This window comes from Oreochromis aureus, linkage group 16 (assembly GCF_013358895.1).
Source record: "Oreochromis aureus strain Israel breed Guangdong linkage group 16, ZZ_aureus, whole genome shotgun sequence".
NCBI lineage: Eukaryota > Metazoa > Chordata > Actinopteri > Cichliformes > Cichlidae > Oreochromis > Oreochromis aureus.
In genome coordinates this window covers 10,661,605-10,732,628 of record NC_052957.1, presented here as the reverse complement: position 1 = coordinate 10,732,628, position 71,024 = coordinate 10,661,605, and the positions used below count along the sequence as shown (strand labels likewise).

The 71,024-nt window shown below is 40.9% G+C and overlaps 8 protein-coding genes across 11 annotated transcripts; 5 read left to right on the top strand and 3 right to left on the bottom strand.

The window, feature by feature from the left end:
• Positions 1-5,943: 5,943 nt before the first annotated feature.
• Positions 5,944-6,873, top strand: LOC116315516 (olfactory receptor 142-like). Its single transcript, XM_031733838.2, has one exon. The coding sequence runs from the start codon at positions 5,944-5,946 to the stop codon at positions 6,871-6,873; it is 930 nt and encodes a 309-aa protein (XP_031589698.2).
• A 3,154-nt stretch (positions 6,874-10,027) lies between these two features.
• LOC116315517 (olfactory receptor 142-like) lies at positions 10,028-10,987 on the top strand. Its single transcript, XM_031733839.2, has one exon. The coding sequence runs from the start codon at positions 10,028-10,030 to the stop codon at positions 10,985-10,987; it is 960 nt and encodes a 319-aa protein (XP_031589699.2).
• A 2,755-nt stretch (positions 10,988-13,742) lies between these two features.
• On the top strand, positions 13,743-14,672 carry LOC116315518 (olfactory receptor 142-like). The gene has a single exon (XM_031733840.2). The coding sequence runs from the start codon at positions 13,743-13,745 to the stop codon at positions 14,670-14,672; it is 930 nt and encodes a 309-aa protein (XP_031589700.2).
• Positions 14,673-20,518: 5,846 nt separating this feature from the next.
• LOC116315519 (olfactory receptor 6N1-like) lies at positions 20,519-24,041 on the top strand. The gene is made up of 2 exons (XM_039600336.1): positions 20,519-21,426; positions 23,990-24,041. The coding sequence occupies exons 1-2, from the start codon at positions 20,519-20,521 to the stop codon at positions 24,039-24,041; spliced, it is 960 nt and encodes a 319-aa protein (XP_039456270.1).
• Positions 24,042-30,515: 6,474 nt separating this feature from the next.
• Positions 30,516-31,445, top strand: LOC116315520 (olfactory receptor 6N1-like). The gene has a single exon (XM_031733842.2). It carries the CDS (start codon positions 30,516-30,518, stop codon positions 31,443-31,445), a length of 930 nt encoding a protein of 309 aa, XP_031589702.2.
• A 444-nt stretch (positions 31,446-31,889) lies between these two features.
• Positions 31,890-41,182, bottom strand: LOC120433481 (GTPase IMAP family member 8-like). Its single transcript, XM_039599753.1, has 5 exons — positions 41,050-41,182; positions 40,074-40,790; positions 33,701-35,041; positions 33,554-33,615; positions 31,890-32,664 (listed from the first exon to the last, which is right to left on the bottom strand). Exons 1-5 carry the CDS (start codon positions 41,087-41,089, stop codon positions 32,473-32,475), a joined length of 2,352 nt encoding a protein of 783 aa, XP_039455687.1. The 5' UTR covers positions 41,090-41,182; the 3' UTR covers positions 31,890-32,472.
• Positions 41,183-43,570: 2,388 nt separating this feature from the next.
• Positions 43,571-44,491, bottom strand: LOC116315521 (olfactory receptor 6N1-like). Its single transcript, XM_031733843.1, has one exon. It carries the CDS (start codon positions 44,489-44,491, stop codon positions 43,571-43,573), a length of 921 nt encoding a protein of 306 aa, XP_031589703.1.
• A 5,095-nt stretch (positions 44,492-49,586) lies between these two features.
• Positions 49,587-70,543, bottom strand: agpat3 (1-acylglycerol-3-phosphate O-acyltransferase 3). 4 transcript variants are annotated; one of them, XM_031733845.2, is made up of 10 exons: positions 70,313-70,543; positions 58,046-58,103; positions 57,642-57,870; positions 56,816-56,985; positions 56,545-56,706; positions 54,772-54,925; positions 54,575-54,677; positions 53,387-53,462; positions 52,520-52,718; positions 49,587-52,216 (listed from the first exon to the last, which is right to left on the bottom strand). In XM_031733845.2, the coding sequence occupies exons 3-10, from the start codon at positions 57,817-57,819 to the stop codon at positions 52,125-52,127; spliced, it is 1,134 nt and encodes a 377-aa protein (XP_031589705.1). In that variant the 5' UTR covers positions 57,820-57,870; positions 58,046-58,103; positions 70,313-70,543; the 3' UTR covers positions 49,587-52,124. The 4 variants fall into 4 exon arrangements, with proteins under 4 accessions (XP_031589705.1, XP_039456028.1, XP_039456026.1 ...); XM_039600094.1 differs by lacking the exon at positions 70,313-70,543 and adding an exon at positions 69,745-69,768; XM_039600092.1 differs by lacking the exon at positions 70,313-70,543 and adding an exon at positions 69,495-69,605.
• Positions 70,544-71,024: the final 481 nt, after the last annotated feature.

The window sequence follows — 71,024 nt, the reverse complement described above, 5'->3', positions numbered from 1 at the left end:
TCCAGTCCTGGAGGGCCAGCATGTCTTAGTCAGGACAGACAATTCAACAGTGGTGTCTTACATAAACAGGCAGGGAGGAACACGCTCTCTTCCCCTGTTGAAGCTGTCTCGCTCTCTGCTGTTATGGTGCAGTGTTCATTTTCTGTCTCTGAGAGCCACCCATGTCCCGGGCCACCTGAACCTGGGGCCGGACCTTCTCTCCAGGGGGGGTCCTCTGGTGAGAGAATGGAGGTTACACCCTTTAATAGTGGCTCAGATTTGGGATCTATTTGGCAAGGCGCAAATAGATCTTTTTGCTTCCAGGGTAAATACTCACTGCCCCCTGTTCTTCTCCATAATCGACCACGATGCACCCTTGGGCTTGGACGCGCTAGCGCACCAATGGCCAGACGTGCTCCTGTATGCCAGGGGTGCCCAATCCCAGTCCTTGAGAGCTACCGTCCTACAGCTTTTAGATGCATCCTTGGTCAGACACACCTGAATCAAATGAATGGCTTGTTATCAGGCCTTTGCCAAACTTGGTGGCATACAGAAGAGGTAATCAAACCATTTGATTCGGCTGTGTTGGAGTAGGGATGCATCTAAAAGCTGCAGGACAGTAGCTCTTGAGGACTGGGATTGGGCACCCCTGCTGTATACATTTCCCCCAGTGGAAATGATATCTCCAGTTCTAGAGAGAGTGCGTCAGCATTCCCTCTCTCTGATTCTAGTGGCCCCTTGGTGGCCCACAAGGTCGTGGTATGCAGAGATAATCAGCCTGCTAGCAGCGAGTCCTTGGCAGCTTCCTCTCTGCAGGGATCTCCTCTCTCAGGCGGGAGGAGAAGTGTTTCATCCGCGCCCAAATCTGTGGCGCCTTCATGCTTACCTGCTGAGAGGCTAAACTTGATTGCTAAGGGTTTGCCACCTAGTGTGATAGCGACAATTCAGAGCGCTAGGGCCTCATCTACTAGAGGCTTGTACGCTTACAAATGGCGAGCCTTCGAGCAATGGTGCCAGGACCGCCACACTCTCCCATTTCAGTGCTCTATTGTGGATGTTTTGACATTCCTGCAGGAGCTGCTGGATAAGGGCCTTTCATTTTCGACAATTAAGGTTTATTTAGCAGCTATATCTGCTTGTCATATTGGCTTTGACGGGGTGACACCAGGTGCACATCCCCTCGCCATACGTTTTCTGAAAGGGGTTCGCCGGCTGAGACCCGTGCTTAAGTCCAGTGTCCCTGCTTGGGACTTGTCTTTGGTGCTGGAGGCCCTTTGTAGCCCCCCGTTTGAACCCATCGAGTCTGTGGATATGAAATTTCTTTCATATAAGACTGCAGACTACTCGCTTTGGCTTCGCAAAGCGAGTGGGTGACCTTCATGCGCTGTCCGTGCATCCCGCCTGCACACAGTTTTCTCCTGATGGCCACAAGGTCGTATTAGTCCAAATGCTGCCTATTTTCCCAAGATCATGCCTGCATCTTATAGCTCAATGGAGTTTGAGTTGCTGAGCTTTTGCTCCCCTCCTTTTGCATCTGAGGAGCAGAGGAGGATGCATTCTCTTTGTCCAGTGCGTGTGCTACGCACCTACATTGAACGCACTCAAAATGTGCGTTTATGTGACCAGCTGTTTGTCTGCTTCGCCAATCCAAATAGAGGTAGATCTCTATCCAAACAGAGGCTGTCCCACTGGATTATAGAAGCTATCTCACTGGCATACAGCACCACAGGTCTTGCTTTGCCCCACGGGGTGAGAGCTCATTCCACCAGGGGGATGGCAACCTCATGGGCTCTTTTTAAAGGGGTGCCTGTAGCTGATATTTGTGCGGCAGCTAGTTGGGCATCACCGCACACTTTTGTGCAGTTTTATCGGTTGGACGTTACAGCCCCTTCGGTGGCTCATACTGTCCTTTCTGCTGGGTCTACCACTCGCTAAGGTAGTGGTGGCCCGATTCCGGTTCGGTGGCTGCTCTGCGGGGCGTGTATATATGTCCCATACTTATGTGTTGTACCGAGTGAATCGACTGAAAGGGAACGAATAGTTATGTCTATAACTTCTGTTCCCTGAAGGAGAGGAACGAGGTACAACACAAGGTGGCCCCACTGAGCAGTTTGGCTCGGTGAAGAGCGGCTATCGAACTGAGGGATGACTGTGATGACAGCGACTATATGTGCAGGCGGGGCCGTGCGCGTGTCATCACACGTCATCTGCCTTAAAGGCGTAAATAAAGGTTTCTTCAGCCAGGACACGCGAGGACGTGATATCCATACTTACGTGTTGTACCTCGTTCCTCTCCTTCAGGGAACAGAAGTTATAGACATAACTATTCGTTAGTGCCCCCACCTTCTTCAAATCCAACAAAAGTGATGTCAAACATTTGCGCTACGTTTGTGCTGCAAAGGTTTTCGTTTGTGCCGCACAAAGGCTCCAAACAGCCTGTACAACTGTGAATCTTACATGTGCCAGTCTAATAATAGCCCTAGGTGACCTTGGCAACAGAAGTATGACTCTTGCAATCAATCAGTACAGCTGTCAGTGTCACCCTTTCAGGTGACATTGAAAGTTACCTAAGATTCACAGTTCTACAGGCTGTTTGGAGGCTTTGAGTGTCAGATATGCTTCAGAATGGAGTATTTTATCTTTATACAACTTGCTGGTGATAGCCCACATGCTAATGTAATGTTATGTGCAAGTTGAGCATTTTAGCACCTCCTAGTGGTTGGCTTGGAGACTGCGATCAGGTGAATTTTTCTGTGGCTTGGGTTGCTTTCCCTCCTATTGGATATTTAGGGTCACATGAGTGGGGGTATTGGGAAATGCACAATGAGGTGTACCAGAAGTCTCTCTGTTTAATCCTTCAGCATTCATCTGTGTTATGCCATGGAGAAGCTTTTTTGTAAGTTTGAATTGTGTTTCATCTTTATGGATAGTAAGTGATACATATTTTCTTGTTTTGATGCATATTTGTATTTATTTGTATTTTTCTGTAGTCTCACAAGTTCTGGAAAAGCACTGTAGCAATATATATTGGTGAAGACAAACAAGTAAACAGCCCTCAACTTTATTTTCACGTCTAAGTCATTATTCAACGCTTTCAGTGCCTACTGCATATTGTAGCGGGTCAGGGCTGTTTGGGTTTTGTTGACAGCTGTGTTCTGTTGTTTGAGGCAGCAGCATTATGTTGCCAGTTAGTGCTGCACCGAGCAGTTGGGCTAGCGGCAGTGTTCTCCTGTTGAATGCAAATAAACGGCTGTGCTCCCTGGCTAACTCTGCGGGAAGCAAGACCAAACGATACCTCTGTCTCCTCCTTGTCTGAGCTCACCACATTGGTGTCAGAAGTGGGATAGCTCACCCTCGCCGTAATGGAGAGAGACATCCAGAGGCTGGAGCAAGCTGTCGAGGACAGCATTCACTGCTTGGTAAGCTGAAGAGAGAGGAAGCAAGCAGCCATGTAAGTCCCCCGACGGGTCCCGATGGCGCGAGCGCACCGAGGCAGCAGCCCGTCGCGACAGACGCTAGGACAGTGCTTCATGGGCCACCTCTGTCGACCGATGCGCCGAGCCCCCAACAGCGAGCAGTGATGCCTACAACACCAGCTAAGGTACCGAAATACAACGGGCTAACCCCGCTAGAGTCCTACCTCTCACAAGTCCGGCTAGCCACAAGGCATAGTGGCTGGAGTGACGAAGAGGCTGCTACACACCTAGCGGTAGCATTGGAAGGAGGTGCACTGCAGGTACTCCTTGACTTAGCCCCACGGGGTCTACCATTTCCCTAATACGACCTGGTGTGCTCCCTGGAACGTCCGGGCCACTTGTGATGGGTTGGTCACCCACCGACAACCAGCTGATGACGGTGACGGGGCAGAGAACTGACATGCGGGGGAAGAATCCATTGTGGAGCCGAGTGAAGGATCTGGAGCTGGTGCACGACTTCTGGCTTGCTGACATTCAAGACCAGTGCATCATCGGCCTTGATCTGCTGACCCGCTGGGGGGCCTGCGCTGACACCGCAAAGAGACTCTGGCCCTCCAGTGCGGTCAAAAGCAGGGAACGGGGGGGAACAGAGACAGACAAACCAGGCGTCAGGCAGCTGCCGCTCAACAGACTTTGGGCGCCGGTGGCTTTGGATCATTTCTACTCCCCTCAGCCCCAGCCTCTCAGCCCGACAAACCTCCCTTGACCGCGACAACCGAGGCTGTTGATGACCTGTGGCAGCGCAGCTGCGTAGGTCTCAAGGTTGACCAGCGCCAGTGGTTGAGGTGCCAATATGTTTAGCTATCTGTCACTTCGTGTAGACCCACGCACGCAGAGGACAGAATAGCTAATGTCAGCAATTTTGTTAATATTAGCATTTTAGCTAACTTTGACTTAAAGGCTACAGTTCACATACTATTAGGTTAATGTTCATTAGCATGCTAGTGGTAGCCCACATGCTACCGTTAGCAATTTTTAGCTTTTATCCTGCTGTTACCACACTAGATGGAGTAATGTAATGTTATGGAACATGGTAGTTAGTGATCTACCTCTAGCAACCTCTAGCATATTGGCTAAAAGACTTTATCTAATTAAAGCCTATTCATAAACAGATTACCTTTAACCCACACAAGACTTCACTCACATACTGAAACCACTGCGTCCTGACAATATGTACAGGGCCCAAAATTCAGAATTGTTCCTTTTGTGATTCATATTTCTGACACATATTGGTTTTTATTTAATAAATGTCCATAAGTCTATACAATTTGAAATTTCCCCATTTTGTAACATACTGTAGTCCACAATTACTCTTTGGTTAGATGAGTTTTGCTTGGAGTATTAAGCTTAGGAGTGTGTCATTTTTTTCATTTTTATATATTGATGATGTCCATAATATAAAAACTTTTTTTAAAAATTGAATCTTTGTTTTGTAACACTTTTCTAACATCTTGTCTTCTAGTTATCCTTGCCTTTCAGCCTTCATTTTCATCAGTCTCTTCCTGATCTATCACATTTTCTTACTCACTATCTGCTACAAAGACAGACCCTCTGCAAGATTGGAAAACACAGGACTGATATTTGTCACTTAACCTGTTTGCTCATACTGTTTTCTATTGGTTTAATACAAAGAAATAGAGGCCAAATCAGATCATCAATGATTAAAATTCAAAGATTTTATTTTTAAAGCGTCGCCCTTTACTTTACGCACACACATACGAAACTATGCAGTGCTCTTCTTCATATATGCCGACCACAAAAAAACAACACATTTATAGATGTGTGGTCAAGTAAAGAAACAATTTTGTGGTTAGTGTTTATTTTTTAGCTTCATTTCAATACAATTCCATTCAGTTTTATTTTTATGGCACCAGTTCATAACTAAAGTTATGTTGCAGTGGATGTTGCAAGATAAACACCCCATAATTTTAGAAAGATACCCCCAATAATCAGGTGATCCCCTCTGAGCCAACACTTATACAGGCCTTCTGCTCAGCTATGGCTCATTTGCATTCATTTCATAGTACAAAATTTGAATCCATATAAAAATTGATGTGAAATTTTAGCTTCTTATATCAAATAGTTATCAACATCTTTATTTGAAAAGTGGACCGTCATCCTGCTTTCTTACCATTTTTCTTGCATGCTGAAATCAGCTTTCCAACAAAACTTTTTGTGCTTTGAGTAAGAACAACATACACTAATAACTTTAACCATTCTCTTGATTTTATTACATGTATAATTTCTTTTCTATGCACATTTTTGATTATCCATTTCTGGAAACTGAGAAGCTACTTTTTTGTTTTTGTTTGTTGTTTTTTATATCCATAAACGAGCAAGGGTTAAATTCCCAAATGGTTTTTTTTATTGCTATCATTAATGGGAGGTGTAAAGGGACAGCAGACACCAGTCAGGTACAGATGCAGCAGCTCTGTGCTCTATATGCTCACATGCTGTTATTCTAAAAAGGTAGATGTGCTCTCTAATCATGGCTAATCAGTCCAATGAAAGAAGTTTCATTCTGTCAGGATTTAATGAGACAATGAATTTCAGAGTTCCCCTCTTCTTGTGCACATTACTTTATTACTCTATGATTTTGTTCTTCAATATTTCTGTTGTGCTGCTCATTGTCTTTGATGCAAACCTGCATGAACCTATGTACATTTTTCTGAGTAGCTTTTGCATTAATGCACTTTATGGGTCCACAGGTTTCTACCCAAAATTCCTTTCAGATTTACTGTCGTCTTCCCAGAGAATCTCATATGAAGGGTGCCTTTTACAAGCTTTTATCATGTACTCATTTGTCTGTAGTGATTTGTCCATTTTAGCTGTTATGGCCTTTGACAGGTATCTGGCTATATGTCGACCTCTGCACTACCACTCTTTCATGACTAAGAGGAGGCTCTCACAGCTGGTGTGTTTCTCCTGGCTGACACCTTTCTGCATTTTCTCCATCAATGTCATATTAACAACAAGACTGAGGTTATGTGGTTTAAACATTCAGAGAGTCTTATGTCTAAATTGGTTAATTGTTAAACTTGCTTGTCCTGAAGCTGATACCTTTTCAAACAACATTAGTTCATATGTAATACTTGTTGTTTATCTGTCTCATTGGCTTTTTATTATGTGGACTTACATGCATCTTATTAAAACATGTGTGAGGTCCAGAGAGGATAGGGTAAAGTTTATGCAGACCTGTGTGCCCCATCTGATCTCTTTGATCACATTACTAGTGGTAATGATTTTTGATTCGATGTACTTGCGCTTTGGCTCCAGAGATTTACCTCAAAGCCTCCAAAACTTCATCACTATTGAATTTCTCATCATCCCTCCAGTTATGAATCCTCTCATTTATGGATTTAAACTCACCAAAATACGAAACAGAATTTTGAGCTTAATTTATTTGAAAAGAAAATGACTTCCATTAAGGTTGGAGTTCTTTATTTAAAATTATTAAAAAATATTAACAATAGATGTAGCAATATAAATACTTTTTCTGAAGCCACTTGATTCAGAAACATTTGGACAACCAGCTGTTTAAGGCAAACATTGGTTTGGTTTAGACTAATTTTACTAACACTTTTTGTTTAGTTAGTTTTTGTTAATTTATGTTGTAATTTATGTTAGGTCAGTCTGTCTTGTCTCTGCTAGCCAGCTAACTAGGTCTCTTAGTTAGCTAGTTTAGTGTTTTCTGTTAATTTATGTTGTAAATTTATGTTGCATGTAGCACCTTGGTTCTGGAGGAACGTTGTTTCGTTTTAACTGTATATGGTTGAAGTGACAATAAAGCCAACTTGACTTGACTTGTTTTTTGTGTATGAAAAAGGAAAGTAGTATATATATATATTACAATAAAGGTCTGAATATATAGAATGAAACTTGAATATACAGAATGAATTCAAGTTTCATTCCATCTATATTCATCTCTTATTGTAATGTATATATAATATTTTCCTAAATGTCATTCCTGGCCATTATGTATGCATATATATATATATATATATATATATATATATATATATATATATATATATATATATATATATATATATATATATATATATATATATATATACATACACACACACACACACACACACACACACACACACACACACACACACACACACACACACACACACACACACACACATACATTTTTGGCAGATTTTTTTGTTTTTAAATTTATATGTACATTTTTCTCTGTACATTGACAAATTAATCGGTCCATAATTCTGCACTGTTTTAAATCTGATCACATACCCTCATTTCTTAACATACTGTAGTATTTACTAGTTAATAGATATGAGTTTTGCTTAGCATATCAAGCATAAAATCGTTTTTTTTTTTTCAAATTTAAGTATTTGAATCCCATAGTATAAAATTACTAAAAAAAAAAACCTAAAAAAAACCCAAACCCAATGCAATAATAGTATTTTAACACTTTCTAACTCTTCTGTCTGCTACTCCTTCCTCTCCTCATCCTTCTAACCAACCCTTGCTCTATCATATCTTCTTTCTAATTGCAGACCCTTTGAAGTCAAACTAAAATGTATTTCTATAGCACATTTAAAACAATAGCTGTTGACCAAAGTCTAAAATGTAAAATAATCTAAAATAATCAATTGACAAAAAAAAACACATGACAAGATGACATAATTTAAGAGAGGAAAAATAGAAAGAGATAACCTGAGTAAGAAATACTACAAAAAAAAGTAATCTTCTGATTTAAAATTCTGTTTTTAAAGACAGAAAATAAAAGTGGGTTTTCAAACTAGTTTTGAAAATGTCTAATGTTGGGGAGATCCTGATGTGAAAGGGCAGTTTGTTCCACAGTTTAGGAGCAGCCACAGCAAAGGCCCGATCTCCTCTGTGCTTTAATCTGGACCTCGGGAAAGCTAGGAGCAATTGGTCTGCAGACCTCAGTGATCTTGAAATGTACAAATTAAAAATATCAGAAAGGTACTAGGGCGATAATCCTTGGAATACTGTACCTTAAAAACAATTAAAAAGCTAAATCAAACTTCTAATATAATTCTGCTGTAATATACTATTTCTGTCAAGATTCGGCTGTGTGCAGGCAGGAGTTGGACCCAAAATCCAGACTCTCAAACACGAGGGATGAACTCAAAACCACAGCTTTATTTGCTGGCAAGGCAAAAAAAAAAAAAAAGGCATACAATGCAACACAAAACTAAACTGGGAAAAGATTAACCAAAACACGAGGAGACACAGGGAACCACAGGGCTTAAATACACTGGGGAATAACGAGGGGAATGAGACACAGAAGGGGAGCACAGCTGGGAGAAATCAGACATCACGAATCCCAGGGGAAGTAAGACTTAATACACTGACATAAGACAAGCACCTTCACAATAAAACAGGAAATACACAGAGATGCAGACTGGGAAGAGAGAGAGAGAGAATACATGAAGGAATACACGAAGGCACCAGAACTAACACCACAATATAAGCACAGACACATAGAGGGCGACTATACGAGGGAAACCTATAAAATACTCAGGGAACTATACAGAATACAAGAAACCTAAACAAGCACACTATGGAATAAAACTAAGATAAGAAAGAGAACCCGAAACATCAGATAACAATACTAAGACACAAAGACACAAAGAACTCAAAACGCTGGGTCGAGAGACCCAGGATCCTGACAGTTTCCAACCTTTTTGGTACAAAGATAAATCAGAGGTCAAACCAGATCATTAAGGACCTATTAATTATAAATATTTTTTAATATAGAATTCAATTATTTTAATCATTTTGAAAAATTAAAAACCTTCCCTGAAAAGATGGTACTTCCTTTTTTGACATATGCATTTAACAACTAAAAACACACATTTTCAGATGTGTGGTAAAAAAATAAGTTTAGCATAACATGAATGTGAGTGGAAGGAGAAACTCTATTTAAACAAGAGGAGACCTTTGGCAGAACCAGGCTCAATCTTGTGTCATAACTGCTCAGAGAGCGCAAAGTGGGAATAATTTAGCATCTAAAAACATCTGGGTGCTGTCCAGCTGTTCACTCTGGAGACTTGGTGAAAGTTGTCTGGCTCTTGGTCTGGGAGGTTCCTGTGGCCTACTTATAGGTCCAGCAGCCACTTGTCATTAGTATTGTGTGACAAAGGATTCTCCCAGATGTTCCCAGTTTGAGAGTACATTGGTTGATTTCTCTATACAAAAAGAAAGGAGGAAATTTTCAGAGGAGATTCAGAAAGAAATCCTGCTCACAACCTTGTTTTAAATAATATGATTAAATAATGTAGTACTAGCAGCAGCCTATTACAGCAGAGACAGTGTTAAATCGATGAAAACGTTTTTTGTTTTGTTTTGTTTTGTTTTGTTTTGTTTTTTTCAGAGAAGGGTTCCATGGTCAATTCTACATTTTTTTTCTTAGACCAGTAGAGGTTGAATTCCCAAAAGTGAGTTTTGTTGTTGAGTCAAAAGCAATAATTAACAGAGGATGTAGAGCGAGAGCAGACATTGTTCAGGATGCAGATGCAGCAGCTCTGTGCTCTGTACACTCACATGTTGTTGGATTAAGAAGGTAGATCATGGATAATGTTTCTAATATAAGAAGTTTCATTCTGTCAGGATTTAATGAGACAGTTAATTTCAGAGTGCCCCTCTTCTCACTTACTTTACTGTATTATTGTGTGATTTTGTTTTTCAATATCTCTCTTATACTGCTCATTGTCCTTGATGCAAACCTGCATGAACCTATGTACATTTTACTCTGTATATTTTGCATTAATGCACTTTATGGGTCCACAGGTTTCTACCCAAAATTCCTTTCAGATTTACTGTCGTCTTCTCACAGAATCTCATATGAAGGATGTCTTTTACAAGCTTTTATCATGTACTCATTTGCCTGTAGTGATTTGACCATTTTAGCTGTCATGGCCTTTGACAGGTATCTGGCTATATGTCGACCTCTGCACTACCACTCTTTCATGACTAAGAGGAGGCTCTCACAGCTGGTGTGTTTCTCTTGGCTAACTCCTTTCTGTATTTTCTCCATTAATATCCTGATAACAACAAGACTAAAGTTATGTGGTTTAAACATTCAGAGAGTCTTATGTCTAAATTGGTTAATTGTTAAACTTGCTTGTCCTGCAGACAAAACCTTTCCAAACAACATCAGTTCATATGTAATACTTGTCGTTTATCTGTCTCATTGGCTTTTTATAATTTGGACTTACATGCATCTTATTAAAACATGTGTGAGGTCCAGAGATGACAGGTTAAAGTTTATGCAGACCTGTGTGCCCCACCTGACCTCTTTGATCATATTTCTCATTGTAATGGCTTTTGATCCTGCGTACGTGGAATTTGGCTCCAGAGATTTGTCTCAAACCCTCCAAAATCTTTTTTCCATTGAATTTCTTATCATCCCTCCAGTTATGAACCCTCTCATTTATGGATTCAAACTCACCAAAATACGAAACAGGATTTTGGGTTTAGTTTGTTTTAAAAACAAACTCGTTAAGGTTCACATTGTTATTCAGAAATAAATCAGAGGAACTCTGGAAAATGTGTATTACTGTCTTAGACCTGATAAATATCACAAGATAAAGTAACAGTGGGGCATCTTACAGTTTGTTTATTTCTACATGTATCAGTGAACATATGGAACAGAGACTTATTAAATTTCTATTAACTTCCAGTTCACTTGATCCAGTTTCGTTTTTATAAAGGCTTAGGTTTAGTTTGATTGTTTGTTCCTTTGTTAATTTTTTTGTTATAATAATGTGTTTTGGTGTCTGTGAAGTGGAAAATGTGAAAAAATAGATGCATGATTACAAATGTTGACAACACAATCTCAGTAAACAACACGATTTCTCACAAATTTGACCAAACTGTTGAAAATTTGTAGACATTTTATGTATATTTTCATATTTAAGGGAAGCTAAAATGTATTTTCACATCTAGTTTCAGTGACATGGATATATGTACACTTCCCAAATACTTTCTGAAGTTAAGGTTTCCTCTAGGTTTCAGTCAGTAAAGCTGAACTGAAGGTCAAAATACAAAATATAAAAGATAAATAGTAAAAAGGATTTAAAAACTAAATAAAATTAGACAAGCAGTAAAGAGGATAAAAAAAACAACACTAGACAACAATTGGAGTCAATTTTTAAAGAGAGGAAGCGAGTTTAAACAGATGGCTTTTGAGTTTTGACTTGAACACGGGAAGGGAGCGAGAATTCCTGATATCAGGAGGGAGCAGAGCGGCTGTATAGAGGAAAGAAGTAGAAAGTACAATATCAGTTTTACATTTCAAAAAATAATTTAGAGCTAGAGAGAATAAAAACTGACTGCTTTATAAATTTGGAGTTTAAGCATTTGAACACATCTTTAAAACTTTCTTCTCTCCAAAGAGGGTGCTGTTAAAGAAAAATATAGACCAGCAAGTGATAAATACACAGAAACTATGTTTTTTTTTTTTGCCTTGACACCACAGACTGCCTAGCACAGAAGTCTAGACTCGTACATAAGGAGCCTCTGTAACGCCCCACTCTCTCTCAGGCATCTTTTTATATTACTTTTTTTTTTTTAAACAAACAACTGTATACAATAATTTGTAGTGGTCATTAGAGGAGCTAAAAATGGACAGTTTATATACAAAATTCAATAAAAATATATGATATGTCCATAAATCTGCACAGTTTTCATCTGTTATTTTTCAACATATTATATTGTACATTTATTTTTGGGTTAGATGAGTTTCACTTTGAGTATCAAACTTAAGAGCGATTTATTTATTTATTTATTCATTCATTTATTTATTTTAATATTTAGGAATCCCATAGCATAAAAAAGCTGTAATCAGTTACATAAGCCTTTTCTAACATGTTCTGTCCTCTGCTTATTAGTGGTGTGCAATATTGCATATTTTGGTATCGATCTGATACCAAGTAAATACGGGCCAGTATCGCTGATACCGATACTGATACCGATACTGATACCGATAATTTTCAATAAATAAGGTGGATGCGTCATTGAATTGCTGAATCTCAATTAATTTTCATGATCTCAGGTGTTTTTTGTGATGTTTCCATTTTTATTATTAAATAGTTAAAACCCAGGACATAATTAGGACAAAGTTTATAATTAAATAAAAAAATGCTTATAGAAAATGAATATTATTATTATTTTGGAAATTATAATACAAAAATTACAATTAAAATTCTCAACAACAAAAACAACAACTGGTGAAAATATAAATAATATGTAAACAACTTTTTAAAAAAGTGTCTAAGTCCCCCAAAGCATCTACGTCACGTCACGTGACGGCACAACATCTGAACACCAGGGGGGGAGGGGGAGCAAAGTGTGCCTGCTCTGCGCTAACACAGGAGCTGCGAGTCCATTGCAAACAAGAGCAGAACTTAAAGTAAAGAATCGATCTCACCAGGCTAGTATCGATCCGATACTGATGCCAACTTTGTATCATTACAATCAATTTTTGAATTGATCCGCTCACTACTACTGCTCATTTTTCCCACCTCTCTCAGGCCAGTCTTCATTTTCTAGCACTCTTCACTTCTGTCCTTCTCTGTCATATCTTCTTGCTCACTATCTGCTACAAAGACGCTCTACAAGAAAGGGAAATGTGGGATCTACACATGATCATTCCATGCTAAAAGCAGTGCCAACATACAGAGAGTGAGCCAAAAATGAAAAGCAGTGGACCAGTGACTGGGTCACAAGTGGTCAAGGCTCACTGATGCACATTTAGAGCAAAGGCCCATGTGGTGTGATACTACCGATGAAGTACTGTAGCTTAAACTGGTGAAGTTCTAATAACATAATAATGATATATATTAATTCAACAATAATTCCCCTTTTGCCCTGTGGGCGGTTTTTATCATTCAAGCTTGGATCCTCTGCCAGAGGCCTTTGAGCTTGAGAGTCCTGCAAATTATCTTTGCTGTTCCTAGGTCTGCACTCTTTTGCACAGAGATTTGGAGTGTTGTTCCTGGGATGTGCTGGAGCCACTTACCCAATTGGAGCGCTAGTTGCAGTGACTCCCAAGCTAGCTGAGTGGCTCCAGCAGATCCCAGGAATAGACTGCCCTAACTGTTTTTTTCCAGGCTAAATTCCCAAGTGTTTATTTTGTTGTTGAATCAAAGGCAATAATTAACAGGAGGTGGAGGGGAAGACCAGACATTGTTCAGGATGTAGATGCAACAGCTCTATGCTCTGTACGCTCACACTAAGCTGGTATTTGTTGTTACACTACGAAGGTAGATGTGTTCTCTGATCATGGATAATCAGTCTAATGCAAGAAGTTTCATTCTGTCAGGATTTAATGAGACAATGAATTTCAGAGTACCTCTCTTCTCATTTACTTTACTGTATTATTGTCTAATTTTATTTATCAATATCTCTCTTATGCTGCTCATTTTCTTGGATGAAAACCTGCATGAACCTATGTACATTTTACTGAGTAGCTTTTGCATTAATGCACTTTATGGGTCCACAGGTTTCTACCCAAAATTCCTTTCAGATTTACTGTCGTCTTCTCAGACAATCTCATATGAAGGGTGCCTTTTACAAGCGTTTATCATGTACTCATTTGCCTGTAGTGATTTGTCCATTTTAGCTGTCATGGCCTTTGACAGGTATCTGGCTATATGTCGACCTCTGCACTACCACTCTTTCATGACTAAGAGGAGGCTCTCACAGCTGGTGTGTTTCTCCTGGCTGACACCTTTTTGCACTTACTCCATTAATATCCTGATAACATCAAGACTCAGGTTATGTGGTATAAACATTCAAAGAGTCTTATGTCTAAACTGGTTAATTGTTAAACTTGCTTGTCCTGAAGCTGAAACCTTTTCAAACAACATCAGCGCATATGTAATATTTATCTTCTATGTGTCTCATGGCTTTTTCATAATGTGGACTTACATGCATCTTATTAAAACATGTGTGAGGTCCAGAGATGACAGGTTAAAGTTTATGCAGACCTGTGTGCCCCACCTGACCTCTTTGATCACATTTCTGTCTGTAATTGTTTTTCAGTTTGTGTACATGCAACTTGACTCCACAGATTTATCTCAAAGTCTCCAAAACTTCATTGCCATTGAATTTCTCATCATTCCTCCCGTTATGAATCCTCTTGTATATGGATTTAAACTCACCAAAATACGAAACAGGATTTTTACTTTAGTTTATTATAAAACATCTTAGATTTTCTTTTTCTTGTTCTTTCTTTTGTTTGTGGAACATCTGGAATACAGTTATTACAAATTTGTCATTCATATTTATTTCTTTAGGTTTTACTTTTTTTATATTTAGTTTTGCTTGCTTTCCAGTCTGCTTGTTTTGATTTGGAGTTTGCAAAATCTAACTATAAGGAAGCAAAAATTTAAGATCCAGACTATAATCAAGTGAAATAATCTGCCAGTGCAGGAACATAATTACACTTTTTAAGATTTCTTGAAATACGAAAAAAAATACTTAGGCTGTAGGGAAATGAGAAATATCTTTAAAGGAGTGTTAAAACACCAAGTGCTTTATTAAGTTAACTAAACTTAAACTAGCCTGTCAGTGTTTTCTCACTTTGAGAGAAAAGATCTGAAACCAAGAGCAACTAAGCAAAATGCTTCTTCTGGTCAGCAGTCTGTCACAGGGATAACAACTATGGACAATTTAGCTTCTTCAGTTAACTTCACTACTGCATCTGTTTAGACTGTGGTAGAGAACCCACAGTGCACCTTCTTGTAGTAGTGCTTCACTTTTTTGCTCGCGTTTTAAAGTTTGTACAACAAAAGTCTGGTGATATAAATTATGTAAAGTAACTAATTTTAGGATTTTAAACTATATAACAACTAAAAACATATTGTCAAAACAAGGTTAATGGTCCTATTTAACTTATGATGAATAAGTAATCTTATACTTGCTCAGTACATTGCTCTCAAAACTAAATCAAACAAAGACTTTTTTGGCTAAAGATAAGAATGTATGACCTGGTTAGATAGAGGAAGTGTACATATCTACATAAAACTTGCTGCAGTTATTAAAAATTAATGTACAACACTACAAAAACTGTCTGTGTTTCTGTGTGTAATGCATTCAGGATTATAACACAGGAATTCTTATAGACAAATCTTTTTCAACTTTAACAAATAAGAGCAGATATGTTCAGATTTTTACATAATTTTCTCTTTCCTGTATAACTTATGTATTAACATATGGGCATACAACATATAGTTTGTAATCCAAAACTTCCTCTGTGCATTAACAAATTCACGACATTGTTACCAAATATAAATTCCCTTTTATAAGAGACACAAAGCCACAATTTGATGTTTCATTTCTGTGCTTCCTCCTCTGCACAAACATTAAGTCATCATATCTAACAAGGCTGAATAGAGACTGATTTGAAAAGCTAAAATTTCAAAAGAAGGCAACCTATATCTACCACTGCTGTATGCTGCATGTCAACCTTTTGAGTAATTCTGTAGTCTTGCTCATTGTACACTTATATCTAAAATCTAATGAAAAATATAGAACACCTGATATCTATATTTAACAAAATATCAGTTTCACAGTTCACAAAATAGATAGAGATAGAGATGAAGATAGAACAATGCTTTATGAGATAGGAATCCACACAGTGGGTGGATTTTCTTCAACAGAGGGTGCTGTTGAAGAAAAATATAGGCCTACCAATAGTAAATACACAGCAAATGTGTTTGTTCTATGAGTTGACACAATACTTTGTAATATAGATGGTGCAGGGGTGAAGCACAGAATTCTGCACCCTACACATAAATAATGTCTGTTGTATACAATGTATAGTATTTACTAAATTATCAAATCCAGCCTGCAAATAAAATCTGCAAAATAAAAAGTTGCTGTTTATTATCTGGTTGACCGATACACCCATTACGCCCTGAAAATTGAACATCTATGTGATTATTGTCCCAACCTGTGATTATCTGGATTTTGCTCCTATAATTAATTGAAGTGAAAATGAAAAAAAAAAACAACAAGCTTAAGCAGAATATATTATAAAACTCAAAAGCTCACTTTTTGTCTTTCCCTGTAGACTAAGGAGCTTGGAAAGAAAAGCGTCTGGACTTCTTGAGTTGCTTGAAGACGTTTCACCTCTCATCCAAGAAGCTTCTTCAGTTCTAAGGATCAGTGGTGGAGAGTCCCAGATTTAAACCTAGTGGGAGTTTCCCCCCCAAAGGGGGACAAAGGACCCCCTGATGATCCTCTACCTAATCACATGAGCCAAGGTGTGAAAGCGGGTGTGGGTCCTAATCAGCCAGGGTTTCGGGTGAGCTCATTGTGAAACCTGGCCCCACCCTTTCATGTGATTTCCTGAGGTCAGATGGCCCAGGATGTGAGTGGGTGTTAAGGCGTCTGGGAAGGGATCTCAAAACTGGATTATAGATGGCAGACAGTTGGTGTCGTAAACCACCGCCTCTGTTCAAAGATGGTCGCTCACAGTGGACGTAAATGGCTTCTTTCACTCCTCTTTCAAACCATCTGTCCTCTCTGTCCAAAATGTGAACGTTGGCATCCTCAAAAGAGTGACCTTTGTCCTTTAGATGCAGATGAACTGCTGAGTCTTGTCCCGTGGAGGTGGCTCTTCCCTAGATCACTACTCTCCTCAGTGACAACAATACCTATGAAGCCTTAAAGCGAGACCCCACAAGCAGCTACAAAAAGAAAGTTATAGCTTGCCTTCAAGACCTTGAAAGGGACAAAATCATTGACCGCCTCACATATCACCGCCTTTACCCAGGGGATGCCATACCCTGCATTTACGGACTTCCTAAGATCCACAAGGAAGGTCTCCCACTCAGACCCATTGTCAGTAGCATAAACTCAGCCACTTACAACATCGCGAAACACCTTGCTACCGTCCTAGCACCTCTTGTGGGGAACACCCCACATCACATCAAGAACTCCACCGACTTCACAGACAAGGTCCAGAAACTTACCCTGGACCCAGATGAAACCATGGTGTCCTTTGATGTAGTCTCTCTCTTCACTTGCATACCCACCACGGAGGCAGTGGAGACTGTCAGAAAACGACTACAAGAAGACAGCTCCTTGGAAGACAGGACCAACTTCACACCCGATCAGATTTGCACACTGTTAGACCTCTGCCTCACCACTACATATTTCAAATACAACAAGGGTTTCTACAGACAAAAACATGGCTGCGCCATGGGCTCCCCCATGTCACCTATTGTAGCCGACCTTTACATGGAGGAAGTGGAAAGAAAGGCTCTTGGCTCTTTTAAAGGGAGAGTACCCAGCCACTGGTACAGATATGTAGATGACACCTGGGTCAAAATCAAAAGACAAGAAATGGAATCCTTCACTGCGCACATTAACGCCGTGGATAAAAACATCAAGTTCACCAGGGAAGACACAAAGGATAACTGTTTGCCTTTCCTGGACTGCGCCGTGCACACTGAAGAGAATGGCAACCTCAACATTGAAGTTTACCAGAAGCCCACACACACGGACCAGTACCTCCTCTTTGACTCCCATCACCCTCTGGAACATAAACTTGGAGTAATCAGGACCCTACACCACCGGGCAGAACATGTTCCCTCTAAGCCTGAAGGGAAAAAGAAGGAACACACACATGTAAAGGAAGCACTTAAAACATGTGGTTATCCTAATTGGGCATTTATAAAGTCAGCAAAGATGCACAGAAAACAAGATCAGACACCAGCGAGGGAGGATAAGAAGGACAGACGCAACAACATTGTCATCCCCTATGTAGCCGGTGTATGAGAGAAACTCAGGAGAGTTTTCTCCAAACACGACATCCCAGTGTACTTCAGACCCAGCCACACACTCAGACAGAAACTGGTTCACCCAAAAGACAAAACTCCTAAACACAAACTGAACAATGTGGTGTATGCTGTACAGTGCAGCGAGGAATGCCCAGACCTCTACATCGGAGAAACCAAACAGCCACTTCACAAGCGCATGGCACAACATAGAAGAGCCACCTCCACGGGACAAGACTCAGCAGTTCATCTGCATCTAAAGGTCAAAGGTCACTCTTTCGAGGATGCCAACGTTCACATTTTGGACAGAGAGGACAGATGGTTTGAAAGAGGAGTGAAAGAAGCCATTTACGTCCACTGTGAGCGACCATCTTTGAACAGAGGCGGTGGTTTACGACACCAACTGTCTGCCATCTATAATCCAGTTTTGAGATCCCTTCCCAGACGCCTTAACGCCCACTCACATCCTGGGCCATCTGACCTCAGGAAATCACATGAAAGGGTGGGGCCAGGTTTCACAATGAGCTCACCCGAAACCCTGGCTGATTAGGACCCACACCCGCTTTCACACCTTGGCTCATGTGATTAGGTAGAGGATCATCAGGGGGTCCTTTGTCCCCCTTTGGGGGGGAAACTCCCACTAGGTTTAAATCTGGGACTCTCCACCACTGATCCTTAGAACTGAAGAAGCTTCTCGGATGAGAGGTGAAACGTCTTCAAGCAACTCAAGAAGTCCAGACGCTTTTCTTTCCAAGCTCCTTAGTCTACGATGACCTGGATGACTGAGAACCTTTACAGACATAACGTCTTTCCCTGTAGCAGTGGCGGTCCTAGCCTGTTTGGCGCCCTGGGTGAACACTCCCTCTGGCGCCCCCCCCACACACACACACACACACACAAAACATGTGAAGAGAGAGAGAGAGTATGCATAGTATGCAAACAGCTACCAAACAGCCATCATAATTCGTCATACAATGAGAACAGGACAAATCAACAATTGACACTGACTAATCAATATTAAAATCTGTAACATAATGTATTGTTTGTTTCTGATTCTGATTGTTTCAGGATGACCTGCCATTATCCAATCACACATCTGTTTACCTGTATCATTTGTTTGTTTCTTCTCTTCTTCTTTTCTCTTTTTTCTAAACTGAGCACCTGATGGCTTTGAACTTTTCTTGTCCATCTTCCATTGGTTTTAATTTTGCACTCCAGTATGAACACCCATCCCTCAACCAGAGAATCACCACAACATAACCTAATAGACCTACACCTTAGTTCACAGATTAACTTTGTCTAGGGTGTATTTCTGGGATTTCACACAACCCAGGATTCAAATCATGAATACATAATGGGCTTGGATTTACAACATTATGAATGAAATGTGCTCTCTTTGGAAGCAGCAGGTCTCCCTCCCCTTTCGACGGGTTATGTGTGAGACTTTAAATCATCAAACTGTAAATTATAAATTTTAAATTGTTATTGATCCCTTTACCCCGAGTCCTAAAGTGTATATTTATTTTCTTACTCTACTATATTTATTGTTCGTTTATTTGCACTGCTGTAACTGGAGCCTCGTCGTCTCGCCTCTCTATATACTGGACTGTATGTAGCGGAGATGACAATAAAGTTTACTTTGACTTCAGCAGCGCAGGCGCTTCGAGGGGTCTCGCGCTCAGTTTTCGTGTATAGAATTTCGAAAAAACATCGGTGCAAATTATAAGTCTGTATCATAATGTCTGGTGTTTTCGTGTTTGTTGTTTTGTTTTTATTTTGTTTTATTTTGCGAGTTGGTTATTAGATGCTGCTCCAGCCAGCCAGAGAATCCCCATGCCCGCCCTCTCCTCCCTGTGCCGCAAGCAGCAGGCGCACCTCGCAACGGAGGGCGCCCTTACTCCCAGCAAATGGGCGATAGAAAACCGATCGGTCCCTATGACATTCCCAATATGCGCTGGCTGCCGTCGGGGCAGCATGAGTACGAGCATTTTTTTTTTTGTTTTTGTTTTTTTTGCCGATGCCCGTGATGCCGCCCCCCATCACGATGCCGCCCCGGGCAACCGCCCGTGTCGCCCGTATCTAAAACCGCTACTGCCCTGTAGCTCAGCAGAGGTTGAATTCCCAGGTGTGTATTTTGTTGTTTAGCTAAGGGTAGTAAATAACAGGAGGTGTAGAAGGAGTTCAGACATTGTTCATGATGTAGATGCAGCAACTCTTAGCTCTGTACACTCACACGTTATTAAACTGCGAAGGTAGATGTGCTCTCTGATCATGGATAATCAGTCTAATGTAAGAAGTTTCATTCTGTCAGGATTTAATGAGACAATGAATTTCAGAGTACCCCTCTTCTCATTTACTTTACTGTGTTACTGTGTGATTTTGTTCATCAATATCTCTCTTGTGCTGCTCATTGTCTTGGATGCAAACCTGCATGAACCTATGTACATTTTACTGAGCAGCTTTTGCATTAATGCAATTTATGGGTCCACAGGTTTCTACCCAAAATTCCTTTCAGATTTACTGTCGTCTTCTCAGACAATCTCATATGAAGGGTGCCTTTTACAAGCTTTTATCATGTACTCATTTGGTTGCTGTGATTTGTCCATTTTAGCTGTTATGGCCTTTGACAGGTATCTGGCTATATGTCGACCTCTGCACTACCACTCTTTCATGACTAAGAGGAGGCTCTCACAGCTGGTGTGTTTCTCCTGGCTGACACCTTTATGCACTTTCTCCATCAATATCATGCTAACATCAAAACTCAGGTTATGTGGAATAAACATTCAAAGAGTCTTATGTCTAAACTGGTTAATTGTTAAACTTGCTTGTCCTGAAGCTGACACTTTTTCAAACAACATCAGCGCATATGTAATATTTATCTTCTATGTGTCTCATGGCTTTTTCATAATGTGGACTTACATGCATCTTATAAAAACATGTGTGAGGTCCAGAGATGACAGGTTAAAGTTTATGCAGACCTGTGTGCCACATCTGATCTCTTTGATCACATTTCTGTCTGTAATTGTTTTTCAGTATGTGTACCTGCGACTTGACTCCACAGATTTATCTCAAAGTCTTCAAAACTTCATTGCCATTGAATTTCTCATCATTCCTCCCATTATGAATCCTCTTGTATATGGATTTAAGCTCGCCAAAATACGAAACAGGATTTTTACCTTAGTTCATTATAAAACAAAATGACTCCAGTCAAAGTTCAGAGTTTCTTATTTCAAAAGAAGAATGCCATTTAGAAATATATTATTGTATATATTTTGTTGTACCTCACTGATAAGAGCAGGCCTTACACGCTCAAGTAACAATGCAGCATCTTAGCGTCTTTAGTTTCTTTGGTAACTGTGTTCCATATATCCACACATACAAAGGTTTTTTGTTTTTTTTACCATTTTTTAATTTTAACAATTCATTTTTAAATAATTTCAATAACTTTGATGTGGATATGTACACTTCTCTGTGTTTCTCTGTGTAATACGTTTATTGTAGTATTATAACACAGGAATTTCTACAGACAAACATTTTAAGGTTCAACAAAAAACAGCAGATTTTCAAACCTTTTATCTTTTCAGATTTTTAAAGCAAGCAAAAGACATAATTATTACTTTCCTTTATAACTTCTGTATTAACATATATGCATATAACATAAAATTGGCATTGAAAATTTTCTCTGTGCATTTAAAACTTCATGACATTGTTACGGAATATAAATTCACTTTTAACATTATAAGAGACTCTTGACCGATTCATTTCTGTGCTTCCTATCAGTGGCGGTCGTAGCCTGTTTGGCGCCCTGAGTCTTCTTATATTTATTGTTTGTTTTCTTGCTCTGCTGTAACTGGAGCCTCGTCGTCTCGTCTCTCTATATACTGGACTGTATGTAGCGGAGATGACAATTATGTTTACTTTGACTTCAGCAGCGCACAGGCACACCGAGGGGTCTCGCTCACTTTTCGTGTATAGAATTTCGAAAAAACATCGGTGCAAATTATAAGTCTGTATCATTATGTCTGGTGATTTCGTGTTTGTTGGTTTGTTTTTATTTTGTTTTATTTTGCGAGTTGGTTATTAGAAGCTGCTCCAGCCAGCCAGAGAATCCACCGCCGCCCCGCCCTCTCCTCCCTGTGCCGCAAGCAGCAGGCGCACCTCGCAAACGGAGGGCGCCCTTACTCCCAGCAAATAGGCGATAGAAAACCGTTCGGTGCCTACGACTTTCCCAATATGCGCTGGCTGATGTCGGGGCAGCATGAGTACGAGCAATTTTTTGTTTTGTTTTGGGGGGTTTTTTGCCGATGCCCGTGATGCCGCCCCCCACCACGATGCCGCCCGTGTCGCCCGTATCAAAAACGAATAGTTATGTCTATAACTTCTGTTCCCTGAAGGAGAGGAACGAGGTACAACACATAAGTATGGGATATCACGCCCTCGCGTGTCCTGGCTGAAGAAACCTTTATTCACGCCTTTAAGGCAGATGACGTGCGATGACACGCACACGGCCCCGCCTGCACATATAGCCGCTGTCACCACAGTCATCCCTCAGTTCGATAGCCGCTCTTCACCGAGCCAACTGCTCAGTGGGGCCACCTTGTGTTGTACCTCGTTCCTCTCCTTCAGGGAACAGAAGTTATAGACATAACTATTCGTTCCCTTTCAGTTGATTCACTCGGTACAACACATAAGTATGGGACATATATACACGCCGCGCAGAGCAGCCACCGAACCGGAATCGGACCACCACATCCTTAGTGAGTGGTAGACCCAGCAGAAAGGACAGCATGAGCCACCGAAGGGGCTGTAACGTCCAACCGATAAAACTGCACAAAAGTGTGCGGTGATGCCCAACTAGCTGCCGCACAAATATCAGCTGCAGGCACCCCTTTAAAAAGAGCCCATGAGGTTGCCATCCCCCTGGTGGAATGAGCTCTCACCCCGTGGGGCAAAGCAAGACCTGTGGTGCCGTAAGCCAGTGAGATAGCTTCTATAATCCAGTGGGACAGCCTCTGTTTGGATAGAGATCTACCTCTATTTGGATTGGCAAAGCAGACAAACAGCTGGTCACATAAACGCACATTCTGAGTGCGTTCAATGTAGGTGCATAGCACACGCACTGGACAAAGAGAATGCATCCTCCTCTGCTCCTCAGATGCAAAAGGAGGGGAGCAAAAGCTCAGCAACTCAAACTCCATTGAGCTATAAGATGCAGGCATGATCTTGGGAAAATAGGCAGCATTTGGACGCAATACGACCTTGTGGCCATCAGGAGAAAACCGTGTGCAGGCGGGATGCACGGACAGCGCATGAAGGTCACCCACTCGCTTTGCCGAAGCCAAAGCGAGAAGTAATGCAGTCTTATATGAAAGAAATTTCATATCCACAGACTTGATGGGTTCAAACGGGGGGCTACAAAGGGCCTCCAGCACCAAAGACAAGTCCCAAGCAGGGACACTGGACTTAAGCACGGGTCTCAGCCGGCGAACCCCTTTCAGAAAACGTATGGCGAGGGGATGTGCACCTGGTGTCACCCGTCAAAGCCAATATGACAAGCAGATATAGCTGCTAAATAAACCTTAATTGTCGAAAATGAAAGGCCCTTATCCAGCAGCTCCTGCAGGAATGTCAAAACATCCACAATAGAGCACTGAAATGGGAGAGTGTGGCGGTCCTGGCACCATTGCTCGAAGGCTCGCCATTTGTAAGCGTACAAGCCTCTAGTAGATGAGGCCCTAGTGCTCTGAATTGTCGTTATCACACTAGGTGGCAAACCCTTAGCAATCAAGTTTAACCTCTCAGCAGGTAAGCATGAAGGCGCCATAGATCTGGGCGCGGATGAAACACTTCTCCTCCCGCCTGAGAGAGGAGATCCCTGCCGAGAGGAAGCTGCCAAGGACTCGCTGCTAGCAGGCTGATTATCTCTGCATACCACGACCTTGTGGGCCACCAAGGGGCCACTAGAATCAGAGAGAGGGAATGCCGACGCACTCGCTCTAGAACTGGAGATATCATTTCCACTGGGGGAAATACATACAGGAGCACGTCTGGCCATTGGTGCGCTAACGCATCCAAGCCCAAGGGTGCATCGTGGTCGATTATGGAGAAGAACAGGGGGCAGTGAGTATTTACCCTGGAAGCAAAAAGATCTATTTGCGCCTTGCCAAATAGATCCCAAATCTGAGCCACTATTAAAGGGTGTAACCTCCATTCTCTCACCAGAGGACCCCCCCTGGAGAGAAGGTCCGGCCCCAGGTTCAGGTGGCCCGGGACATGGGTGGCTCTTAGAGACAGAAAATGAACACTGCACCATAACAGCAGCGAGCGAGACAGCTTCAACAGGGGAAGAGAGCGTGTTCCTCCCTGCCTGTTTATGTAAGACACCACTGTTGAATTGTCCGTCCTGACTAAGACATGCTGGCCCTCCAGGACTGGACGGAAATGCTTTAGAGCTAAGAACACTGCTAACAGCTCTAAGTGGTTGATGTGCAGCTGGCGCTGGACTGCGGACCAGATCCCTCTCACTGATGCACCCTCGCACAGCGCTCCCCACCCTCTTAGGGAAGCATCTGTGGACACCACCTTGCGAAACAACACCCTCCCAATCCGAGAGCCCTGATGCAGCAGCCTGGGCTCCCTCCAAGGACAGAGAGCTAGCATGCAAGCTGCGGTTACCGGCAGCCTCCTCCGGAGGTGACGCGATGCACACAAACGGTGAGAGAGAGTCCAGCGTTGAAACGCTCTCATTTTTAACAGTCCAAGTGGCACTACGGCGATCATAGATGCAATCATGCCCAACAAGCTTAATATCATCTGGAAACGCAGTCTGCGTCCCAGCTGAAACTGAGCGAGGCAGCGATGAAACGCGGCCACTCTGTGCTCCGACAAACGTGCGCGGCTGGAAAGCGAGCATATTTCCAAACCGAGGAAAGAAATCTGCTGACTCGGGATGAGCGAGCTCTTTTGAAAGTTCACAGAGAACCCCAGTGTCTGAATGTGTGACAGAACCAGCGACAGCTGTGTCTCCGCCGGCTCTCTGGAGCAAGCTACGAGAGCCCAGTCGTCTAGGTAGGCTAAGATGCGGATGCCTCTCTCTCTGAGGGGCGCTAGCGCTGCCTCGGCACATTTCGTAAAGGTGCGAGGAGCGAGCGACAGCCCGAATGGCAGCACTAGGTATTCGTAGGCTACGCCCTCGAATGCAAACCTCAGAAACTGCCTGTGTTTCGGGTGTATAGCCACATGAAAATAAGCATCTGTTAGATCGATTGTTGCAAACCAATCTCCCGGGCCGACTGCATTCAAGAGCTGTCTGAGTGTTAGCATCTTGAACCTGTACGTACGTAGATACGTGTTCAAGACTCGCAGGTTGAGGATGGGACGAAGCCCTCCCCCTTTTTTCGGAACAACAAAATAACGGCTGTACCAACCTTTGTCTGTCTCCGAGCGGGGACCACTCAGATGCTCTTTTTCTGCAATAGCACCTTTATTTCCTCTCTGAGTATCATGGCCGCCTCGGTGTTGACAGTCGTGTTTACAACTCTTTGGAAACGAGGCGGCTTGACCCGGAACTGCAACCGGTAACCCATGGCAACGGTTCGCAGCACCCACGGAGAGGGGGCGCAAGCGCGCCACTGAGGGAAGTGAGCAGCCAGCCGGCTGACCTGCAGCACCGTTGGCGGGGCGTTGTCGCCCCCCAGTGTGTCTGCAGGGGACTGCATCACCTGCCTGACCTGGCTCATTCTGCCTGCAGGCTGAGCATTTGTGATTGTTTGAGAATAAACAACACTCTTTATTGATTGTAACATGGAAACATGTACATTCATACATTTTGTTGGAGGCACCTTTTCTGGGGCACAACAATGAAAAACAGCGGGAACACTCGATGTGGTCACCTGAACATTTAACACACCTGAACAGGGAGTTACCTGAGGCATTTTGTGTGCAGGGGTTTTGTGCTTGGGAGACTGTGTTAGGAAAGTGCAGCGCCTTCTGGGGCTGACAACCTGAACAGAACTTAAGCGGCACCTCTTGTGCGGCAACAGAGGGGTAAAAGCAGCGTCTCCCTGCTGCTGGACCCCTTCTCCACTCGAAACCACTGCTAGGAGGGCTGAGGCTTCTTCCTCCTGGGCGTCGGGTCCCGCCGGGGGCCCGAGGGTGGGCCTTTGCTCCAGGCCGACTGGCGTGGAGCTCGGGCCGGAGGATGTGCTCTCGCTGGCGGTGCACCCACTTCAGCAGTGGGCGCTGGTCTCTTGCCAGTCGGCAGAGGAGCGGCGGGCCTGTGAGAGCTAGCTGCGGGCTTGGGCTTGGGCTGACGTCTGGGGATGATGTCGCGCAGAGCTTCCGTCTGCTTCTTCCTCAGATCGAATCTAGCCTGAATGGCTTCAAGTGAATGTCCGAATAACCCAGTCGCAGACACTGGTGCGCCCAGATATACAGCTCTGTCCCTATCCGGGACGCCAGAGAGGGTCAGCCACAGGTGCCTCTGCGCCACTACTGTCGGCCATCCCTCTGCCCAGGAGAGCGCTGCACAGCGAGACGCACGGAGGATGTAATCTGTGGCGACTCTGACCTCGTTAAGAAGAGGTGCCAGCGGGCTGTCATCAGGAACCAGCGATCCGAGCTCCGCCAGGCACATTGCCTGGTACGTCTGGAGCATGGTGATGGAGCTCATGGCGCGAGCAGTGCCGGCCTGAGCCCAATAAATCTTCTCCAGCTGCGAAGCAGAGAATCTGCAGTGCTTGGACGGCAGAGTTGCAGGGCCGCCGACACCATGGTTATGGGACGGGGCCAGATAAGCAGCCAGAGACGGCTCCATAGGGGGTGGGTTAGCTAAGCCAGCCCCCTCGGCGCCGTCCAACTCCATGTACTGTCCATAGCCGGGCACAGTGACGCGGGTAGACAGAGGTTTGTCCCATGATGCTGTTAGCTCGCAGAGAAAGTCTGGGAACATGGCAAGGCAGTTTTTGGCCGTTGCGGACTCCCGTAGGAGGAAAAAACCCGTGAACCGCGACGGCTTCTGAGCTGGCGGAGGAGAGGGCCAGTCCACCTGCAGCTTCTCAGCAGCACGGCGAAACAGGGAGAAAAGAGAGGTGTCATCGTGGCCGACCGGCGCAGCAGCGGCGGCACATTGGCCCGACAATGAGCTCTCCTGCTCGTCCTCCGACAAACCATGGATGTCCAGCACGTCATCGTCTTCCTGGGGAGCGCTGGTGGGCTTCAACCCAGGCTGAAGCCCGTCAGCGCTCCTGCATGGTTCCGGCTCGTCATCGGCTAACCCGTCAACATATTCCATGTGGTCAGCCCAGCTAATTGCGGGACATCGACCGGAAAATCCTCGCTTCGACTCGGACGGCCGGGCTCCAGACTCAGAAACGAGAGGGTCATGCCGCGCGACAGCCGAGCGTCCCCAGCACTTTTTCCACAAACGTCACCCGTCTTTCCAGGGTTGAGCGCCGGAGCTGGCGACAAAACGCACAGGCTTCGGGCTCCGTCAACGCTCTCTAGCGTGGGCGATCCCCAGGCAGACAGGGCAGGCATCGTGCTGGTCGCTGTCGCAAAGAGAAAACCGCATCCCCTGAGGACAGGGGCGAACAGAAGATTTCTGCTTTGCTCACTTCGGTTTGGAGTCCATTCCAAAACGCAAAGCGGCGCTGCACATGAAAAACTTGAAATTAGCGCTCCGCGGGCAGCCTACACACCAACTGCGCGGTGGAGGCTAACACCAACAGGGGCAGTTAAGCTAAATTCAAGTCGGCAGACAACGGAGCTAACTAGCAGCAGCTAGCTAGCCCAACTCAGCAGAGGTGTTCTCAGCGAGGTGAAGAGCGTAAGAACTGAGGGATGACTGTGATGACAGCGGCTATATGTGCAGGCGGGGCCGTGCGCGTGTCATCACACGTCATCTGCCTTAAAGACGTGAATAAAGGTTTCTTCAGCCAGGACACACGAGGGCGTGATATCCCATACTTATGTGTTGTACCGAGTGAATCGACTGAAAGGGAACCGCTATTGCTTCCTATCGTCACAAACATGAAACCATAAAATGTAAGTAGGATAGGGATTGATTTGAAAAGCTAAAATCTCAAAAAAGGCAACTTGTATGAATGACTACTGCTGTGTGAGCTTTTTATGTACTTCTGTAACTTTGCTCACACTGATATCAAAAAGCTATCTTAGATAAATATACCTGACATCTAGAGCTAAAGATAGAACAATATTTTCTATGAATTTGGAATCCACACAGTGGGTGGCTGCTGCTTTAAAAGCTGCTTTCCTTTTTTTCAGATATGGGTGCTGTTGCAGAAGGATATAGGCCTATAGCACGAAATCCTATAGCCAAGTAGCCAGTATAGTATACAGGAACATCTGCACTGAGTATGGCCTGAAGATCCAAAGGTTAAACATGAAGCCAGCAGGCAGAACAGTGTGTGGTAGGGGTGGGAGAGGTCACGTATGTGTTTGTTTGCTGTGGTCAGGCATCATCCCAGATGTGGGGAAGTGGAGTCCCAACAGTATTCTCTGCTGTCCCCACCACTATATTCAGGAATTGCCAGTGTAAAGCAAAGCGGGCTCTTGACCAATCAGAGATGCATGTGGTCAAAATCATCTCTATACTCCTTCAAAAGAGAGTAGTAGGGATGGGAAAGGTGACCTTTCCTTAATTGGGGCAAAAGACTCTCTTTTACAAGAGCTCCACTGTGCAGTGAACAGGACAGGTCTATCTGTACACCCAGGAGCTTCGTGCTGCTCGCCATCTTCACTGTGGTGTTATTGATAAGAAGTGTTATGTGATTGTGCTGGCTCATGCTCATCTCTTTTTTTTATTCAGTATTTAGTGTTAAGGTGTTATTACAGTTCTGCAGTTGGTTCACCTGCTCACTTATTCATTGATGTCCTGGATGAGACTCACCACTGCTGTGTCATCAGTGTTTTTGTTTTTTTATTTTATATTCTTTACTTTTGTGTGAATCCTCATGCTCCGTCTGCCTGTCACTTTGCTGCTGGAACACGTCAATTTCCCTAATGAGGGACAATAAATGATTATTCTATTCTATTCTATTCTATTCTATCAGCATTCTTCACAATTTTGTTAGTGGGCCTCCTCAGGACCAGGACACCTTAACCACTGTACACTAGTGGTGCAACGGATCAAAAATCTCACGGTTAGGATCGGATCACGGTTTTAAGTCACGGATCGGATCAATTTTCGGATCAGCAAAAAAAGAAAAAAAGACAAAATTTTAACATTTACTTATTAACTTATTTAAGTATTTTTTGCCTATTAAAAACATTCAACTCAAGACTCATTCCACGCAATTATATAAAAACAAATTAGGGCAGTCCAGGGCTTTGTATCTACCACTACTGTGATATAATGAGCGGTCACGGTCACGTAGCTTTCCGTTGACCTGGAGGTCCACCCATTTGTAGTTAGGGCAACAGAAGATGCCTGGGACAGTTCAGCCATAACTTTAAACTTCCTGCTCATACATGCCTGGGTACGATCTTGTGACTGAAGTGGACGCGCAACGGGATATCATAGCGTGGCTCAAGCACGTTCATCATAGTTTAAACCCCTTGTTTTGCACAAGGGAATACGGCCTCCCATCTGCAGCTAAACACCCCAGTAGCTTTTGTAATAGCTTTAGCCCGTTTGGATTGGGGAGCAAAGGGCTGCTTAAATGCCGCAAAGTCCTCTGCTCCTCCACTTGGACCGCTAGCGCTGGCCATAACTTGACAGACTGACCATGCGCACCATACACATACTTTTTTTCCTTCTTTTTCGAATCTTCGGATCACGTGCGTCCCGAACCGTGGAGTGGGATCGGTTCGGATTACGGATCAACCGTGATCCGTTGCACCACTACTGTACACTGCAAAAATCGAATTTATAAAACACTGCAGGCCAGACATCTAGAGTTAACAGAATATAATTTTTACAAATGACAAAATAATTCATAGTTAGAAAAAATATTACTTAACAAGTTAACAATTCACGAATTCTTAAAGTGTCCCAATATCAAAAACACTCAATTATTGAAACTGAATGCAAATTTTTTATACCTAAAGAAACGAGTTGTTAGAGGACCGCCAATCTGAGTTTGAATTCCCAGCTGTCATGCTGTCATCATCAAAGCGTTTATTAATAGACGATGCTGAATGAGAGCGGAGTGAGAATACACAGCACAGTGTAGCTGCTCACTCTGCATTTTGAACACTCGACAGGTATAATCTGAACATTTGAAATTGTGAGTATTGCTCTTTGATTATGGATAATGTTTCTGTTGTGAGAATTTTCACTCTCTCTGGATTTAATGAGACAATGAATATCAGACTTACCATCTTCTCACTCACGTTAATGTATTACTGTATGATCATATTAATCAATATGTCTCTCGTTGTGATCATTGTCTTGGATGAAAACCTGCATGAACCTATGTACATTTTACTGAGCAGTTTCTGCATTAATGCACTTTATGGGACCACAGGTTTCTACCCAAAATTCCTGTTAGATCTGCTTTCGTCTTCTCAAGAAATCTCATATGAAGGGTGCCTTTTACAAGCTTTGATCATGTACTCATTTGCTTGCTGTGATTTGTCCATTTTAGCTGTCATGGCCTTTGACAGGTATTTGGCTATATGTCGACCTCTGCACTACCACTTTTTCATGACTAAGAGGAGGCTCTCGCAGCTAATGTGTTTCTCCTGGCTAACTCCTTTATGCATTATCTCCATCAGTATTCTGCTAACATCAAGACTGACCTTATGCAGATCAAAAATTGAGAAGGTCTTTTGTGTGAACTGGGTAATTGTTAAACTTGCTTGCTCTGACACAGACACCCTTTTAAATAGTGTTGTTTCATATGCAACAATTATCATTTATATGTCACATGGGTTTTTCATAATGTGGACATACATGCATCTTATTAAAACATCTGTAAGGTCCAAAGAGGACAGGGCGAAGTTTATGCAGACCTCTGTGCCCCATATGACTTCTTTAATCACATTTTTGATTGTAATAGTTTTTGATTTGATGTACATGCGATTTGGCTCTGCAGATTTACCCCAAAGCCTCCAAAACTTCATCGCTATTGAATTTCTCGTCATCCCTCCAGTTATGAATCCCCTCATTTATGGATTTAAACTCACCAAAATACGAAATAAAATTCTGAGTTTTGTTTACCGTAAACAAAAATAACCACTTTAATAAAGTTTAATCACTCAATGTTTTTCTCATTATTTCTTTGTCCATAGACAGTGAGAAAACAGGGTGCAACTTCATGTTTCAGTATTTTGTCAGGGATACATCCCTGAGCCCCATCATTTATCCAGGAAAATAATGGGGATTTGTTTCAGCTCATTTTTAACTTTTATTCATTTTTATTGAAATTATTTGTTGTTATATGAAGTACAAGTTGTTTTTCTGCAGCTTTATGTAAAGCAAATTGAAAATAGACACACAAACACACATGTGGAATGTAGGAGAATTAAAAAACAATTGTCTTTAACTGACGTTTTTTTTTGTGTCATAGCATAAATAGAAAGGAAAAGGGTTTGAGGAACTATTTTACTATTTTATTTTAAAATGTTCTTGGAAAAACATTTTTTCCATCAATAGGATTTTTGTCAGGCATGTGTCAAAGATCAAGTTTCCTTATTAGAAGCACGAACCCCCACACGATACCAAACAACTTCATAAACACCTGAACGAGTTTCTAATATTATAATGTTATTATGACAACACCTCTGATTGTGTAAATAACAAAAAGATAATAATAAAAATAATAATGAAAAGATAATAGTCTAGATGGCATAAAAAACCTGTGTGAATCTTATTTACAAGATGTATGTATGTATATTATACTTCTCTAGTGTTTTTTTATTTTACCAGCTATTTTTTATTTTACCAGCTATTTCCGTACAGAGGACATATATTCAAACTACCAGTGATTCAAAGCCGAAATAAAGCACAAAAACTGTTGTGATGTGAGTATAATTTTGCATCCAGTTACTCAGTTGCTGTTAACATTCAGCAGATAAAAGTGTACAGCTGACATTATTTCCAATGTGGTATTAAAAAAATCAAATACATACACTTTGGGTTACTGAGTTTCAAGTACAGAACACAAAAGCAGTAGAAGCCAAGACCATATTGAGCCTGTACACTAAACATAGTCATATAATAGATCTCAGGTCTCTGGAATCAGGTCCTCCAGGGATCTAATTTATTGGACCAATAAGCTGCCCAGGAGAGCCCCAGCTGCAGCCCAGCCAGCTGACCTGGCATTCATCCCTGTGCCCACCCTGGATGAGGCCACAAAGGCTCCAGCTGCAGCTCCAAGAGCTGCGCCTCCAGCTCTGAGCCATGATGAAGTCAAGCCTGCTTCATGTCTGCTCGCTGGGTTTGCAGACTCTTTCTGTAGGAAGAAATAAAGGACTGTACTAGGCCATCTTTCAGTTATTTAATACACTGTGTGTTGTATTCCAGTACAGTATGTTAGCATACTTTATTTTTGCACAAATAAGTAAGTTGTAGCATTGGAGTAAACACACTTAAATGGATTTGGGCAGTAGTTTGGGAAAATGGAAAAATGGAAAAACAGCTAATCTAAAAAATCCTGATGAGAGTGCATCTGAGAAAAATTCTGGATCTGTATAATATTCCTCAAACTTTAAATAACTTTTTCAAGTAAGTGATGTGAATTTAGTGAAATAGTGAAATTAGTGGAGTCAAATATCTCAACCCAGCGTGAAATATTTACATAATTTACTTCTGGTTGATTGCCATTAAATTAGGGAGACACAGTGAATTAATCCTTATCGTGATTCCAAAGAATTGTCATACATGTTCCACTCTGATGCTTCAAATGATGCACAAATAAATAAAACTGATGTGTTATGGATATAAATGAGGCTGAGATTTTCTATTGCACCGCATACATGAAAAACTAAGAATGTATTTTAGACAAGCTGTAAAGACCTTTGAGTTCACATAGAAGAAACTTTTTCAGCACTTAATAATAATGGATTGGATTTCATATAGCGCTTTTCAAGGCACCCAAAGCGCTTTACAATGCCACTCATTCACTCACTGGTGGAGGCAAGCTACTGTTGTAGCCACAGCTGCCCTGGGGCAGACTGACAGAGGCGAGGCTGCCATATCGTGCCATCGGCCCCTCTGGCCAACACCAGTAGGCGGTAGGGTAAAGTGTCCCAACCCTCTGAGCCACGGTCACTTAGTCTTATCTAGAGCGTTTTGTGTGTTCATCATGGTCGGACTGGCCTCTCAACTCCATTTTTACTCACCTTGTGCTGGACATTGGCACCGCCATCCGGCACATCCAGGCTCTTCTGCTCTGCTTCTGGAACTTAATGAGTGACATTTCAACATCGGTCTTACAGAGTATACTCATCATCCTGTAACCACACTCAGGATCACTTTCTCATACTCACGGTGGTTGATGACATGTCGATGATGATTTGAAGGTATTGTGAATGCCCATTTTGGTCTTCTGCTAAGTTCCTCCAGAGACTTTAGGTCTGTCACAGTTTTGCCATGATCACCTTTATTAAAGTGCACAGTGTTCATCTTATTTGTCCCGACAGTTTCCGTCTCTTTGTAGTGCCTCTGCATCCTACTGATCATCACTTTGAACATTTTCTTTGCATCTTCATTTTCTTTTTTCAGCTGTTCAGTCATCTCTTTGAGCTCCATCACTTCTTGCCTGTGATCCATCAGCATTTGCTCCATGTCTTTTTCTTTCTTTACACACATTTTCTTTAAGCCTGCAATTTCTTGCTCTTGCTCCTTCATCTTTTCCTCAGGCTGCTCTGTGTCCCCTCCACTCCTTTGCTTTGTAGACTTTATGAAAAGTCTTTTCACTACACTCAGCTCTTTTATCACCCTGTCTTTTTCCATAATGTCCTTCTTGAGTTGAGTGTTTTCAGTGTTTAGAATGCTTATCTTATCTTCATAATGTGTCTTTAACCACTTCTTCTCATCTTCTGTTGTCGCCTTCAAAGCCTGAACCTGTCCGTCTTTCTCTTTAGCGATCTTGATCATATCTTCTACTGTTCTTTCTCCCTCCTCAACTGTTTTTCTCAGGACATCATTCTCTGCTTTAACCTTCTTAAGTTGCCTCACAGTCTTTTTGGAGCTCTTTTCCAGCTTTTTGTTGCTTTCCTGGAGATTCATGAAACTCTGTACCAAGTATCTGGCATCGTTCTCCACCACCGTCTCCTCAATCTTCTCCAATAGTGCTCTAACCTGGATGTCTCTGACCCTGTTTAAGTTATCAAAAACATGATATCTGTTTCCACATTTGTCCACAAGCTGCTGCAGAGCTGGCCATCTTTCAATGTGCTCCTCAATGGGAGTGACTCCCAGTTTGTCTCCCCATGTGAACAACACAATACTTCGCATCCACACCCAGAGACCAAGCAAGCTTAAGTGTTCCTCCACTCTAATTCTGTCAGTTTCAGTGAAGGACTCATCGGCACGTACAACCACCAGGACAGCATGAGGAGTAGGAGCCCACGGGGATGCACCGCTAGTAATTAGATCCTGTACTTTCCATGGAGTGTCCTCGGAACAGTATCGTCCATGCCATCCTGGAGTGTCCACAACAGTTATTCGCGGTTTGCCAGCACCACCCTCCCTCTCAGTGACCTGTGATGTTGACTGTCCCACAGCAAAGACTTCACCACCAAGAAGAGTGTTTCCAGCTGAGCTCTTCCCAGCCTGCTTCGGTCCCACCAGCAGAATTCGAAGCGCTGAAATTGGAGGAAATTCTCCTGTATTGCAGAAATGCAAGATTTAGGTAATGATGTTAGCTTTGCAAATTTATATTTTCATCTTGCAGTCGATTCAGGTAAATGAGAATGATGAATTTTAGATGTTTGCACAATGCTGGTTTGAATGAGAAGTTCCCTTCATTAGAGATTTTACTACTGTTAGTTATTACTTACGGTGGCCCCTAGAGACAAAGCACGTACAAACTCCAAAGCACATGCAAACTCCAAAACACTTGCAAACTCCAAAACACTTGCAAAATCCAAAACACTTGCAAACTCCAAAACACTTGCAAACTCCAAAACACTTGCAAAATCCAAAACACTTGCAAACTCCAAAACACTTGCAAACTCCAAAACACTTGCAAAATCCAAAACACTTGCAAACTCCAAAACACTTGCAAAATCCAAAACACTTGCAAACTCCAAAACACTTGCAAACTCCAAAACACTTGCAAAATCCAAAACACATGCAAACTCCAAATCACAACGGAAGTGCTCCAGGACGCTAGGGGCAGTGTTGAGCTCAATTTGCAAAATAAACGGCAAGTTTGTCTGTATGGGACGGTCTAGTCTCCGTCGCGCTTCCCAGGTTGCCTAGCAACCATGATACTAACTGCTGGAAACGTGTCATACAACTTTGTTTGACAGAAATGAAGGAGAACATATTTTGTTCATTTGTTTGTTTGTTTCTACAAGAGCTTTGTGTGATTTGATAAGTATCTGAGGCTGAGACCACAGGACTGTAAAACATGATTTTTGGGCTTCATTTCTGTAATGAACAGTCATTTAAGATTAGTTAGTAAATAACAATTAGCTAATGTTGTTCATGAGACTAAAGTAATATCACTTTGGTAATGTAAATATAATATGGCCAATATTATAGTTATTATATTAATCATTATTAGCTATTACAGCAGTGAACATGAACTCTGTGTCAAATACTGAGCCTCAGTACAGATTCAAGTTGCAGTTATCTATATGTCTTATCACCTTAAATCTTCACTCAAAGAGAAGTATCTTTGACAGTGCATATATAGGTGTATCATATATAAGAGACAAATGTTGTTCCTTCAGTATGTTGGCATTGCTAAATTTGGCTCATTGCTTACATATATTTATAAAAAGAAAATGTACAAACTGTGATAACTGTTTCTGATAAAATGAAGAGTAGACTGATATATTAAATATTCCTTTATTGGGTGAGAAAATCAGACCATGTCATAACTGCTTTAAGTCATACAGAATAGATATCAGAGCCTTAAACAGGCTGACTTCTGCTAAATGGGTCAAACTGGGCAGAAAGTACACAAACACATAACATCCTTATAGAATATGATGTAACACTATAGATCAACTTACCTCAGAATATATAAAGCATATAAACAATTACAGCAATATGATGCAACAAACACAGCAGTGCTACTAATCCAAAATACTCAAAGCTTCATAGAACTGAAACAAACATGTATTTTTAGCTCCATTCTGCTGCTGATACATACTTTAGGTTTCTGAATATTAAACTTGTTGCTGCCTTTCATAGTGTGTAACTTGAAGGCCCTGAGTACTTTCTCCCACACTGAAAACACTGGGATGATAACATTATTTGAACATTACCTAATAAGACTGATTCAGGACAGACAATTAGTTATGTTAAACTTTCCTAGCAGTCCTTCACAAACAGGGAACAGTCTGTCTATTCTCTCCATCTGTCAGCTGCTGCTGGCTCTTCCTCCTCCTCTTCCTCACACACTGCTGAGTTTGTCCTGGTGGATCATCAGGGTGCAAAGCCTCACAGATGATGTGCAGCAGTGGGTCCCTCAGTCTGTCCTCACTCTGGACACTTGCAGTTGTCACACATGGAAATCAAATGTGTGATAAGCTGCAGGATTCAAACACAAGTGTAACTTATAAATACATGTTCATACTTTTATTCCACAATCAGAGAGAAAGAAACAGAGAGAGAGTGCAGGACAGACAGACAGGTGACAGTCTCAGGTGTACACACTGCTACAAAACAGCACAAGAGAAGGAGGATTTAGTGTTTGTGTTATTACGAGTGCTAAACAAGAAGAGTTCCCAGATGGTCCAGTGGACACATGTGTGACTCCTGTGATTAAAGCATCTTTCTTTCAGCTTAACGAGTGAACCGTCAGCTCGTTCAAACACACGTTAAAGTCCGTTTGGCTCGACACCACCGAACAGAGGCAGCAATATAACATAGCTAACATTAACAGTGCAGTGAATCCTGCTTGTGCCGTCATATTCAGGACTGCAAACCGAGCAGCATCACTGACTTTCAGCTTGTTGTGTTTGTGGATACATGACTGACTTTAATTATCCATAAAATCATCACATTCTCTGTAAGATTAAAGTCAACTATTGAACGGCATATATTTTGAAGTAAAGGCTTTAAAACCAAGTTAGTACAAACATCGCTAATGTCACTTAACTTTGCTGACATGTGGCCAACAGTAATGTTTTAATGTTCTTCATTATAAAAACATTTGCGCATAAATAAGTGACATAATATTCAGTACTTACTTCTGAAAGTTTACTGTTTGGCGGCTCCGCTTCCGCCGTTTTTTTCGGCAAAATTATCCACACCACGGCCGCGCTATGAAATCTGGGATATGTTGGGCCATGAAGGCTACACCGACCCATCCTTAAAATTCAGGGAAATTAAGGACGCATTTGAGGGCCGCATTTCGAGCAGCCTTTGAATTGGGACAGCCTTCGTGTGTGTCGCTGTGACATAATCGTCCTTAAAATGTGGCCTTTAAGGCTGCAGACCCTGAATTGGGATAGAGCCCAAATCCGGTCATTGGTACTTCTTGGCTTGTGTAGTTACTAGGTAACAAAAGCTCAACACTGCCCCTAGCGTCCTGGAGCACTTCCGTTGTGTTTTGGAATTTGCAAGTGTTTTGGAGTTTGCATGTGTTTTGGAGTTTGCAAGTGTTTTGGATTTTGCAAGTGTTTTGGAGTTTGCATGTGTTTTGGAGTTTGCAAGTGTTTTGGATTTTGCAAGTGTTTTGGAGTTTGCAAGTGTTTTGGAGTTTGCAAGTGTTTTGGAGTTTGCATGTGTTTTGGAGTTTGCAAGTGTTTTGGATTTTGCAAGTGTTTTGGAGTTTGCATGTGTTTTGGAGTTTGCATGTGCTTTGGAGTTTGTACGTGCTTTGTCTCTAGGGGCCACCGTAATTACTTGGTAGAACCATAATAGCTGATTTTCAGCAGCTTCAGGAGAGCAAAGAAAACCTGTCTTATTTTTATATCATGACACTGTTAGCATAAAGTTGTGTTCGAACACATCCAGCAGTTAAAGAGCAATTTTGTTATTCAAATTATCTAATTTAGTGCCATTCATTTAAACAAATATTTTGGTATTTTATGTATTTCAACGATTCTTGATATTTAAAGCGGTATTTCCATTGTTCTTATTAAAAACAAACAAAAAGACAACACCAGAATCAAAGCATATTAATGGAAAGCTGACCAGAAGGGAAACGTGTGGTAAGAAAAGTGCACGAGCAACACTGATGAATGCAGTCTTGAGAGGAGTCTCAACAAAAGGTGATTCAGGAACTTGTCATATATGGCTGTGCAGTAAGCAAGGTAGGACCCAAACGCAGGACTCACAGAGCACAAAGTGAAAACGCAAACAGCATTAGGCTACGTTCACACTGCAGGCGAAAGCGCATCAAATCCGATTTTTTTGACCCTATGCGACCCATATCCGATCATGGTATGACAGTGTGAACGGCACGAATCCGATATTTTCAAATCCGATCTGGGTCACTTTCGTATGTGGTACTGAATCCGATACATATCTGATGTTTTAGAAAGCGACTGCTGTTTGAACGGTCATGTCGCATTAAATCCGTCTTTTACGTCACTGACACAAGACAGACGCCAATTATCAGCTCTGGAGAAGCGTCCGAGAAGACATCGTGAATGCTTCCTGGCCATCCAGTGTAGATGTGAGTGAAACTGTTGGGAAGACAACGTGAACATTTTATTTGTACTGTATAATCTGCAGATTCTGACAGAAATCTGCAACTATCCTTTGAAGCACCGCTCCTCTAAAACAGCAATAAGGATAATTATTAGGTTATTTACATTATTATGTAAATAACAAAATAACTTAAAGCAAAAATTGGTAAACGTAAAGTCCGAAGTCTTTATATTAAGGCCCATCAGTCAAACAATATTGTTTGCTCTGGGTCTAAACAGAGCGTGTTGTGTGTGAAGTCTTCTTTTGTGCATGCGGGCCGCTTTGAGCGTTCACACTAGAGCGCGTTTGCTGTCGCATTTTATTTGTAGTGTGAACAAGCAGACAAAAAAATCGGATTTGATCAAAAAATCGGAATTGAGCATTAAGACCTGCAGTGTGAACGTAGCCTTATTGCCGTGAATCATGAATCAGGATCAAAACATCCAAACTGAGAGAAAACATGAGCAGGAAGAAACACACAGCTAGAGGGAGAAACAGGGGAAGGAAAACTGAACATAATATAAATGAGACAAAAGACTAACAAAATAAAACAGGAAGTACAACCACACTGAAACACCTGGAACCAGAGACAACAGCAAAAATGTTTTACTTGGGCCAAGGAGAAATTAGTCCAGGTAATTTATCATATTACAAACATTAATATTTGTAATATTATAAAAATGACTGTACCTGGTCTAATTTTCTGAGCTTCACAAGCAATAACATCACAGTTTGTGGTGGGTGGATGATTAGTCTGTTGAATGCAAGTGTTGATATGTGTAAATAAATATCACTGAATCTCTGAGTGCTAATGATTGTATTTTTTTCCCTTTCCACTAATTACATTATGCCTCTCAGGTGGTGAAGATGGCAGTTATGGGCCTGGGATGGGGGTATAATTTTAATCATTTTTATTTCTTTTTCTTTTTTCTACTTTTTTCACATTTTGTTTTGGTCCCTTTAAACTGTCCTGTAGGTGGGGGAAAGGTCAATTATTATTATGTCTTGGAAAAAATTATGATAGGTGCATAAAGTGATGCTTACCAAGTAGAAATCTGAGGGTTCTTTTGACCATTTGCACATTCATTCGCCTTAAAGTCGCCCTCTCCACCACTTTTTTCCTTTGGCTCTCTGTTATCCTGGTCAGTTCGTCATTTCTAGTCACATAACCAACTCCTGCTGCTTTTATGTTTTCTTCAACCACTGCATCAATCTTCTCCAAAAGTTCTTTAACCTGGGTGGGATCATCTTCTCCCCAAGTACTTGTATCTAAAAGGTGGTATCTATACATGCATTTGTCCAAAAGGGTTTTCAGAAACTCGTATTTTGCAATGTAACTCTCCACAGACATCCCTCTCAGCCGCTCATATCTCGTGAATATCACTATTGTGTTCCTCCACAGGGTGTCATTTAACTGCTCCAGAGGTCCCTCTACTGTCCATTCCCGACCTCTGTACGAGCTGATCGGTATAACCATTAGGAAAACATGAGGTCCCGGCGGACACATGGCCACGCAGGCTGCTGTGTTCATATTTACCAGGCCGGGGTCTTGGACAGAATAGTGAATCCATCTTTCAGGGGTACTGACCACAACCACTTTAAGTCCATTATCAAGAATAGTTTGTCTCTTAACACACATCTTCACGTCTCTGCTGGTGTCAAACATCTGACGGCCGAGGATAGTGTTTCCTGTCAAACTCTTCTCCAGCCAGTCGTGTCCCAAGAGCACAATCCTGAGCTCCTGGAGAATGTGTTTGTTCTCTGCCAGCAGAGAGGACAACATGTCACTGAATTACCACAACTCTGCCATGCAAGCAGCTGATGTGAGACAATGCCCTCCCAGTGGTTTCACAACTTTCCTCTGAGCTACGCAAAATGCTGAAATTCTCTTAACTGCAATGGAATATTTACAGAATAAAAAATAGAACTAATTGGATTTAATATACTAAAATCAATCAGCCTCGCAAATGTTGTATAGACACATTTAAGACTTATATAAAAGTATAAGTCGGGAACATACCTTTATGGTGTCTGTGAGCCATTAAAACTTTGTCATCCATCTTTTAAAATATCACTTTAAAGATGATTCACTACAGTTAAAAACCCTGTTTTCCCAAAAACAAAGTGAAGTGGAAAAACATCGTCCAGTCCCAGTGTCAGCCTGAGCTTTAATGTTTGACTCAGCTCTCTGTCTGATGAAAGGTCAAAGTCCAGCCTGTACCACTCTGCTAGTGGAAGATATCATCTAATTAGCTCACACAGGTAACATTTCTGTAACAGTATAATTACATCAAGGAGCCAAGGAAGCCAAGGCCTAAGTTCAGTGAGTGTATTTGAGGATCGTTTCTGTGTTCTTACACAGTAGTAAGTTAAACATGCTGTCAGTCCTCCAAAAAAGGTCCAAGCTACTGAGGGAAGAACTCTTTTTAAGAAGTCTGTGTATGCACAGAGGTCTGTATATGTACTTTATATGTACATGTCTGCAGAATCCCAAGGTCCTGTATACATAATATATTGCATACAAAAGCCAATATGTGAGCAATTCCAGTAATCTAATGTTTACCGAAGCATATTCTAGCATTTGATTGATTACTGTGAGATAATCATTGCTGTAATTTAGCAAAATCAATACATTAAATAGAGTGTTTAATTGAAACTTTGTAAAGGGCAGTATTGTAGTGTCTCCTTGTATGTTTTCGGGTCAATTCATTTTCAAATCTGAAATCTAAAACTGTTAAAATCCATTAAACACCCTTGCTTCCTGAGTAAACACCAGATAAACCTTGTTTTATTATCTTTGCTTTACTGATGATTGAGTTGATCAGCTCTTCTGACCCAGCCCGCCCTGATATTCACGACAATGCTGTTAGGACCAGGGTGAATCATTTTGGGGCCCTAGTTAAGATTAAGATTTTGTTCTAAACTAAGAAACGTGAATTTTGTCTTGACGCAGTGTCAGTGTTCTCCAACAGTTTAACTATCGTCTACTTACATCTTCTGCTATTCACTGCTTTCCATTTATGTTTGCTGTATATTGCACTGAGTAGATTAGACAAGAGTACTTCACTTTTTCCCTCTCCCTCATCTTCTGAGACCTTACGCCTTAGCCAATCCTCTCTCTCGCTCTCTCTCTCTCTCTCTGTCTGGCCTACCTTGTCATTAGAAGACCACTAAGGCAAAAAGTGAGTGGATGTTAAAAGTTAGCTTACACAAGCTGCCAAGCAACCACATCAGGAGCAGCTTGAAACTTTATGCAGCATTGTTTGATAAAAGTCAAAGCCAAAATTTTCATTTTAACTAGTTCGTCTTACTGAGATGTTTCATTGGTATGTGATGTGTCTGAGGCTGAGAGACCACAGGGCCATGAAAAACATGATTATTAGGCTGCAACAATATTTTTTTAACATAAGCTACTAAACAACAGTTAGCTATTGTAGTTCATGAGATTAGTGTCCAGAAAATGCATAGTTTTGCCAATGGACCCTCACTTTTGGTTTTACTCTTAAGCTCCATTCTGTTTTTCAGTAAACCTGAAAAACACACATATAAATGCAAGTATAAGTGTTATCATAGTTTTGTATTTTGGGGTTTTTTTTATTGTTTGTTTCAAATATTCAATTTAAAGTGCATAACAAATTGATTAGACCACACCCAATGTAAGGTTTAACTGATTAGATTTTTGTTATAAGTGTACAATGTAACAAGGCTACAGAAGTACCCAAAGATTTGAATGAACTAATATTCAAACCACAGAAAACACAATACTTATGACTGTAAAACAACATTATCAGCTAAAATTACTTTGATTTGAACAGCATTGTACTTCCTACCACTCTACTGTAAACAGCAACACAAATTTACATCGTAATGAATGTGACGATTAGAGTCAGACACAATTACACCTTAAACTCAAATAATAAGACAGACAGGATTAAAGATGAAAAATAAATGAAGGCTCATCTATCAGTCCACTGGCCTATCTAGTTCAGGGTTGCAAGGGACTGGATTCCATGCTGTATAATTTTAAATGGATCAATAGTTAATAATAGCATAATACATTTTTTTAAATGTGCAAATAATTTTGGATGCACTTTTTTTTAAAATTCTGTGAAAAAATGTATTTAAGTGACAAGAGATAATCTTTTAGCATGATAATGATCTATAAGAGCATGTCAGTGCTTACTATTGCTCTGGGATGAGCCATAGGCTTTGCTGACTGAAACATGGAGCAAATATTAACCACAGACACTGTTTTATTTATTTATCTATTACCATTTATCTACAAAGTGCATAAATTTAAAAAAAAAAATTAAAAAGTAGAAAACAAAAACTAAAAATACAAAACTCAATGTCACATTTCCTGAGAAAACAGAACATGGAACATTATCAATTGATCTTTGTCAAAAACAGTAAAACATAGTAAGACTTGTCCTTATAAGTCATCTATAACAGAGTAGCTCACATGGTGCATTCTTTACTGCATTTTACTTTCTTTCTTTCTTGTTTTTGAGTAAACTAAGTTTGATGTAAGTTAGGTTCTTTTAAGATTTAAGTAAAGTCATGATTCTGTTTCGTATTTTGGTGAGTTTGAATCCATATATGAGAGGGTTAATAAAAGGTGGGATGATGAGAATTTCAACTGTAATGAAGTTTTTGAGACTTTCAGAAAAACCGGTGTACTCAAATTGCACATATATCGACTGAAAACCCATCACAACTATAAATGTGATCAAAGAGGTCAGGTGGGGCAGGCAGGTCTGCATAAACTTTTCTCTGTCCTCTCTGGACCTCGCACATGTTTTAATGAGATGTGTGTAAGTCCACATTATAAAAAAACCATGAGACACATAAATGATAACTGTTGCATATGCTGTGATGTTGTTTGTAAAGGTTTCAGCTTCAGGACAAGCAAGTTTAACAATTAACCAGTTTACACATAAGACTCTCCGAATGTTTATACCACATAACTTCAGTCTTGATGTTAGCAGGACATTGATGGCAAAAATACATAAAGGTGTTAGCCAGGAGAAACACACCAGCTGTGAGAGCCTCCTGTTAGTCATAAAAGAGTGGTAGTGCAGAGGTCGACATATAGCCAGATACCTGTCAAAGGCCATGACAGCTAAAATGGACAAATCACAGCAGACAAATGAATATATGACAAAAGCTTGTAAAAGGCACCCTTCATATGAGATTCTCTGAGAAGACGACAGTAAATCTGAAAGGAATTTTGGGTAGAAACCTGTGGTCCCATAAATTGCGTTAATGCAAAAGCTACTTAGTAAAATGTACATAGGTTCATGCAGATTTTCATCCAAGAAAATAAGCAGCACAAGAGAGATATTGATAAATAAAATCATGCAGTAATACAGTAAAGTGAATGTGAAGAGGGGTACTCTGAAATTCATTGTCTCATTAAATCCTGACAGAATGAAACTTCTTACATTAGACACATTATCCATGATCAGAGAGCACATCTACCTTCTTAGTGTAACAACATGTGAGTGTACAGAGCACAGAGCTGCTGTATCTACACCCCTAACAATATCTGCTCTTCCTCTACGCCTCCTGTTAATTATTGCCTTTGGCTCAACAACAAAAAACACACAGCTGGGAATTCAATGTCCGTTGGTTGGGGGTGGGGGGACTAGTGAAAGTTTTCCTTCTCTTTGCTGTTTATATTTAGGGCCCGAGCACTTCGAGTGCGAAGGCCCTATTGTATCTGCTCCGTTTATTATTATTATTATTATTATTATTATTATTATTATTATTATTATTATTATTATTATTATTTTTCATTGAAATGAATTGCCTTTTTGAGGGCTTTAACATGCTCAAAAACTCATGAAATTTTTGCACACATGCCAGGTCTGGTGAAAAATTTTGTATTTTAATGGTTTTACATATGAGCACTGAGAAATGGCTCTAGAGCGCCACCTATGCCTTGTTAAATGCAGCCCTACGAACACATCGTTTGAGCTACATGTATGAAATTTGGCACACATGTGTATCATGCCAAGACGAACAAAAAAGTCAGTGGGACCATTGACGCAAACCCAACAGGAAGTCCGCCATTTGGAAGTGAAGGTGACATTTTGGCTCTTATTTTGCCATTTCCATGCCTCGAACTTTTGCGAACTCCTCATTGGAATTTCATCGTACAAGCTTCATATTTCGTCAGTGTCAACTACACACCTGGGCCATGTTAAATTGCGGCGCTTTTGAGTTTTTGGGATACGGTGAGGCCGTGGCGCCACGGCGAATTTTGATGACTCGCCATGAAAATCTTATTGCCTCTCGTTCTGTCATACATTGTCCGACCTTGACCAAAGTGGACACATATGATAAGGCTCCACCCCTGAACATATTTCAACTGCCATATTTGACATCAGGTACAGCGCCACCTAGTGGGAACAGGAAATGTCATGTTTTACACTTTGGGGTACAGTATTGTAATGGGTGACATCTGCAGCCTCAAATTTCTTCAGGAAAGCCTTAAGGAGTTGGTCTTGGGTTACAGAGAAAACTGTGAGTTTTCGCTGAAGGGTGTGACCCCAGCAGCATGGCGAACATTGAGGTCTCGCCATGAAGAAACAAATTAGTGTAACTCAATGAAATCCAATCTGATCAGTACCAGATTTTACAGGGATGATGTCAGACCCGCCCTGAACAGATTGATATGCCCATTGTCAGGAATACGTAGAGCGCCACCTAGTGGCAACAGGAAATGTCATGTCTTTCATTTTGTTGTACTGATTTTCACAGGTTCATCGTGGCCACCTCAAAAGCGGTGAGTATCACCATCAGTCCTTCATGATGCTTCTGTGAGAAAATTGTGACTTTAAACTGAACGGCGCACCCTGGTGGCAACGCGGTTCACCATGAAAGACGAAGTGGCTTTTGAGGGGCTTGGAAAGTTTAAAAAGTCTTGGAATTTGGCCCAAACCTCCAATGTGATGAGGGCTTTGTTGTTATGTGATCATTTTCCTTGAATAGTGCAAAATGGCTCCACAGCGCCCCCTACAAAATTTCAAAACATCAGCCCCTGCTCTGTGTTTTATTTATAAGTCTGAAACCTGGTAAGCTTATGGAGGATATCAAGATGTACAAAAAAGTCTCTTGGAGCAATATCCCAAATCCAACAGGAAGTCAGCCATTTTAAAATTAAGGTGTAATTTTAGCCACTTTTTCGCCTCTTTTCAGGCCTCATACTTTGACGAACTCCTCCAAGGGATTTCATCATATTAACCCGATCTCCAGTTTGTGGAATCTAAAGACCTTTGTGATGTTAAATTGCGAAGCTTTTTACGTTCAGGGAAACGGGGTGGTCATGGCGGCACGTGGAGTTTCAATCCCTCGCCAAAAAGCAGTAACCTGCTGTCGCTCAAAAACACAATGTCCAATCTCTCCCAAAGGTCGCAGGCGTGATGAGACTCGAGCTCAGAAATGTTTGTTATGCCATTTGTCAGAAATCGTTAGAGCGCCACCTAGTGGGACGACTATAATAATGGTTGAATGAGATGAAATTTTAGCTGGTGGTTAAATGCATGAATTCCATCAATGTGACATCAGATCGGAAGCGCTGGTTTTAGGTGTTGGGCTTGGCTCGACGCGCCGGGGGTGCGAGGGCCCTCATATCGCTGCTTGCAGCTTTAATTTCCCATGTAATTGGATTCTCTTTAAGAAGTTTCACAACAACATCGGAACTGATTGACAGCTTCAGATAAAACCTACCAATATTTACAAAATTATAAACATGAAAGTTTCATTTTCTATGTTTCCATGCTAATAAAAATAAAAATTTATTTATTCAAACTCAAAACTGAAATTATTAAAGAAATACTTTTGCCAGAAGCCAAAACTGTCCACAAATGACGAAAAACTTGAGACGGTCGTGAACCTTTCAAGGAGTGGCCAGTTGACCAAAATTACCCCAAGGGCGCAGCGAAGACCGCAAAAGACCCAAGAACAACATCCAAGGAACTGCAGGCCTCACTTGCTTCAGTTAATGTCAGTAAGAAAGAGTTTGGGCAAAAATGTGTTCCAAGATGAAAACCACTGTTGAGCAAAAGGAAAATGAAGGCTTGTCTCAGTTTTGCCAGAAAACATCTTGATGATCCTCAAGAAAAATAACTTTGTGGACTGATGGGGCAGAAGCTGAACTTTTTGGAGGGTGCGTGTCCGATTACATCCAGAAAAAGACCATCATACCAACAGTAAAATATGGTGGTGGTAGTGTGATGGTCTGGGGCTGTTTTGCTGCCTCAGGACCTAAATGAAGGTAAACTGAACAATGAATTCTGCTGTCTACCAAAGCAAGACAATAATCCAAAACACACCAGCAAGTTTACCTCCAAATGGCTTAAGATAAACAAAATGTCGAAATTGGAATGTCCCACTTGAAGTCCTGACCTGAATCTGACTGCGATGCTTGACACATCAACAAATGAGTTGATCTGAGAGGACCTACAAAGTTATTTGAGGGTTTATCTTTAAAAGTGACAGGTTAAATAATAAAAACAGTCGTATTTGTAATATTGAGGTGGGTAGTTGATTAGTGTATTGCATGCAAATGTAGAAATGTGTAGTGCAGAGTGCTAATGATTGAAAATTATTTCCTTTACACTAATTTCATTATGATTCTCTTGTCAGCTGGTGACTTGTTCTAATTTAAATCCTTCTCATTTTTTCATTTTTTCCTACATTTGGAATGATTTTCACATTTTGTTTTGGTCCATCCTGTGGGTGGAGGAAAATTCAATTATAATGTCTGGGTTAAAAAAAATGGTAGGTACATTCAATGATTCTTACCCAGTAGAAATCTGAGGGTTCTTTTGACCATTTGCACATTCATTTGCCTTAAAGTCGCCCTCTCCACAACATTTTTTTTCCCCTTTGCGTCTATGTTATCGTGATTAGTTTATCATTTCTAGTCATAACCAACTCCTGCTGCTTTTGTTTTCATTAATCTTCCCCAAAGGTTGTTCGACCTGAGCGTGATCGTCTTCTCCCCCAATGTTTGTATCTAAAAGGTGGTATCTATACTTGCATTTGTCCTGAAGGGTTTTCAGAAACTCATATTTTGCAATGTAACTCTCCACAGACATCCCTCTCAGCCACTCAAATCTTGTGAATATTACTACAGTATTGTTTTCCTCCACAGGGTGTCATTTAACTGCTCCAGAGGTCCCTCTACTTCCATTCCCAACCTCTGTCCGAGCTGATCGGTATAACCATGAGGTCCTGGTGGGCACATGGCCACGCAGGCTGCTGTTTTCATATTTACCGGCCTGGAGTCTTGAACAGAATAGTGAATCCATCTTTCAGGGGTGCTGACCACAACCACTTTACCAAGTCCGTTATCAAGACTAGTTTGTCACATCTTCACATCTCTGCTGGTGTCAACCATCTTTCAGCCAAGGATGGTGTTCAGTCATTTCCCAAGAGGACAATCCTAAGCTCCTGGAGACTGTTTGCTCTCTACCAGCACAGAGTACAACATGTCATTCATGTTAACACACATCTTCACATCGCTGCTGGTGTCAAACATATTTTTTTATCAGATTTGTAAAATTGCAAAAACAATTTATTAGTCTTGCCCTCTCAGAGATGTCTTCGAAATGTTTTAGGGGCTTTTGATAAAACAAGACAACTTTTAACAAAAGCAAAAATGACACTTTCAGCTTTGCTTCCTCAGAAACCCATTTTTATTAATTATTCAGATGCAGAGTTAATGCCACAGCTGTTGTATTGCCAGTCTGTAAGAGTCCCTGAGTCAGAATTAACTCGATTCAGTGACTGTGCAATATCGCACATCATGCAAAAAGTAACTGACTACAGTAAGAAACAATGATTAATTACAAATTGTGAAAAATGCTTTGTAAGCATCCACTGTGAGTACAGCGTTCCATCTGTGGTTTAATTAGAAGTGAGGCATCACTGATGTCATTTACAGCTCCAGAGTGTTGAGTGTGACCTTTGCAGATAATTTTGTAAACTGCACCCAGGACAGCTGGGTTTAAATCTTCATCTGCTGTAGCAATTTCTTCACAGTTTAGTAAGCTAAACTTGTGGTGCATCTATACCTTTTCTAAAGCTGAGCATCTCACAGTCATCATTTACATTATGTACATATTTATACAGACTCGATATCCCGTCACACCTTGGACATCCGATTGTTAATGTGTCATTCAAAAGGTCTAAAGAGCAGCTAAATACATCTCTACAATATCTAAAGGTGAGCATGACATTCATCATTTGTGTTATATACATATGTTCAGTTTACACAATCCTAACATTATGTCACACTTGTGTGACTTAATACTGCATGTCAAATGAAAATTGTGGATGTGTTATGATGAATTACGGTGGATGGATGCCTGTGTGAAAGTTCTTATGGAGAAGTGATGGAAGGAGGAAATGGTTAAATCAGATCCCTGTGTGGACTCTAGTGGACCCCTCCCGTCATCTATGGTGTCAAAACTGAGTTCCTTTCACCTGAAGTGCTGCATGCACAGAGAAACTCACACAAATCCAAATAAGTCAAAGGAGTAGGAGTTGCTTTGTGATTAAATCCTTTAATATTCTCAAGTGTTTAAAATTGAAGAAAACATAAAAACAGCTGTAGAAAACAAAAGCTGAGGCGAGAGGTTCTACTAACTGGATTATCTTTGAGATTTCAGATAATCGTGCAGCTAATCTAAAGTGTTGTAAATTTTAACGTCACATTTGATGGTATTTAGGAATTAAGAAAATGGGGAGGGAAAAAAAAGACATTTCTAATATTTCTTTACTGAATAATAAAAAAAAGCATCCAGTGTTAAACGTTTTTGCAAATACTCTTTTGCACTTCTCAGCAGCGTCTTCTGCTTTAGAATCTGATTCATACTAAATAAGAGGATTTGATGGGCTGAATTTCTATCTGGTTGTTGGTTTTGATTTGATGGAAAATAGAAGAGACAAGTGAGGATCCTAAAGCTTTTACAAATATTTAAAGTAATCTCAAAGTATCTCTGTGTAAAAATGTGGATTAATTAAAAACAGGTTTCCTCACAAGATCTGACTACATCCATGCCAACCTCCCAGCTCTACTAGTACATATGTTTATGTAATTAAAAAAAAACTTTCAGTCCTTCACTACCACAGCGGTTAGTGTCTATGTTTTCACACAAAAACATAAGCAGCACTAATTAAGGCTTGCATGAAATCTGTAGTTAACTAAACAAAAAAAAAAAGAAAAAAAAAAGGTAGGTATAGGACATTTAGCTGCTGAGAAAAATAAAAAAAAATAAAAGAGCAAACAAAACCGAAGGTAGGATAAACACTACATGTGGCACGGGAAGGGAAGGAGAGCGCACAACATAAAAATACCCCCTCCCCATCTTTTTCTACCATTAGCTTTTATGTTGGACCTTGAAACATGGCTCAAAAACTGTACTTTACTGTACTGTAGCAGCCAACAGATAATCTGAGATATAACTACAAGCAGTCACGTTTGGGATGCTAAAATCCAAAACTGTATGTGCTTAAGCAGCTGTCTTTAACTGATGTACACAGGATGCCTTAAAAAAAAAAACCAAACAAACAAAAAAAAAAAAACTTTCAGAGGCGAAAACTGGATTTTAAGTTGTTTACTCAGTTTGGGGGATCAAACCAAACAAATGCATGCTGCTCCACCATGCATCACTGTAATGGGAGGGAGGGAGAGAGGGTGGAGAGGCAAGTGAGATGTTGGTGCTTGTTTTAAAGGGGTGGCGGATAAGCAATCCCTTGCCTGAGCAAGCCTGACTTAAGGCAAAGGTTAAAATATCAATACTACAGTCTAAATATCAGGAGAGCAAATCAATATGCTTTCAGATGTGTGGCTACATGTTGGTGACCTTTTCCTGGATTCTGGCTCCACTGACAGGTGAGTCATGACTGATAATCGGTGTGGGTGGCATGCTGAACTTCGCCAGTGTTTGGTTCAATTAACATCACATTTAGGAAGTCAATTGAAAATGAATGAGAACATGTATGCAAGATAGTAAATGTAAAAAGACAGAAAACAAAAACTGAAACGTGTCTGTGGGTTTGGGTTCTGAGGGGTACAAATGAGACCTGTAACAGATGGTAGGTATCCTTGATAAGGACAGTTTTCACATTCAGAGCCCTTGATGTAAGTTTGACACCAGCCTTTCCAAACCAGGATGTAAAAGGGCATCATCAGAACATCATGATCACAGCACTAAGATGAAACAGGGAAACGGACTAAAAATGATGTGGAATTTTGATTCTCCGCCCACGCACGTCTGTTGCTATCCCAGTACAATCAAGGTGAACTGTATCGCACTGTTTGTGTCAAAATAATTACAAATTACAGGGGGAAAAAGCCTTTTCGCCTTCACTGTACTGGTATAGCCGTGCCCAAAGGGATAAGAACCATAAGTATGTGGCTGGTTATATACAGCTAAAAATGGTAAATTCTACATGATTTTGGGTGTAGTTGACCCTGTTAAGGAAAACCAGGCTGGGCCTCAAGGCACCGATTCCCATTACAAGTCCCACTCAGTGAGAAAAGGGAGGGAGACATCCTGTATGTTACACACTGCTGTTGTGGAAATGCGCCTCCACTGGGATGGAGGTTAAGATTAGAAATATGTATCGGCTCGTGTTCTGTGGACAAAAAAGAAACAGCGTGTCACCCACTACCCATTGGCTGATGACTGTGACAGGAAAAGGAGGTAGGAAGTGGTAGTCCATGTGACCTCAGACTTGTTAGAAGCTTAATGTTGGGTGTTACTGAGATTTAATGGGATCTGAATTGGGGGGAGGTGGTGGCTAACTGGATTTAGAAAGATGCAGGGGAATACAGTGCTGCATCTCCCCCTCGTTATAATCTGTGATACACCAGAGAGCTTGGACCCCAGACCCTCTATACTCCCTCACCCTAGTGCCACTAGAAATGTTAGCTCTGGCCTCTATAATGTTTTCACAGGTGGGACTCCTCCCCAGCCTACCAACTGACTCGACAGTAGGAGGAGAATGGAGTTGGGTTGGGGTGAGACACCGCAGGGTGGCCAACAGAAACGGCCATTCACAGGAGGGAGTGACACTTTAGTTTTGTTTCTTGGCCTCTTGGTTGCCGTAACTGGAACCTGTTTTCTTCACCTCAGTGACCCCTATGAGGCGGCGGATCGCTATAGAGGCTGTAGAGAGAACAAAGAAAGGGGGGGGGGCGAGAGAAGAACACAACAGGTCAGAAAAAAAACCTCAAGAGCTTTAAATGAAACAAGCTACATCAGTTTTCATTCTGGGCAGGTGACAGGTTGAATTATACATCCATGACTGACCAACTTCAAACAGTCAAATACCCAAAACCACAGGAGCTAAAGAACTTAGACTTTACGCTTTTTGCAAGTACAATTAATGTCAAAAAAGAACCTTGAAAAGTGCAAAATACTAACAGGACATGAGTGCCAAACTGTCTCCAAAGGTAAGGTTTGACCTACCTACGATGAGGAAGAGTATAAAGCCAATAATGAGGAGAGGGGAGCCACTGACGGCCACTCCGCAGGCAAAATTGATGAGTGGTGAAAGCAGCAGTGTTGCCCAAAACAGGAAGTTGAGCAGCGTCCACGGCCTGCGCGGTGGGATAATTGTGGGTCCCGGGAACTTGCCTTCCTTATTGTACATTTCTTGTAAAGCATCCTGGGAGTTGGGAAAGATAGCGATTACCTTTGTGCTTAATGTGATTTGAAACGACAGGAACTGCTGATAAATTTGACATCTGATTAAAAATAAAATAAAGATCAGGATACAAATTCTAGGAGAAAATAAAAAACAAATGGACCCTAGTCATGTTGTGAGAGCAGTGTGTTGATATGGTATATAGTTCTAAGGGTCGTCACCACCTGTGTTTTTGACATACAAAGTAAGAGAGCAGTGTTTCACCACCATCTTCAAAACGCCTACTGAGGTAATGTCTCTTGGAAGGATGGAGTTTACCTCGCTTTAGTACAGTCTGAGACGAGTTCTCATGACCCAACACCTAATTAAGATACTTTAGTTTATCCTTTAATTTGTTACCTGCTCAGTATCCACAGGTTATGGTGTCTGAGTGTACCTCCTGTAGCTTAATGACGTTAACAAGTTCAAGAGTTGTTAACGTTTGGGTGGAAAAAAAAATAGATTGGACTTGATATCAAATTAGAGAAAAAAAACTTGTCAGTGAATTCTTTCAGCAACAATGGGAAGTGGAAGGAAAATTTCCATGACACTGGGTACTAACCCCCCTCCCCCCATATCGCCAAAACAACAAAGCTGCTACCCAAATTAACAGTGATCTGGCATTTTAGGAGTCTTTAATGTCAGATTACCTTCTCCTGGTACAGTTTGTGTAGCCAGTTGGCACACTCCTGCTCATCATCTGGTATATCCTCCACAGAAAACCGCCTGGATGTAAAACAGCAAATAACCATTGGAAGCAGATACAGTTTACCTTCAGTGTCTCAATATTTGGAAACAGGCACATAATGAATACAGTAATGAATGAGACGATATCCTGCAGCTAGAGTCAGCCACTTCAAAAAAGACCTTGCTAATTTATGCAGCATTTTGCGGAGGAATGGACAAAGCAAAAAGTATTAAATTGAACTGAAATAGAGAAGTAGGAGACAAAAATATGTAGAGTGCTGTGACCTTTACAGTCCATCAGATTTCATTGGAAAGATACACTAGATTATTGATGGCACAAAAAACGTGTTTGTTTTCCACCTGTTAATTATTTTGCTCATGATTGTGGTTGATGGAATGACAGGCAGCTAATGTGTGTCTAAAGGCCACTACACATTCAGCACAACAAAAAGCAAACCACAATCATAGCCAGCCGCACCAAAATAATCACTGTTGAGATAAATCCACATAAACAGCACTCAGGCACTTTTTAAACCCTATCAGGTTAATTCAAAAACTTAAACATATTTGCTGAGCAGTTACACACACACACACACACACACACACACACACACACACACACACACACACACACACACACACACGCGCGCGAACGAGAGGGAGAGAGAGAGAGAAAAAAAAACCTCAAAGACATTTGGTCTGTAGTAGCAGCTTGTTGCCACCAGGTGCCTCCCTCTTCCCAAACACAATTCCCTCTGATACATGAACATTATCATACTAAGTGATTTCAGGTCACTAAAATACCCAGTATTTTTACCCGTCTTCAGTCAACAGACCTTGAAACTAAAAACAAAGTGTCCTCCACCCTCCTGCTTTCAGCTTTATTTAAGTAAAATCACACTAGTGCTCCAATCGGTGTCTATAACAAGCGCCGAGCTCAGGGGAGCACCCTGGCCATTAAAGCTAATGTCCTGGAGCCTAGCCAGTCTCGGTGCCTCTTTGATTATTACAGGACAAAATGCAGTTGGGAGGAGGACAAAATGCTTAAAACTCATTAATTCTAGTTTACTTGAAGAAACAGCTGAGAGTGCAGTGCCTTATTACAAAAAGCGATTGTTCAAAAGTAGAGAGCAGGCATCAGTGGTCCTTACCTTACAGACATATCAGCTTTGTACTTCTTCCCATTGACAATGCCCAGGAGGGTGGGAGTCTGGTTGTCTTTGAAATTCAGAGTCACATCATACACAGCAGTTACTGTTGAGAGAAAGAAGAGCAGGCTGTAAGCAAAATACAAAATAAAAGAAATGCTCTGAATATTGTTTTTGTGTGACTTATGCGTGAATGCCACCTGTGCCCTTAAGACACTGCAGTGTGGTGGTGAATCCTTTGGTTCGGGGTAATAGGTGATATTTGAGCTTGGGCAGGCCTTTACTCTCTGCAACCTGCATACTGATTTGGTGCTTTTTCTCTGTAAAGCGGGTGCCCTCGCAGTACAGCAGAAACTGTAGAGAGAAAGGAGGAAGAGTTGTGTTAACACACACACACACACACACACACACACACACACACACACACACACACACACACACACACACACACACACACACACACACACACACACACACACACACACACACACACACACACACACACACACACACACACACACACACACACACACACACACACACACACACACACACACACACACACACACTTAACAAAAAAACAAAATGGAAAAAAAAATCTCCAGCTTAAGGTGACCTCTTTTATCCTGACCCATCCACTGCCCTACTTCTGTTAGCTGAAGTACAAATCAAGGTCAACTCAATTTAACAGTACGCTAAAATACAGTCAACTCAGGATACCCATTTGTGCCATCAACTTGTTGTGTCAGTCTGGGTTTTCTGAATCTATCCATTAAAAAGGTGCAGTTTTTGGCACAAGATAAACATCATAGCTAACAGCAAACTATAATCTTGAAGGTGCAGATTTGTTACTGCAGCCAGTATTTCAGTAGATGCAGTTGAAAACATTAGATCTTTACAAGTTTATAGACTTGTCAATAGCATTCCTCCTTAATGAAGGCAGGCGCAGACCTGACTGGAATTACTACATTGTGTAAAACAATTTTCTTTCAGCTGCAACCCTGACGGTGTTAAACAGTGTGAAGATCCAGTGAAAAACAAAGATAATTAATACTTATTGGCCGATTTGCAAATCTTATTTCACATCACCAAGTATTATGTAGCTATACAAAGGCATATCGAACAACAAAAGTAATTTGAAGATGAAACAAGGAAGGCATTTGTTTCCTCAACTTTATCGCTAATTCGTGGTCGTTAGGGAAGCCACAGAGTGGCTCTGCACAAGCAGGACCTTCGGCATTTACCAAAACCACCCAAACTCTGGAAATACAGAAAAAAAAAACAAGAAAAAAAAAAAAAAACGTGGAATTCCTTGCTAAACCCAAATCCTGCTTTTTACTCTAGGCCTAAGCTGTCACCAGGTAAAACATGATGGATGTGCACGTTTTTATTTATTTATTTTAAAGACAAAAGAGGCATTTTGTGGCCTGAAGCATAATGAATGCCTATTCAGTCTGTTTACGCACAGTGGATACTTGTGTTCATGATGTCTGACAGAAAAAAACCAAACATACAAACTCATGTTGAGGCACTTCAAATAACGCTGCTGTACTCAGAACTATTTGTGTATCACTGCCAAGATAAATTCAGTAGAAAGAGAAACTGGGGCAAAGGGCAGAAACTACAGCATCAGATAGATTATAGATCATTCTCTTTAAAAGTCTAAAAATGTTTTGTTATGTATGTTCCATCTTATCTTAGTTTGGCTGTGCAGTGATTACTCAATTTGCAGGTGATAGTTGATGCTACAACTGGTTTAACTTAAATGAATACACCACCTTGTCTGAACTGTTAGAATTGCAACTCCCATGTATCTTGAAATCAGCAGCAATCCACTGCAACTCCAAGAGGATATTTCACAATCATGATTGAGCAACTGGGTTGCAATTGAGACACAAGTAGTTGTCTGTAAGATGAACTTTTACACCTAAACCACAGTCCAGGTGACGCACAAACAGTGTGACTGTACTTACCCACATATATTCAGGATAGTCTTTGAGCCTGTCTAGGCCTTTGAAGACAGTGTTTCGGTCCTCTTCCCACTTTCTTTTGCAGAAAACAATTTCTAGAAAGTACCACGTCCAGCCAATTAGAGGGACCTTCAGGAGCTCATGTTTGGCTAGCACTTTCGAACTCTAAAGAAGGAGGAAAGACATTTTTATACAATTCGGAGTTCTCACACTTAAGACAAAAGCAAATAATGTTGATAAATGTTAATCATTACAAGTCTGGTGCTCAACTGACCCCTAAAATGCCATATCTTTCACACATGGTCCATCCACACAGAAAGTCAATCTCAAAGTTGTGGTTGAGGATGATGATGACATGCTCCTTGCCAAACTTGTCCACCGTAGCCTGATCGGTGTAGAGGGTGCATTCTGTGCCCGACCACCACTCCAGCAGCATCACCAGCTCTGCACAGTGACAATGACGCAGCAGGAACATTAGAAAGTTAGAGGAGAAAATTCATCACTTAGAGCATCTTCAGTGTAAACAACACATTAATGTACTAAATGGAAGTATTTGTGTTACATTATATTTATATTAATCCCTCAAAACAGTCTCTACCAACCCTGCAGAGAATTATCAGCAAATCTTTGTGCGTTTAGGATTCGTGTAATTTTAGATAATTACTCTGGAGCAAATTTAATGTCTGTCATAGGGTTAATAAAAGCAGCTGAAGTCATTAGCAGCAAAAAGCTTACTCTAGTAAGCAGCTGACAGACAATTTTAATGAGTAACTGGTGAAAATTGTGGAGGCTGTAGCTGCTTAGAACTCATTTAATTTAGCTAAAAGGAGACTGGATATAAAGCCCTTCTACACAGAAACTGTTTCAAAAATTCAAGTGGAAAATGCAGCTGAAACCCTTTCTATGTAGACACAGCATAATATCCAACAGATGGCCCAAACGCAGCTCATTGTATGTGCCACTATTGCCAGATTTGTAATTATTTGCAATCTGTGAATTTCAGAATCAACACTTGACACCTTTTCTTGTTTACATATTTAAAGGAAAATTTGCATTTCTACATAAACCTGCAGCAACACACGAGAATCATCTATACTCACGGCTCCAGAGGGAGTAGGAGAGCCGGCAGTTGATTCTGCGATAGAGCTGCCTGTTGATCGGCCAGAGGATGCAGGTGCACAGCTGAATGAAGTTTATAATGAGGCCGCTCACCACAAACACAAAGCCCATCAGCAACTGCAAGATGAACAGGCTCTTCAGGTAGGCCAGCAGAGCCATGGCTGAGGAGCCTGGAGGGCTGAGTGGGCTCCTCTATACACTACGATCAACCTGAGGAGGGAGAAGAAAAAGAAGGTGAGCACAGCGAGTGCAAAAGAAAAAAAGACATGCAGGGTACTAAATAAGGAACAGATCAGTGTAAACACAAGGATATCAGGTGTTTGTGTCAGGTGATCCTCAGGCAAACATGCTTTAAGATGTTCAAAAGGGCAATAGTGACTCTTACCACGGTGGAGTCCTTTTACAAGCCCCGTTTACACGGCCCTTCTGCCAGCACCACAGACCTGTGAACAACAGCAGAGGAGAGGCTCAGGCAACAGTGATGGGGAGTCAGGCTAGACTGCAGAGCCATCCATCCATCCATCCATTCACTTCCGCTTATCCTTTTCAGGGTCGCGGGGGGCGCTGGAGCCTATCCCAGCTGTCATAGGGCGAGAGGCGGGGTACACCCTGGACAGGTCGCCAGTCTGTCGCAGGGCCAACAAACAGGGACAGACAACCATGCGCACTCACATTCACTCGCACATTCACACCTAGTGACAATTTCGATTATCCAATTAACCTATCCCCACAAGCTGCATGTCTTTGGACGGTGGGAGGAAGCCGGAGTACCCGGAGGGAACCCACGCAAACACGGGGAGAACATGCAAACTCCACACAGAAAGACCCCGGCCTGATGGTGGAATTGAACTCAGGACCTTCTTGCTGTGCGGCAACAGTGCTAACCACCGTGCCACCGTGCTGCAGAGCCATTACAGCAGAATTTAATAAATGTATAGTGCCCGTTTCAAACAGGGTGAATTATATTAGCTAATAACATAAGTTCTTCAGTGTGGGTGAAAGGCGTATCAAAAGGGGAAGGCTATGAAACCTGGCTGACCAAACTGGGTATTTACAGACAAGTTTCAACATTGGGTGTAGCTTCAAAAACTGCATCTACGCGGATGTTGTATGTATCACAGAGCTTGTACAGTATGCAAATACGCATGCGAAACACTTTAGGACAAGTCTTGCAAAGCAATGTGTCACTATTCACACATAACTGATGTCAGAGATGACCTGATATCATCATCATCATCGTCGTCCTGATTTTATTTGTGTAGCCCTCAAATTTCAAAATTTTAGACCGGAAGCTTAAATCCAAAACAAATATTTCAACAGAGAACATCTTAAAAAAAATGTTCTAAACAAATATAACTGAACTGACAGCTTCAAATATCTTCTTCTATGGTGAATCAAATAAAAATGATAAAGTAGTTAGCATTTTGAAAACATCATCAACCTTGAACATCATTTAAGTTTACGAGCCAAGAGCCCAGACAGAGGCCCGGGTTACTGAGTCCTGTCTGGGCTTGTGAGTTACTTGTAGCTTCTCCCTTTTCCTCCAGTAGATAAAGTGGGAACATCTGATTGCCCCGAGGTCAGGGCATGATAGTTAGCTCTGAGCTGCTACTGTGAATGCAAGTCTTTATGAATACACATAACCAGTTGATGAAAATGAATTGAACTCAGTATTATTCACACAAGATGTAAATACATTAATCTGTGTGCTACCAGATGTTGTTGTCTTACATAGCGCTTTTCTACTCTGAGCACTTAAAGCGCTTTACACAACTTGCCTCATTCACCTAGTCACACAAGCACTTTTGTGCTTTCTAGCATTCACACAGTCACACTCTGAGAACAACTTAGGGTTAGTATCTTGCACAAGGATATTTGGCATGCAGACTGGAGCAGGGATCAAACAACCGACCTTGCAATCCTCTACCTCCAGTGCTACCTCATATAAAGCAAGTTAAATTAAATGTAAACATATAAAACTAAATAAAACTAACACAACTTTCTAAAGATACAATGGAAAACAATTGAATAAATAATTCCAGTGTATAACTGAAGTTAATCAGGAATCAACTAGTGAACTTGAAGGAATTAATTCAGCAGAAGTAAAAGTAAAACTCTTCTCATTATGAAAACTAAAGTTGTTTTTTTTTCACAAACATAACTATTTGTGCCAGCAACATCCACATGAGTATTCAGTTGCACAAACTAACATAACTGTGTCAGAAAACAAGCAAAAAGGGAAGCTGTGTACTGTCTGCCTGCATGCTGAACAAGGGACAAGCAAACACTGTGTGCTTGGTGAGCGTCCAAATGACACAACAGTCTTCAACCACAGTCTTCAACATGTTATCCAAAACGACTTGTTTCTTGTTCCCGTTAAATACACACAGCATGTGTAACCAGTATCGATCCTTCACAAATAACGTAGACTGAAGACAACATGTGAATCAGTTAAGAGGGCTAACAAACTATATTCTAAATTGAGTACTTCATCAATTACAACAAATTATAAACTGTAATAAAAGAGGCAAAATTATGAAGTAACCCAATCTACTGCATTAACCCCCTTCCAAGACTGCAACAGACTTCTTCAACGACTGTCACAGTGAAGAGCAATCCAACCACTTTTTCACACAACCGTATTGCGGACACAAACCTAGATTACAGTGTGTAGGCAACAAGTCTTATCTGGTGCACTCACTCTCTCACACACTGCAACCATATATATAAATTTAACAGTCTGGGTGTAAAGAAAATGAAATCTTAAATGCACACCTGCAGAAGTTTGGTTCAGTCCCGTCAGACCATCAAAATAAACGTGCTTACAAATCTCTGGACATGAAATCACGCTAAACTGTTGAAACACTGTCCTGATACCACCTGAATGCTTTGACAGTTTTTCCAAGCATGCACTGCTAACTTTGCATTATGTTACAGAAGTGACCTTTGGTCATGCATACAGCATGAGAGGGAGGGTGAAGTTAAATACTGCACATTTGTCTTATGGCTGAGATGGGTTAAGAAACACTGTAGTTAATGAGGAAGTCCAGAATAAGTCACCACGAAGCATTAATAGCAACTACACAAGTAGTCTATAATAGGCTTACTGATAAACTGCAATTCAAGCTTTAAGTTTATACCTTGCCTGTGAGTGTCAGTCAAATTAGAAGCACGAAAGAGGATTTTTTTATACGATTATTCTTTATGTCTCCGTTTTAACTTCTAACTGATAATTTTATAATTGAACAAATGAAAGCACAGTATTTTTTTTATGTGAAAATAGTGAGTCCATGTTAAAAAAAACACAAACTAAAAAACTAGGTTTACAAGCCAAATCAGTACGACTTTTGTTAATATTTTTACAGCTAAACGCCTTAACCTTTTCTTGGAAGATTTAACTTTGCACACTGATAGCAGCTGATTGTAATGTTTGGCCACAAGCTGCCGATGGAGAAGTTCCCCAACCTTAATTTGTGTTGGCAACCTGCAGCGACTATGAGTGTGTGTCCGCGTTTTAGCTCAGGCGAGTTACTTCTACACACATTGTGAACTTTGTCCCAGTTTTACTCCACACACAGCAGATGTTCCCCATGCAGCACTGGAATCAAACTGAGTCACCAAAAAACTTTCACTCAACTGCAACTAGGGCTGGGCCATATTATACCGTTCACGGTAATACTGGTACAATGTTAGGCAACGATAAGAAAATGAAATATCGCGATAGAATATGGGTAAAACGCGCATGCGCAGTGCCTTTGTTTTCATACGCACATGGCTGATTGTTGAGTGAAACGGATGAACCAGAATTGGTTTGTAAAAATGGTGCAACTTCAGTGATGTGGAACTGGTTTGGTGTTTGTCCATCAGATACACAACAAAGCACATTTTTTTTGTAGAACATGCAAGCGGGCCGTCGTTATTGCCGTATTTGTCGGACTAAGGTGCTCGTAAATCTGGGAGTAACCTGGGTCCTAAACTCCGTCGACTTAAGGTCCCAAAGTCAAACAAACACACAGCATCACTGAGAGTTAAAAACTGTCTAAATTCTTTCATCTTTAATAAAACGATCAGCATTGCTGCTTTACCAGGTGTTTAACATCCTGGTATCCATGAAAACAGAATTTATTACATTTAACGGAGTTAGAAGTTAGCAGGAAGCTAGCGGAAGTTAGGTAACTAGCAAAACTAGCGAGCTAAGCATGATATAGCATGTTCTGACTGAGAGATTTCTGAAAAAGTTCAAACTTACAGCTCTTCTATCACTTCCAACATAAATGAAGACAGGAAACTAAACAGCAGTGACGTTTGTAGGGTTACTGAAGTTGGGCTAGCTGATATATAATGATGTGCTATGTGATCGCTAGCGACACAGCTATGTTAGCATAACATAAACAGTGAAGCTGGAGGATGAACGCTAACTTTTTTCCACTCGATAAAAGTTAACGTGAGGGTTCCTGGTGGTTAGGGACAAATGCAATCGCATGGCAGGATGCTGTAAACGGACCAAACTTCAGTCAGGAGAACAACTGAGATAATCCATCCACATTACGAGGTTAGTCATTAATATACTGCAACAACACAGGAATAGAGCAGCTGTGATAGAATACAGCATTAATGAATCAATGGTACAGAAGTGGAGGAAGCAAGAAGAATGAGTTGAATAAAGTTTGATTTATCTGACTGCTTTGTTTCGCTTAATGTGCCTTATAATCCCGTGCACCTTATGGTCCGAAAAATACATATTTGGCTTTTTTATTTGGCACACTGCAGTTTAATGTTGCAAAGCACCTCTTTTTAACTTCAGTGGATATTATACATGGTTATGCTCAGGATATGTCAGCCCATTTCTACAGGAAATGCCTTTTGGTTAAACTTTCAGCAAGGAATTTGCATTTGCACTGTTAAATTTTTATATAGCTTTAATGCATATTAAAAAAACAGCTGCTTGTTTAAGTGAAAATAAATGAATGGGGGTTTTTTGCGCTAGTAAAGTTGTGGAGTTGTATTTTGTCTCGCATCAATTATATCGTCAGTTATATCGTTATCGCAAATTTTCAAATGTATATCATGATAAATATTTTTAGCCATATCGCCCTGCTCTAACTGCAACTCTCGGCCATGATTCACAGGACAAACTCAATTTTACACACCAGCAATCAAAAGGCACACAGCACATTTACGAATTAACTGGCCAAAGAAAGAAAAAAATAAAAGTAAACTCCCTACCTTTTTCTCATGAGCAGATCTTTTTAAAGCTAAACGTGTGAAACTGTATAATTTACACATTTACTTGAGAATTCACTTGCATACAGTTTTTATTTAACATTTTTATGGAGCCAATATACTGGTTAAACATTGGTAGCCACTAAGTGTTTTTCTATTGTGTTATTTTAATTTTGTGCCAGTTAAATGTTCAAAGATGGTATAAGGGAAACTTTTTTAACTGTTCATCATCACTTAAAAAAAAAAAAAAAAAAAAAAAAAATCTTACTTCGCTTCTACAAATATGTTATGTTATAAAGGAGATCACTCGAAACATGCCAGTAAACAAGACATTTACTGTTGACACATTTTCTACATTTTTTTCAAACACCTTTGTGCAGTGAAATTTCTTTTTCAAACAACACCATGATCATACAGTGTTCTCTGTATTACATGTTCTCTGGGAACACTGTATTCAGTGAGAAATCTGCAGAAATCTACAGATGACATGCACCTCACTGGAAATGTAACTACAAGTTAGATCAACACAGCTCACTATTGTGAGCGGAACCACCAATTCATTCTGTACATTTCTAGCTATTTTTCCACTGCAGATTTACATTCATCAGTGAAAATGTCTCTATATACAGTATAATAATCATAGCATCAATATAAGACCTCACAAAGGTCAGCATGATTCTTGGAGGGAGATTTCTAGAAGTACTAGAATGGATGTGAAACAATGTACAAAGAAGTGGAAACATTTGAGACAAATACATTTGAAAAAGAGAAAGTCACAGCACTTTATTTATCTATCATAGCTAGCACTGGATATAAAACACCAGGACACTGCTGCAAGGTAATTAACATCAGCCACATAGGTTACATTGTAGGTTCTATAAAGGCCTGATGTCTAAATCAGGCATTACAGACAGGATGACTATGAGTCCTCTACAACATATATGTTCACTCCATTTGGACTTTTTTCTGTTGGCTACTGTAATGTATTGGTACTGCAATAAAACCATGGCAAGGCAACTCATTCTGTCAGGTGAACCGGCCAAGTGCCTGATTGGATCAGCATTCGATGTCAGCTATTTGGGTAAGTAGTTCAGTGTTAAGACTACTGCTTTAATGCTCACATTCACCCTTTCCCTCAATAGGATGAGAATCTCAACAATACTGAGCTTAAAACACCAACATAGATTTAAGTCAAACAAAACTTTTTTGTGCAAAAACCAAACATACTAACATAGAAATACTCTGGAAATTGAACTTTGTGTCATACAAGACATCCAGAAAAACACAGGAAAAACAGCTGGTGGATGTCCAGCTCCCTGAGGGTGATGGACCCACCTGTAAGCCCACACAACCTGGAGGAAAGATTAGTACTGCTGACTGTGTTAAAGCTGCTTAAGGCTGGCAGCTGCTGCTGCTCTGCATCACCTGAATATAACTTCTATACCAACAAATACCAGCTGCTTGCTAGAAGTCTTTAAAATGAGAAATGTACATTTAGAGACACTAGTTAAATTATGGAAAAGTTCAACCACATCTTGGCAGGAACTGCTCCTCTATCAAAGCATTTTAATTATAAAAACTTACTTTGGCTTTCAAACGTCTGTGCTCCACTTACAGCAGGGAACAGCCGAATGATGCCTAGGCTGGACTTCAACAGCTACTAGTCTCTAGCAAACACCTGGGTTTTTCCTGGCACTATATTTGCCTTTGGTGGGTGAAGTAACCACAACTGATCTGACCTGACAGAAGTCTGTGCACTGCCTGTTATTTTTTGGCTATCTGATAAACATTTTAAGGTTGAGGAAAAAAAGCCCCACATTTGCTAACAATATTCCTTTGGTGGAAGGCCAAAACCTTTTTGGCGGTCACCAAAATATACCTAAAAATGGTAGGATGCATATTAAGTTGTACCATTGTAGCATATTAACGTCTTAATATGCTGGGGAAACAGGACACAACACTTGTCTCACATTTAACTTACCAGTAGAGATAGTAGGCCATTGCCATGAACACCATCGCCCCACAAATCCCAGTGAAGATCATGACTGCACTCTGGTTCAGCATTTTGGCTTCTGGTATTCCACCAGTTCACAGCCAGAAAAAATATATACTAAAAACAAAACAAAGAAAAGGCCTGCAGATAGAGGATAGTCACAAGCTGCCCTGCTTTGTCGCCATAATAATCCCACAGAAGGGAAGAGGGAGATTATGATGATGACAGCGAGAACACAGTCAGATCCCAAGAACCTGTTGGAGGAACTGCCTAATCAGCACAAGAGTTTACCAAGGACTAATGAACTCGCCCATGAACTCAAGAGTTATTAAAAAGCATAAATCTTCATTTAAATCAGCATAAAGTAAACACCTCAATGAATTGTTATCAGATTCGGCTAAACAATGCTAGAAGGAAGTCTAGAAAGACAGATAGCTCACTTCAGAAAGGAAGGAGTCACACATACTGTTTGCAGTGTCTTACAAGCATTCCCATCCTCTAATCCTGTGGATCAGATTAGTGCTGATTAGCAGGCTATGGGCACCCTGGATATGTCACATTCAATTAACATTAACAAAGAGAAGGCCCAGTCTCTGCCCAACCATAGTGAAGTAAAGAGAATAGCATCTGTTACGCTAAAGTAACCAATCATAATTTATTGTATTGTGATTCACCTTGCCATAAGCTGCCTGTTAGTAACATCTTGCATCATGAAAGTGATGGGTTCAAAGAAATGATCAGCAATATCCTTGAAAAAAACTCTTCATGTGATATCTAGTCATGTTTTCTTATTGGTGCAAGCAAGGTTTTTTACTGGCTAAAGATGGACCCTTCAGAGGATAACTATATGTGTTACCACAATTTGCCAACGAGCCCGAGTTACCTTACTTAACAGACATCTATGAATTTTCTGGTATTTTTTGGTCATTTTGTTAAACAAATCAATATATATTTCAGCTTGAATAACTGAAATTCCACTTAATAAAACTAGTCAACTAGTTAAGTATATTTATTACAGCCCTAGTGGGTATTCTTTGATGGAAGCACAAAATTCTTTGATGGGATCTCTAACAAATGACCACAAAGCCTGAATCAGAATTCAGATTATTGGCATGCCCTGGGGTTACAGGTCCATCCAAAAAAAATGCACATAATCACCTATTGCTTATGTTGTTTCAAACAGTGAAACGTCAGCAATAAGTTACTGCTGTAACAACCAATCTCAGGCTCGAATCGGTCAACAGTAATAAGGTGGTAGTAACAACAGACAGTTTTCAAAGATGGATGCAGTTAATATTGCAACATGCTTAGTAAAAACCTGTTGATCACAAGTCATACGAAAATAATGATATCATGGACAATCCTTCTTTCTGAGACTTAGCATGAAAAACCTCTGTAAACTGCACTCATATAAAATAAAACATTTAGTCAATTCTGTCTACACAATGGCAAGTCTGCCCACCTGCCAAAGCTGGTTGCCCATTAATTTCATATTCAACTCTAACCTGAATATAGAGATATTATATGCGATGCCAGCATCTTCTTTCTTTGACAGTACCTTGGGTAAGGAAAGGATTTACTACAGATCTCCATTACTCACCCACACAAAGATAGCACACAGGGCTAGCGGGCAAGTTACCAAAAGGCTTTGGATCCTTGCACACAGTTAATGTTAATGTGGTCCTGACAAACTAGCAGACAGAGGCATAAATAAACTGTCAAGTGATAGCTGAAGCGAGTAGGTTGACATTACAGTACAGTTCTAGGGTCTTACCACCGGGTGTTAAAGCCAAATACCAACGGAGATAAAAAATACATGGTGATAGCTGGACAATGAAGGTCATTCATATTTCAAAGCATGAAGAGCTCTCAATCCCTGCACAGCACTACTGAGTGTGTTTTAAAGCCACAACACTTACTACACCAGAGACAAATGTAATTCTTGGCAGCGAAAAGAACACTTAAAGTGCATTTAGTTTCTTTGATTATGAGCATGCACGCACAGGAAAGAGCATATGCTGGAATAATGATAAAAATAATAATGATACAGCAAGGAAGATTTAAAGGTGAACTCAACCTGCTGTATTTGCCAAAAATGCGGCTCCAAATGTGAACCTGCCAACTGAGCTCATTATCATATTAGCATATTTATACTGGTTTGTTTATGTGTGAAAAAAATAAATTAAAAAAATCTCTCATCCTACTAATGTGTATTGGCTGTGTAGCCATCTGGGACCATTTAAAACTATGAAAATAAAGCAATCTCACCTTTGCATGGTGTCAGTATTACAATAATCACAGCAAGCTTTATGGAAATCTAGTCAAATATTTTATGCAAAGCTTCTAGATAAGGGTTTATCACTGAGGTTAGATGAAAAGCTGGCTGATGTAAAGAGCCTTGGATCATTTAAACATTAGGTCCTTCAACAAAAGACCATTTAAAGGTGGGAATATTATGCTGCTACTCCCCTTACTGTTCTGTATAAGACTACAAAGGTTAACAAAAAGAGGGTCAACTAGTAAGAGCAGGGGGAGTTATGTGAAATTCTTAGACAGTTTGAGTATGAATGCACTAGGCTGAATCTGAATGCAGGTAATGAATTCTACAAAAGTTTGGCATTGTTCACCCTGATGACACTGCTTAGATAAAGTCTTAACACATGTCTCAAAGTCCGATAGGACAATACTATGCTTGATTACTAGATAAAGGAGATCAATAGGTTACGACTTGTAAACGAGCAAGTCACGGCACTTTGGTCCAACAGCTGGTTCAATTATTAATTGCATACATACGTCAACGATGCCTTTAGGTAGATACTTCAGTATGTCCACCAGTGTAGCACTATTTTATTGTATATCCCACTCTGTTTAAACTATGAAAAGGCTGATTTTATTTTTAACTTTAGTGAGAATACACCTAACAGGTAAATGTGCCGGATGCAGCCATTTTGGATATTAACCTGCCAGCTCCCTAGCACAAAGTCCGATGTGATGTCCAACGGCTCTGATGTGGAGATATCGTGCTGGTTTTTTTGAGCATCGACTGTAACAGTGGGCAGAGCTATATTTTACCTAGCTACCCCAGCCTTCTTTTATTGACTTACTGTCGTTATCTTTGGTAGGATTCATGGATTTCTCCCTTTTGTTTCTTTGTACCATTGTCTTAAATCCTAGGAACTAGTGTTTTTACCCTTTTTTAAAATCCACCTTTCCCCCCAATGAAATCAAATTGAGTCTGGCATTCACCTCCTGCACCATCTAAACAAAAAGCAACACTGCCTCCATTAAAAAGGAAGAAACTCATTACATTTTAGTGCAGAACTAATGATTCTTTTTGAAAAAATTTCTATAGCATGACACTGGTGCTTGTAGAAGATACACTTTTACTGCATTGTCAGCGTGTTGGGGATCATTGGTCATGCTGATAAATTACACTGTGGATTATCAGATGCTTTCCATGTGATACTGCATGGTGGATCAAAGACCTGATGGGATTTTTCTGCATTCATAACGCCATCTATTTTGGCAAGATTTCCAACACAACTGGCTGACATGAAGCCCTAAACCACGACATCTTCCACCGTGTTTTACACATGTCTACAGACACTTATTGTTGCATCTCTCTCATTGACTCCTCTTTACATATTGACGACACCCTTCCCCTAAGACCATTTCAGATAAAGCTTCAATGAACAGTAAATGGCTCAACTCGTGTCCTTTGTAAGAGACCTTTCCTGTTTTTTTTTTTGTCTTTTGTTTTTTTTAAGGACATGACCTTCAGACCTATTCATCTGCTGTCTTCTATTTTTTTTTTTTTTTTTATCCTGACACATCTTCTGTAAACTTCTTTATGAATGTTTTCAGCTAATAGCCGTTTTGTAATCAACTTGTTGGTGTGAAAATTCTAGGTCCATGTAAGCCTGTCAAACAATTATTTTTGACGTTTTTGTAGAATCAACTAAACAAGTGCAACTTGCTCTAGTAACAAAGTGCCTAAAGATACTACTTAAAATTGTTATACAAAACAACTTAGTACAATAAACAATGCTGGTTCTTCCCCAGGCTTAGGTTCCTTTTTTTTCCTTCTTTTTTTTTAATTCGTAAATGATTTGTGTCAGTGTCAAGGTACTTATAAAGCAAAAACAAAAAATAGCATTCCTCTGAAAATCATCAGGTACAAGGACTGGACTGAAAATGAGTGGGGGGAAAAAAGCAGTCAATGTCCAAAGAAAAACTGAAAGACCTGGAGCACTATTGCTCTTTAAAAACATAAATGGCAGCTCAAGACTTATATAGGATTCATTGATCTTGTAAAATTACTAAAAAATGAATAGCAGCAGTGATCCAGTCTACATATCCTCCTCTCAAGGTCAATTAAAGGCATGCATAAAAACCAACAAGTGGCCCTATATGGCAGTGTGAAGCAGTGTGTGCACACTTTACCATTCAATATAAAAAAGTGAAGCTTTATTAACGGACTTCCTTTTTGCCCTTCTGGTTTTACTCTTAGTACGAGACCAAGCTGTCTCTTGCACCAAGCAACAACAGTCACATTTTCAACACTGGTTAAAAAAAAAAAAATCCCCGTTCTGGTATAAAAATGCTGGGAGTTACTTGCCTGTCACGCACTGCTCGTCCAGCTGGTTAAAAGTGATGTTCAAGAATAAAATTAGCACGGGTTAAAAGAGCCGCAGACTTCAATGAACTTTAGTAACCTCAAGAGTCGTACGAGATCTGTACGCAGGTCAACTCGGAGCCAGCTGGCGCATACGACGTAAAGCGTGACAGAGCGGGGGTGCTGTACTGCAACACTTAACTACGAAAAATGAACCCAGTCATAGTTTACCATGAATTCTAGCATATCATACCTTAGTGTCCAAGTTTTGCAGCCCTACTGTATCTGAATGCAAATGCTGAAGATGACTCTATGCACCAAATGCGGCATGGCTGGGCTGATAAATGCTCAGAGACCAACTAGCCAGCAGGTCCCTTCAATCCCACCACTGACACGGTTTATCTTTTGTCACACATGGCTCGGCTGCGGCCGTTAAGCTAGCTGCTCTGTGAAGTCAAAGTTGCAGGCACGCACACAATTCCCTCAGAAGAAGACATTAAAGAAAAAAGCCACCCCATCTGTCTCAGCTACTGCCAATAGAGATAGTAAATGTGTGAACACTGGTTCGAATAAATGAGCCGAGCAGCACAGGAAAGACAGGTGCTAACGGTACAAGCTAGCATGCTATATAAGCAACATCCACACAGCGAGGCTAAAAAATGTTTTCTGGCGACAGGGTGGCGTCTGTTAGATTGACTCTTTAGCTGCTAATCACTGCCAACTTTTCCCCCATACACCCCCCATTCTTTGTTAATAGGTACCCGTTATTATCTTAGCCAGCTAGTTAGCCAGTTCCCGTTAGCAGCCAGTGTCAGCCTTACCTGAAGATTATTCGCTGGGGACTCGGTGGGTTTAGTTACACTTTTTCGCTGCTTTCCGGCCTTCTGGGGGCGTAAAATGAGCCTGTCAACAAACGCTGACCTACTCCGTCCGTTTCCAGAGACGCAATAAAAGTGACTTGAGGCAATAGGATTTGCAGGAGCTCTATTGTTTGTCGGTTAAAGCCCCACATTTCCTCCAAACCCATCTGAAGGTGGCCTGTCCTACATCCGGTCCAGCCCCTCATTCATTTTCACAGAGATGCACAAAAATACACAAAAACATGCACAGACGTACAGCAGCGCACTCCCGCCGCTGCTGCAAGTTTAATTACAGGTAAGAGCAGATAAAGGCCTATAATGTCTGTTTTTATTGATTTTCTGCTACCATTTGTAAAGACATGTTTACTCCATACAGCGCAGCAGACTAGTGCAGGGATTTCTTGTCCAATCAAATTTAGGTTTTTACCCCCTTAAATTTTCGGTTTCAGGAAGAAAATCTGAATCATCAGTTTTTAAAAAATTGATATCATACTGTAACATCAAAATAAAAGAAAGTCACTGTTTTTAAACTCATTGTTTTTTTTTTTTAACATGATTACTATTACTAACTGCCTACATTATTACATATCAGCCCTATACTCACAGTACATCTTAGTTGACTTTACAATTTTGTCCCATATCTAGCTTTTAGACACCGTCTTTTATCTAAAAT

Excerpts from the sequence above, each read along its gene's own strand:
- LOC116315516 (XM_031733838.2), top strand. The coding sequence starts at position 5,944 with ATGGCTAATCAGTCCAATGAAAGAAGTTTCATTCTGTCAGGATTTAAT.
- LOC116315517 (XM_031733839.2), top strand. The coding sequence starts at position 10,028 with ATGGATAATGTTTCTAATATAAGAAGTTTCATTCTGTCAGGATTTAAT.
- LOC116315518 (XM_031733840.2), top strand. The coding sequence starts at position 13,743 with ATGGATAATCAGTCTAATGCAAGAAGTTTCATTCTGTCAGGATTTAAT.
- LOC116315519 (XM_039600336.1), top strand. The coding sequence starts at position 20,519 with ATGGATAATCAGTCTAATGTAAGAAGTTTCATTCTGTCAGGATTTAAT. Across the intron at positions 21,427-23,989 it reads CGAAACAGGATTTTTACCTT|TCTGAATTGTCGTTATCACA; the intron begins AGTTCATTATAA and ends AGGCCCTAGTGC.
- LOC116315520 (XM_031733842.2), top strand. The coding sequence starts at position 30,516 with ATGGATAATGTTTCTGTTGTGAGAATTTTCACTCTCTCTGGATTTAAT.
- LOC120433481 (XM_039599753.1), bottom strand. The coding sequence starts at position 41,089 with ATGGATGACAAAGTTTTAATGGCTCACAGACACCATAAAG. Across the intron at positions 35,042-40,073 it reads AACCCTCAGATTTCTACTTG|GAGAATTTCCTCCAATTTCA; the intron begins GTAAGCATCACT and ends TCTGCAATACAG. Across the intron at positions 33,616-33,700 it reads TCGACATGTCATCAACCACC|TTCCAGAAGCAGAGCAGAAG; the intron begins GTGAGTATGAGA and ends TCACTCATTAAG.
- LOC116315521 (XM_031733843.1), bottom strand. The coding sequence starts at position 44,491 with ATGGATAATGTGTCTAATGTAAGAAGTTTCATTCTGTCAGGATTTAAT.
- agpat3 (XM_031733845.2), bottom strand. The coding sequence starts at position 57,819 with ATGGCTCTGCTGGCCTACCTGAAGAGCCTGTTCATCTTGCAGTTGCTG. Across the intron at positions 53,463-54,574 it reads AAAGCTGATATGTCTGTAAG|GCGGTTTTCTGTGGAGGATA; the intron begins GTAAGGACCACT and ends TTTTACATCCAG. Across the intron at positions 52,217-52,519 it reads TATACTCTTCCTCATCGTAG|CCTCTATAGCGATCCGCCGC; the intron begins GTAGGTCAAACC and ends TTCTCTCTACAG.